This window comes from Gobius niger, assembly GCF_951799975.1.
Source record: "Gobius niger genome assembly, chromosome: 4".
Taxonomy (NCBI): Eukaryota; Metazoa; Chordata; class Actinopteri; order Gobiiformes; family Gobiidae; genus Gobius; species Gobius niger.
The window spans coordinates 5145605-5217693 of NC_136855.1; the positions used below are offsets into that span (position 1 = coordinate 5145605).

General features: G+C 43.3%; 2 protein-coding genes across 2 annotated transcripts; both read right to left on the reverse strand.

The window, feature by feature from the left end:
- Positions 1–10708: 10708 nt before the first annotated feature.
- On the reverse strand, positions 10709–20461 carry LOC306962394 (protein NLRC3-like). Its single transcript, XM_079555514.1, is given in 13 exon segments — positions 10709–11587; positions 12022–12068; positions 12260–12427; positions 12489–12656; positions 15411–15578; positions 15646–16843; positions 16846–17328; positions 18103–18300; positions 18403–18499; positions 18652–18706; positions 19085–19168; positions 20104–20178; positions 20249–20461. Coding segments are annotated over 13 exon segments (3387 nt in total). The 5' UTR covers positions 20299–20461; the 3' UTR covers positions 10709–10991.
- Positions 20462–23296: 2835 nt separating this feature from the next.
- Positions 23297–55693, reverse strand: LOC306961925 (C-myc promoter-binding protein-like). The gene is made up of 34 exons (XM_079554885.1): positions 55139–55693; positions 54766–55009; positions 52345–52414; positions 50110–50279; positions 48671–48939; positions 48146–48212; positions 48017–48075; positions 44601–44745; positions 44346–44521; positions 44153–44253; positions 42288–42506; positions 41994–42139; positions 41796–41932; positions 40880–41006; positions 40446–40652; positions 40061–40189; positions 39601–39742; positions 38645–38713; positions 36017–36103; positions 35702–35833; positions 35396–35484; positions 35115–35262; positions 33138–33483; positions 32418–32694; positions 31737–31944; positions 31570–31667; positions 31072–31247; positions 27760–27927; positions 26702–26876; positions 25603–25857; positions 25274–25391; positions 24928–25090; positions 24556–24620; positions 23297–24121 (listed from the first exon to the last, which is right to left on the reverse strand). The coding sequence occupies exons 1-34, from the start codon at positions 55417–55419 to the stop codon at positions 23985–23987; spliced, it is 5400 nt and encodes a 1799-aa protein (XP_079411011.1). The 5' UTR covers positions 55420–55693; the 3' UTR covers positions 23297–23984.
- Positions 55694–72089: the final 16396 nt, after the last annotated feature.

Here is a 72089-nt window from a genome sequence, read left to right on the forward strand (position 1 = left end):
TGGGCTCTGTTGAGTCTGTGGGGTCTGTGGAGCTCTGTGGGGTCTGTGGAGTCCGTGGAGTCTGTAGGCTCTGTGGGGTCTGTGGAGCCTGTGTTGTCTGGAGTCTGTAGGGTATGTTGTTTCTGTGGAGCTCTGTGGGGTCTGTGGAGTCCGTGGAGTCTGTTGGCTTTTTGGGCTCTGTTGAGTGTGTGGGGTCTGTGGAGTCTATGGGGTCTCTGGGGTCTGTGGAGCTCTCTGGGTTATGTGGAGCCTGGGGTGTCATGCTTCTTTTTGCTCATCTTTTTCTAAAACCCATGTTAGCATGATCATATAAAGCAGCAGAAGGCAGGGTCAGGACTACTTCACTGGATGATTACCCCTACTGTACATGTTTTAGGCTGCTTCAAATGGACATGACATAAGAGTGCAGTACATATTTATTATTTTAATTAAAGACGGCAACATTTTCTCCAAAACACATTCCACACTTGAGCAGCTTTAGATTGTGAAACATTGACCAAAAGTGGGTGTGGTCATTATGATGTTGTTCACGGTCATGGATGAGGTCTGGCTTTTGCTGCTTCATAATAACCAGAGTTTACTTTCTTTACATGGAATTATTATACATATATGTTTTTCTATCAAGCACAGAGTTGTTTTCCAACAGACTATAGACCTGCTGTAGTGACAAAGGACAGCAGAGTTACTCCTGGTGTTTACAGTCACAGCCCCTTATAAATCATGTGTCCTCTTTAAACAAACAGAAGAATCCATGTCCTCAGTCCTCTTTCTAATGAGCGCCAGGACCATTACAGCATTGTCAGCTCCCCGCCATGAGGACCAAAGAGAAGCATGTTCCTCGCTCATTGGCTGGGGCAAACGGCAAAGTTTCATGTGAGGACTTTGTGATTAGTTAGATTCACCTGTCTCTCATTCAGACCCCGACAGACGCTGACCAATAGGAGCAGTGGGCGGGGGCTGTGTCCTAAATGATGGAGCACATCTGAGTGCCCGTGTGTTTGCTTTATCCAATATTCCCCATACCCACGTTGTCATTTTCACATCAGTAGCTTGATGAATGAAATGTTCAGTAGTAATCATAAATGTGACCTCCTCCGAACAGAAGAAACCACAAATGATCAAGATGAAGGATTTTATAGTGTGACGGCAGAGCCATGAAAAAGTGACTTTCTAATGGAAGTCAATATATATAAATATTTGGATATTTTTTCAAACTTTAGTGGTTTTGTGCAGAACTGAAGTGGATTAACATCATTATGTGGAAAAGAGTTTGAAAAAATATGAATGTCCAATCTTGTTACAGCAGCTGTGTGTCACCATGTGTCACCACTAGGAGGTGCTGTGGTGGTGCTCTATAAAAGGGGAGCCGCTTCACTGTGTGTGATTTCAGCCTTTTTATGGAACTAATGAACTGGACTTTATGAATCAATGGACATTGATATGAATTTGAACTTCATAAAGGCACCTTTTGAATCAAGGCGGACACATCATGGCCCCGAGAACCGAGAGGAGCCTCAGATCACGCAGCGTCTCGCGTTTGTTAGAAAGAGTTTGTGAAGAAAAGTATTTTAAACGTTTGTGAACGCATTTCAGCTTCTCCCACAGACAAGACAGACGCCTCACCGTCAGAGCAAAGAACAGACCCTGACCCGAACAATACAGCTGTAAAAGATAACATATAGTGTTGTGGCGCATTTTAAACGTTGGAAGAACGCGTGCTGGCTATGTGCAGGTGATTAAGTTTGGGTAATTTGATTAACACACAGCACACGCACGGTCAAAACCATTGGCCTCCGTTACACCACACCTGGTGCTGGATTGGCGCACCCTTTAACCTTTTTTGGGTTAGAGCCTCCCAGAGCGCCCTCTACCTGATTTGGCTCCACCATACCGGCCCCTGATTATCTATGGCCTTGGCATAATAATTAAACAAAGTGGAGCCAAAATAGAAAAGTACATTACATTACATGGTAATAACAAAAAATACATATCCGACCAAGAATTTAAAGTTGTTTGTTTTTTATATATATATATTTTCAATGACAATATTTTTCGTTGCTTTACTTTCTTCATGCAACATTTGCCCTTTTTACTTATATTTAAAAGGGAACAATTATGGGTCATTCTCCAGCAACATGCATAGCTTTGTTACTGGTCTTTTGATATTTGCTTTTGTTTTGATTTCAACTGATCGAACCACTCCATACTTGTCTGGAAACACATTTATTATTTTTCCAATCATCCAAGAATTACGTGGAGTTGTAGAGTCTGCAATGACGACAATGTCTCCGACTTTTAGATTTCTTTTCAACTGATTCCATTTTTGTCTTTCTTGTAAGTTTGATAGATATTCTTTTGACCATCTCTTCCAAAAGAGATCTGAGATATATTGCGATTGTTTCCATCTTCGACGAGCATATACATCTTGCTGGTCAAAGACACCAGGAGGAAGCGTTGGTTTGCGTTTTAGAGTGAGCAGATGATTAGGTGTCAATGGTTCCAGGTCATTAGGATCATCAGATACCTTCGTTATAGGTCTGTCGCTAAGAATGACTTCTGCTTCACATAACACCGTGAGTAAAGCCTCATCCGTGAGTGTCTGCTGATGTAAAACAGAACATAGCACTTTCCGAATCAGTCTGATCATACTCTCCCAAGCACCTCCATGGTGTGAAGCGTATGGTGGATTAAATGTCCATTTAATGTCATCATACAAAAGTGTTTTTTCAATTTTGTCGTGGTTCACATCTGCAATCATTTTCTTTAGTTCCTTTTCAGCTGACGTGAAATTTGTGCCATTGTCTGAGCGAAAATGTGAGACCGGTCCTCTTCTGCACATGAAACGTCGTATTGCACTGATACATGAGTCTGTGTCCAACGAATGTGCATGCATGAGAATATTACTCCATATCGCTTTACATAAGAACGCCCATGCTTAACTTCAATGGGTCCAAAGTAATCGACTCCAACATTTGTAAATGGAGGCAAGTCCGGAGTTATTCTTTCTGTAGGAAGATCGGCCATTTTTTGTTGACAGTTTTCCTTTAAACTTTTTGCAGAAAACACATTTGGACAAGATCTTTCTTGTTGTTGCATTTGCGTGAGTTACCCAGAACTTCTCTCTCAATTTGGAGAGGATGTGATTTCTTCCTGTGTGTTTTAATTGTTCGTGAATATCTTTGATGATTAAACTTGAAACATGTTGATCTTTTGCCAAAATGATCGGGTGTTTACTTTCTTCAGGCATTGCTGTTTTTGACAATCGTCCGCCAACTCTTGGCAAACCATCCTGTAGAACTGGGTTCAGCTTGTAAATGTGACTGTTTCCTTTGATGCCTTTTCCGTTAAACAATGCATTTTTTTCATTTGGAAACCTTTGGTTTTGTGAAAAACTTAAAATTGCACTTTCTGCTTTGTTCAAGTCTTCAGTAGAGATCTTTGCAGTTTTCTTGCAACCTTTGACTTTTCGTAGTTCTTGTTCAACATACGCTGGAGTGTTGTCTTGTGAGAGGGTTTTTCTCATTTTACTCAGTTCACGCAGAGTTTCTTTAATCTTCAATATCCAAGCAACAGCCGTTTTCAGCCTGTTCCAATCTGAGAAGTGAGTGATGAGTTTGTCGATTGGATTAATATCCATTTGAGTTGTGAAAATTTCAGCTTTAATTTCAGGGTCATCCATTTCTAAATCTTCAAAGTCTATTTGATTCCTCTGCCAAGTTTGTTGCACATTCCACAAGAACTCGGGTCCAGTTAACCACGTCTTTGTATTCGATAGTTTGTGGATTGAAACACCTCGAGAAGTGATGTCGGCGGGGTTCTCCTTAGTTGGAATGTAGTGCCACTGGTCCGGGTTCGATGCTTTCCGGATGATCGAGATTCTATTTGCCACAAACGTTCGAAATCTTTTATTTTCATTAATGTATTTGAGAACAGTGCAACTGTCAGACCAAAAGGAGGATTATTTACATGGAAGTTGCAACTCAACCTTGATCAGTTTGTCCACTTGTGTTGCTAGGACAGCCGCAGTCAGTTCTAGACGAGGAATTGTGACTGGTTTTAGTGGTGACACTCTGGCTTTGCTAAGCAGGAAAGACACGTGTACTTGTCCTGTTTGATTTTCCGGTCGCAAATAGCTTACTGTGCCATAGCCATTGTTGCTGGCGTCTGCAAAATGGTGAATTTGAGCTTTGACAGGTAGGCCAAAATCAGGAGGTTTAATGCATCTGTCTGCGTCAAATGCGGATAGGTTTTCCAACTCTGATAGCCAGTTGATCCATTGTTGCTTTAACTGTTGTGGAATCTCTTCATCCCAGCCATGATTTCTACGACAGAGCTCTTGCAGAAGCAGTTTAGCTTGAAGTGTTGCTGGAGCCAAATAGCCGAGAGGATCATAGACTGAAGCAATCACAGAGAGCATTCCACGACGGGTAAGTTGTTTTATTTTCTCATCCATTGAGAAGATGAAGCGATCTTTTTCCAAGCACCACTGTAGCCCCAAGGCTCTTTCAGTTGGGAGTTTGTCTTTGTCCAAATCAAGCACTGTAACATGTTTTGAATGATCTTGTTCTGGTATTGCTTGAAGTAGTTTTCGATTATTGCTGATCCACTGTGTGAGATGGAATCCGCCTTTGTGACACAAATCACTGAGATCATGAGCGACTTGTATTGCTTCGCCAACTGAGGGCAAACTTTTCAAGCAGTCGTCAACATAGAAGTTTTTATTGACTGTTTGAACGACTTCACTTGCAAACTCTTCACAATGATCTTCTGCCGTTCTTCTCAATGCATAACAGGAGCAACTCGCCGATGAAACTGCTCCAAACAGGTGCACAGTCATCCTGTATTCGGCAGGTTCTTTGTTCAAGTCTCCATCAGGCCACCATAGAAATCTGAGGAAGTCCTTGTGTTCGTCAGCAACTTTGACCTGATAGAACATTGATTTGATGTCCGACATGAATGCAAGTGGTTCTTGTCTGAATCTTATTAACACTCCAATCAATGTACTTGTAAGATATGGACCTTGAAGAAGCTCGTCGTTCAAAGAAGTTCCTTTAAACTTTGCTCCGCAATCAAAAACAACACGTAGTTTTCCTTTACGTGGGTGATACACACCATGATGAGGAATATAGTAGATATTGTTCTGAGATGGTTTTAGTTCACTTTCAGGGACTAGTTCTGCAAAACCATTGTTCAATACTTCTTCCATGAATGCTGTGTATTCCTTGTGAAATGATTCATTTCTTTCCATTTTTCTTTTTAGACCATTAAGGCGCTGTTGAGCAACACACCTGTTGTTCGGGAGCTCACTGCTTGGATTTTTAAATGGCAACTTTAGACTGTAGTGCCCGTTTTCAAACTTCACAGATTCCTCCATAATCTGCAGAAACTTTTTGTCATCTTGAGAAAACTCTTCATTATCATCTTTGTTGAAATCTTTGAAATCATGTTCGTACTGTTTTTCCAAGAGACTTTCCAGAGTGAGTACTGAAGTGCGATTTACAGTAGAACAATGACTGTGTACATCAGACTTGTCACCACAGCTTTCACTAGAGCCACTTACAACCCATCCCAACAGGGTCCTCGTGGCGTAAGGTCCTTCACCTTGGCTATTCACAACCTCCCAGGGTTCGTGAAACTTCGAGGCATCCGTGACTATCAGCAGATCCACTTCAGCATCGATCTCAGGTAACTCAACTTGACACAGGTAAGTCCATTGCTTTATGTCTTCTTTTGTAATGACGTTGGCTGTGTTCACAGGCATTTGCTTTTGTGTGTAATGACGTTGGCTGTGTTCACAGGCATTTGCTTTTGTGTGTAAACAAAAACAGGTAAGTCATAAAACTCGGTTCCATCAAGACTTGTGATTTCCAAATCATTTAGAATGTATGTAGAAGTTGTTGTGGTTGAACTCATTGTTAGTAGACTGATCTTGGATTTCTTTCCCGTAAGATTCAGCTTTTTCATCAAACTCTCAGTGCAAAAGGTAGAAGTTGAACCGTTGTCCAAAAACGCATAAGTTTGAACAAGTTTGTTTCCCTTTTTAGACTTGACTGTAACAGGGAGTATTGAAAGTTTACCACAAATACCGGCCCCGGTATGGCTCACACATGACTGAGACGACACTGTGGTGTTTGCAGTTGTACATGGCTGAATAACATTCGTGCTTACTGCTTTATCAACCTTTGTTACAGTGTGTAGAGCAGTAGGATGGCTCAGCTTACATTTGTTGTAAGACATGGGTTTATTGCATTGTTTGGCGAAATGACCCAGTCTCAGACATTTAAAACAAGCTCCCTTTTCTTTCAGAAAACTTATTTTGTCACGATGGTGCTTTTCATTGAACTGTTGACAACTGTTGAGCATACGAGTTTGTGAACAAAACAAACATTTGAATGTATTTGCATTACTTTCTTTGTTTCTTTCACTTTTATCCTTGATTTGTGGGTTACTAGTTTGACACACATTGACTGCAAAGTTGTCATGTCTTGGCTTTGGTTTGAACAGTTCTGTTGCTTTAACAGGCTTAGTACGGTCCACATTTTGCGTTTGTATGTCTCCAAAAATTGGATCCGAAATTATCCTTAGTTGTCGTTCAACAAAGTTCACAATGTCATTAAAGTTTGGTCTGCGGTGGTAGGCTTCTTGAATATCACATGCCACGTTCCTGAATTGTTCTTTCATTTTATATGGGAGTTTTGAAATGACAGTTTTCATGTTTGATGACATGTTCAGTTCATTAAGGTTTGTGAGATCAGACATCGCATTGTTGCACCCACGAAGAAATAATACATAGTCTTGTAAGAGAGACACGTTTTCAACTTTGATGACTGGCCAGGTAAGTACTTTGTGCATGTATGCATTTGTGAGTCTCGTTTCATTCCCAAAATGTTCATTTAATAATGTCTTTGCCTTTTCAAAGCCAACTTCAGGAGCCATGTGTAAACAAGACTGAATCAATTCCTTAGGACGCCCCCTTGTGTACCTTTTCAAAAAGTACAGACAGTCACCTTTGTTTGCACATTTATCTTCCACACAATGTTTAAACGCTTGGATGAATACTGTGAACTTGAGTGGATCTCCGTCAAAAATCAGGATGTCTCTGGCTGGAAGCTGTGCAGCATTTTGTTGTTGTATTAGCAGATCTGAAATGTCATTTTGCTTTTGGAGAAATTGAACCAGCAAACTATTATTTTGCTCTGGTAATTGTACAGGTGAGTTTGCAGGTAAGTTTTGAGTCCCTTGAATGTTTGGCTGGACAGTAGGAGCAAAAGTTTTTGTTTGCAGACTTTTTGGTTTGGTTGCAGGAGTTATTTCAACTTGAACAGGTTTGGTTTCAGTGGTAGAAGTGGTGATGATTTTCCTTGTCTTTGAAAGGTAGGAGTTCATGCCATCGCTGTATTTCTCCAGGACTGCAAGTTCGGCATCAGCAGCCTTAATTTCAGCCTCCAATTCCACCGTTTCAATTTTCTTCTTCATTTCCTCCTGTTGTGCTTCCCACTCCTGTTTTTCTTTTATTTCTTTAGCTTCACGCTCTTGTTTTTGCTGTATTGACATTTGTTGAAGTTTGTGTATTTCTTGTAATGCAAATGCAGTTTCTTTGGCAATTAAGGCTGCCCTTTTTGCCTCTGCTTGGACCCTTAAAGTTGAGGATCTGGTGGAGCGATTTGATTTTGAGGATTTGAAGCTCACATTAGATGCACTGTCCCCCGGTTTTATATCATAGTTTAAGTTCATGCTCATTTTGGCTGTATTCAGTATTCGTTGTACCCTTCAAATACTCTGTCACAGACTCAACACAGTCAGTAACACTTAGAAGTTTTGCTTTAAACCACACTTCATTTTTGTCTTTGTCAGAAGCAGGTAAAAACTCCAATAAACATTCATGTGCATCTTTGGCATCATTAACAAGAATTTCATATTGAGAAAAGATACCTTTGACTTCATCACATGACCCATTATCAGACATCAACTTATATATTTGTTCTTTAACATTAGCAGCTTTACTCAGAGATTTCCTTCTTTTTTCCAGTTCATCAATTTTGGCAAGAAGTGCTTTTTCTGTTAATTTAATCACTCTTTTGCTTTCAACAACCCCAGTTTTTTCACATACGTCATTGCCACCGTCAAACAAACGTGGCAACCCAATGTCACTCATTTTGCAATCAAAATTGAGTTACTTTATACAGTTCAAAACAAAAATGCAGGTATAGCTTTATAAACAAAATAGACCGACCCTTTAAATGTATACCTTTATAAATCAGTTTTTAATTTATTCTTCTTTGTTTTTAGTACAGTTCAGTCGTCTTCACCAATGCGCATTGGAATTACGTAAGCTTTTTTAATTTAGGCTCATTTAATTAATTGGTTTAGTTCGTGTGCACACATTTTATTCAATGGCCATTTATTTTATAACCGTAGCGCCTTTCGTACCTCAAATTTGAAGAACTTCGCGTAGGCTGCTGCAGGCGGCAGGCCAGACGCGTCCGCAGAATCTCCATAGCCCTCCAAGAACGATTTGCCGACTTGGTTCGGCTCTCCACACGTCTACTTCTTGGCCGCCCCAGGCACGACCTTGCCGACTCGGTTCGGCACCGTCCGTCCCTCCTCCGGCCCCGTTCACCGAGCTCCGTGGCCCACGAGAAAGATCCGACCCCGTGGCTCCGCGATCCGTATCCAGCGAAACCCAGCGCCTCCGTGGCTCCGTTTCGCTCTCCGTCTCCAGCGAGATGGCTCCTCTTCACGCACCAGGTAGACCCAGTCTGTCCCGGTGGCTCCGCCGCTGCGCCAAGCCCACCTCGGTCAACACGCTCCGTGGCTCCGGTAAGACCCAGTCCCCCAGCGTTTCACCACGAGCTTCTCGACACACCACGCCCGGTAGTTTACAGGTCGCGTAGGCTCTTTGCACCCAGTGCTTAGTCTGCCCGGTGGTCTTCAGCGTAGGCAGCGATAGGCGAGTGCCGTTTACTTCTCCAACATCACGATGAGAGTTGGTTTTGACATAATGTTGTGGCGCATTTTAAACGTTGGAAGAACGCGTGCGGGCTATGTGCAGGTGATTAAGTTTGGGTAATTTGATTAACACACAGCACACGCACGGTCAAAACCATTGGCCTCCGTTACACCACACCTGGTGCTGGATTGGCGCACCCTTTAACCTTTTTTGGGTTAGAGCCTCCCAGAGCGCCCTCTACCTGATTTGGCTCCACCATATAGTGACAAATAATACGGTGGTGGATCCGCCTGTACCAGCAGAGGGCGCCCTATCACGGTGACTCCGCCTCAGCGTGGTAGATCTGCCTCGGCTCCGGGCCTGCAGTGAACTATGATTGGAGAGTTTGACCCTGATTTTATTGAGTAAAACCTGGATGTTTTATTGGGGAAGTCGCTGCTCCTCCTTCAGTCGGTGACATCGGTGTCTCACTGTAAAAAGAAGATATTTCACACATTTCCTTTTCTGTAAATAATCCCATCCAAATATATACGAGGAAGACAAAGTGACCACACGTATTGCAGCTCATGTTATAAAAGTGCTCTCTACATGTCAGCTTTGTGCACTTTCCCCCATGAGCTTAGTGTGGACATCACGTGGTCAGAGGTGGTGGAGCGGGCAGAATATTTACTCAAGGAAAAGGAACGTTACTCAAGTAGCCTACAAGTCAAAAGTAGTGGCCCCAATAATGACTCAAGTAAGAGCAAAAAGTGTTACTTGAGTAACTGAGCTTGATTCAAGTTGTGACATAAATGATGAGAAACAAAACATGAAATAATGTGAAAATTGTAATATTTGTAAAGAAAGTGCCATAAAAGTCCAGTTACTTGAGTACATGTACTTGATGTAACTGAGTACTCCCTCCTCTGTTTTGGTTTTCCTGCGCCTGAACTTGTGGACAGTCACAGGAGGACAGGTCCCTGAAGTAACATGTCCACTGACTGTAAAGAAAACACTCACACATGTGACTGCATGTGTGAGTGTGACATGTGAGTCAGGAGGAAAGAGTCTGAGGAAAACAGTCACAACTGTTGAGAATCTGAAGAGCCACATCAACAAATGCACGAGATGAGATGAAAGAAAGGAGCCATGTGACTTTATGTTTACGTCTTTATTAAGTCACTCACACATTTGTGTTCTTCATAAATCAGGGTTTATACAGGCAGAAGCAACTCACATTTCAGGCTTTTTAATGCCCAAATACTAGATTTGAATGACACTAACGCAGAAAACAATCTGTGCAGATTTCGTTGAACATTTACAAACATTTCATCAAAGAAAAAGAACTGGACAAAACAGGGGAAACTGTTTTAGATTCAAACCATAACGTTGGTCTTTTTCATGAACTTATACGGTATATATTGTAGAGCAATGTCATCGTTTTCCAATAGATTTAGATTTAATGCCAGTTTGAGTCCAATTCATGCTTTTTAATGACATTTAAGGCCTTGATTTTGGCTAAATTCATTGACAGACTTTTAAACCCTGATTCAGGCAGAGAAACTAAAGAAACACATTGATCCAAAATGTTGTGATTGGAACAACAGTGTTGATGACTATAAGAGAATAGAAGTAATAAATGTATGTTTTGGTCGAATTAGAAGCATTTACAGCACCTTTAGGAGCATTGGAACAGAATCATCCGAAATGTTTATTTGACATATTATCTCTTTAGATGCAAAAGATGTTGACATGACTATAATACTGCAAGAAATGTTTGAGATGATTTGACTCTAAATAATCCTCATTTTGATGATGCCGTAGACGATATCCTTCATCTTTGAGAGTGCACCAGCTTCAGTTCATGTCAAATATGATCCAGTACGATTCTATTGACCAGCAGCATTTACCTCTGCATTTAAACTCTGAAATATGGAAGAAAATACAGGAGAAGAGCAGACTTTATAAACCCACAGTCCGAGAGAGACATTCAAATCATTCATTAAGAATAAAACCAAAGCAGAATGAGTCAGTCATCCAGGGGGCGCTGTGTCCTTCCTGTTTACACATTCACCAGAGACACAGACGCCCCAAACCATGTCAGTCCAAACCCTGGGAACAGAGGCTCAGTGAAGGAGCTGATGAAGGTGTGGAGGTGGGACAGTTTTCCATCAGAGCTGACGTCATAGAAGGACAGAGCTCCAGCCTCAGAGTCCAGGAACACACCCACTCGACCGGAGGCGATTAGAAAGGGCAAATATGCAACTTTGAACACAGTCAGTGTTGAGAGAAAATCTGACTGTTTTTTCTCATTGTGTAAGAAATAATTCTGTCCCCCCTGGATCCTCATCGTCCAGGACTGATCATTTTCTCCAAACCGACTGTCGCCTCCTCTCCGTCTGATTCCTCTGTAACTCACTGAGATATCAACCTCCTCTCCACTCCACTGCACCTCCCAGTAACAGCGTCCCCTCAGGCCGGAGGAGCTCAGGACCTGAGGACAGTTTGTGAATCTGTCCTCATGATCCGGACGCCCAAGTGAGGGCCAGCTTCTCCCCACAGACACAAGTGGGTGATTTCGTCTCACAGTCCGTTTGTCCTCTGACAGTTCGAGTCCTCTGTGAACTGTATTTGGGTCCAGAGTGAGTTCACAGTAATCTGAGAAACACAAACACAATAATGACTAAAGTGGAATATTGTTGGGGGTAGGCGCTCATAAGCTTTTGCTTCAGCCTTCTCCTTTTGAGCAAAATGTATGCTCAAATAAATAAATAAATAAAGAATATAAATGTCATCATCATCGTTAGATATGAACCATCTGAAGCCAAAATGAGGCACAAAATCAGTTTAACAGTAATTATCATAACCAGAAAAATAAACAAGAGCACAGCTGCGGGGACTGTTTCTCCGCCTAAACACTGATGAAACTAATGGTCACCTACTTAGCCACAGCTGCCCTTGGGCTGACTGATGGACACATTGGCGGACATTAGTGCAGTAAAGTCATGTGCTGAGGTGAAGATACAGACTTGTATCTGAGGCTGAACACTCGGAGGTGAGTGTTTCTCATGTTGTGAATAAATCAAACTCACATTTCCTCAGACCTGGGACCATCCACCGTTCTCCAGCAGGATCCAGCCTGAAACACACAAGTCCAGTTTACTGTCGACCAGAACCAACACCAGGACCAGGACCAGGACCAGGACCAGAACCAGAACCAGGACCAGAACCAGAACCAGGACCAGGACCAGGACCAGGACCAGGACCAGGACCAGGACTAGGACTAGGACTAGGACTAGGACCAGGGCCAGTGCCAGGGCCAGGCCTTACCTGAGCGTCTGCAGGGGCCCGTGTGGGGCCTGTAGAGCTGTCAGCAGCTCGGTGGAGGCTCCTGGATGGTTGTAGCTCAGGTCTAACTCTCTTAGATGGGAGGAGGCGGAGCTTAGAGCTGAGGCCAGAGAAGCCCCGCCCCTCTCTGTGACCAAACATCCAGACAGACTAAAGACACACAGCATTAGCCTCTGATGTGGACACAGACAGAGTCCTTCATGCGTCTCACCTGAGAGTCTCCAGTCTGCAGGGGGCGCTCTTCAGTCCCTCACACAGCAGCTCCACTCCTGAGTCCTGGAGGTCATTGTTACTGAGGTCCAGGTGAGTTAGACTGGAGGAGCTGAGGACTGAGGCCAGAGGAGCACAGACGCTCTGGGACAGACCACAGCCGCTCAGACTGAAGAAAAACAGTTTTCATTCATAGCCACAGTAGCAGATCAGAGACGCCTAAAAGCTCCAGTTTGACTAAACCAGGGATCTCCAACCAGTAGCTCAGGAGCTCTCTGTAGCTTTGGTGACAATGTTGGTGGGGACACTTAAACAATAATAATTAAAAAAAACAGGAAGAAAACGCTTTTTGTTGAAATTAAAGGTAGATAAAGCCAAGAAACATTTTACTTAACTTTAACTTTACTTAAAATACAAACTGTTGCTCTCGGGGACGAAGAACACACAGCTCTCCTTTTCTCCTGCACTTGACTTCTCAGTAAAACTAAGTGATGGAAAGAGAACAACAACTGTTTTGTTTTAAAACATCTGATCAAATTAAACTACAGACATCACGTGTTTCTACGTAAATGCGGCGCTCTTAAACAAGCTCCATAAACAAACTGTAAGCATTTGCAACCCGAAAATGCAAGTGTGGTGATGCTGGCACCTAATAATGAGACGTCGGACTAATGGCATGGCACCGTGTTGCTGACCGTCCTCTCTCCGAGCAATAACATGGCCACATCAGTGTTAAGCTTTTGTGAACGATCGCACAATGAGAAGATCTCCACATGTCCCCTACGCCCCTCACATCACAGTGGGAGCTGCGGGGCTTGAAAACACTCGAACGTCATCGGCTCGAAGACGTGCTGGCCTCTGCCCAGCCACTCGAGTTACTGTCCACAAATGTAAATGCTCAGCAAGGAAAAGGTGTGAAATATAGACTCATAAAGAGTGACACAGGAAATAGAGGTTTTTCTTATTACACTGCCCACAACAAACGAACTACAAAGACTTTTGCAATTGAAGTCTTTAGTGCCTCTTTCACATTCGATATGTATAAAGAAAATTGTACTTGCTTTAATTGATATTTGTTAAGTTTTCTAAAGATTGTAAATATTGTACTGTTTTTGAAACAGGGCACTCATGAAAAAGAGAGTCTCGTACTCATTGGGCCTTCCCTGTATAAATAAACAAATAACTAAAATATTGGTGGGGACATGTCAACACCAGTCCTTAAAGAGACTAGATGCAAGTTGGTCATTTTATACTCTGGACTGCCACCTCAGGTCATACGTGTGACTGCAGCTACTGTTATTAAGCTCGTGCATGACGGCACTTCGGACCCAAAGTAACACCTTTCTGAGTGACAGTGCAGGATTTTAGAGGCAGTTGTGGTGAACAGGTCTGAGATTCTACTTATTAGGACATGGCTGGAACATGTAGGGGAGGAAAATACATAATTTAACATTTTTAAACTCTGTATAGTCCCTTTAAGGAAATTGTTTTATTGATCTTTATTTAATCAGGATAGTCCCACTGAGATTAAGAATCTCTTTTTCAGGGGAGTCCTGGCCCCAGAGGGGAATCTATTGTACATGTTTTTAGTGGTAGGGGAAACCGGAGTACCCAGAGGAAACCTACGCAGGCACGGGGAGAACATGCAAACTCCACACAGAAGGTTGGAATCGAACCCAGGACCTTCTAGCTGTGAGGCATGAGCGCTAACCGCTGCGCCACTGTGCCGCCAATGGCCATGCATTAACCATACATGTCTTTGTATGTATTAAATGTATTTAAGTATAAGGACAAAACTGAAGTCATAAACTTGGCAACAATTTCTCTGGGATTAAATTTGGTCATACTGCAACGGATCATCATTGATCCGTTCGGATCAATATCTTCGGGGCAACACACACGTGATTCGCGGATTGATATATGGAAAAAAAAAGTTGTGCACAAGTTCAGTCCACACACAGCGTGGTCAAGGCGAGCGGAGGAACGGAGGAGCTTGAACGCGCCGTGTCATTTAAATGGGAACATTTTGGCTTCTCTGTCAAATTTAATGATGAAGGAAAGAGGTTGGATAGAGCGCACCGTAGTGATGGGTAGATGATACCTCAGTGTGTGTGTCACACACTTTTACACATTGTGTCACACTGTATCACAAAGTGTTGGTCGGCTTATAGGCGCCATCCGGTGGTGAAAAAGCAATGCAGCAGTGAGCCTGAAAAAGGGAACTCAACACTGACTGAGCTCAGTTATTCTCATTCACAAATATGAACCAAATCGTCAGGATTGAGCTGTTTAACCAGCTTTAGAAAGAGGAAAACTGCCCCGGAGAATAGAAACAAATGACTGAGAATTAATGAGAAGCATCAGTGATACAACCTTCAAAAAACAAGTCGCAGCGGGCATGGAGATGTGTATGTGGGGATGTGTATGTGGGAGTGTGCAGGTGCTCGAGTCTGGACATCAGCTGATTTCATCAGAGTGTGTGGGGTTGGGGCAGACTGGGCTTTTTTCGTTTACATTTTCACTTTGGCTTCTGTCCCACGGCCTCATGTAACAACAACCTGTAGGTACAATCCTATAGGCATATTGCTTGTTATTGAAATAACATTGACTACACAGTTAAGGTTTATAAATAAAGATCTTCTTTAGAATCTATTCAATTGTCCGTGATACATTTATATATATAATATAATATGCCTTTTGCTGTTCCAAAAAATGATCCGATCTGTGAGTTTTTTGATCCGTTACACCCCTAATTTTTACACAATTGCATTGCTCTCAATCGTTTTTGTCAAATCGAATAAATATAGCTCACCGGATAAAAAATGTTGGAGATCCCTGCCCACAACTAACACAGCTAATTCAATGAGAAACTAACTTCAGGAATAACAAATCTGTGCATTATATTAAAATATTGAATCAGAACCTGAGAGTCTCCAGTCTGCAGGGGGCGCTCTTCAGTCCCTCACACAGCAGCTCCACTCCTGAGTCCTGGAGGTCATTGTTACTGAGGTCCAGGTGAGTCAGACTGGAGGAGCTGAGGACTGAGGCCAGAGGAGCACAGACGCTCTGGGACAGACCACAGTGGCTCAGACTGAGGACAGAGAGGACTATCAGAGACTAGAGCCACGACACAAGTGTTAAACACAGTCTGGACTCACATGGCTTTGGTGGAGGCTTTGACGACCGGCAGCAGACCCAGGAGAGCCCTCTCTGTGGGACAGTATTTCCTGAGGTCAAACTCCTCCAGGACTGAGTCTGAGGACAGTAGGAGGAAGGACAGAGCAGACCACTGAGCAGGAGACATGTCTCTGTCAGAGAGACGTCCTGATCTCATGAACTTCTGTATCTCCTCCATCAGGCTGTGGTCGTTCAGTTCGTTCAGACAGTGGAACAGGTTCAGGCTCCTCTCTGCAGACAGACCCTCTTCATTCAGCTTCTGTTTGATGTACTTTACTGTCGCCTGATTGGTCCAGTCACTTCCTGTCTCAGTCAGCCGACCAGACAACAGCCTCTGATTGGTCGGCAGAGACAGCCCCAGGAGGAAGCGTAGGAACAGGTCCAGGTGTCCGTTTGGACTCTGTAAGGCCAGGTCCACAGCAGAGCGGTAGAAGGCCTCAGGGCTCTCAGAGGAGTGTGGTGATGACAGCAGGTTGACCCCAGAGCTGCAGAAGGTCTGGTGAACGTGAAGAGCAGCCAGAAACTCCTGCACACTCAGATGGATGAAGCAGTAGACCTTGTCCTGGTACAGACCTTGTTCTTCTCTAAAGACCTCTGTGAAGACTCCAGAGTAACGAGCGATCTCTGGAGCGTCCAGCCCACAATCACTCAGGTCACTCTTATAGAAGATCAGGTTTCCTTTCAGCAGCTGCTCAAAGGCCAGTTTTCCCAGAGACTGCACCATCTTTATAGTCTCTTTAGTCCAGTGAAGGTCTGCTCCTGTTCCCTCATGATACTTGATGTTCTTGACTTTGGCCTGGACCACCAGGAAGTGGGCGTACATCTCAGTCAGAGTCTTGGGCAGGTCTGGTTTCTCTGTTTGCTTCAGGAGCTTCTGTAAAACAGTGGAGAGGATCCAGCAGAAGACTGGGATGTAGCACATGATGTACAGGCTGCGGATGCCCTTGATGTGGGAGATGACGGCTGTGGCCTCGTCTGTGAACCTCTTCATGAAGTACTGCTCCTTCTGTGGGTCAGTGAACCCTCGCACCTCTGTCACCATGGAGACAAACTCATCAGGGATTTGATTGGCCGCTGCGGGGCGTGTGGTTATCCAGAGGTGAGCTGAGGGAAGCAGGTCCCCCCTGATGAGGTTCACCAGCAGCTCCTCCACTGAGGCGCTCTCTGTGGGCTCCGTCCGAACTTAAAGCTTCTGAGACTTTTGGTTTGACTGAAGAAGTGATGGATCAGCTCCACCAGGCTGAACTGTGAGCCTCGGAGCACATTGAGCTCTCTGAAAGTGAAGGGGAACAGCAGCTGGACGTCCTGGTGGGCTCTGCCTTCAGCCCAGTCCAGACTGAACTTCTGAGTCAGCACTGTTTTCCCCACACCAGCCACGCCCTTCGTCAGCAGTGTCCTGATTGGCTCTTCAGACTCTGGTCGTTGTTTAAACATGTCTTCACACGTGATGCTGGTCTCATCAGCGGCTGGTCTGGAGGCGGTCTCCATGTGTCTGACCTCGTGTTCCTGGTTGACCTCTGAGGCCCCGCCCTCTGTGATGTACAGCTCTGTGTAGATCTGCTTTAGGGGGGCGTGGTCTCCTGCTTTAGCCACGCCTTCACACAGATAACTGAACTTCTGCTGCAGACGACTCTTCAGTTCACTCTGAACTGGAGAAATGTGACCTGTAAGAAAACACATCAGACATAAGATCAGCAGATCGACTGTGACTAGAACCAGTGACTGAACAACGCGTTATACTGAGAACTGGAGTTATGTTGGATCTTTAAACATCAAAACACTTGCTAAATAGTTGGTGTGAGGTGAACTTTTGTTCAAATGGAAATTATCCAGCCTTCCATTTTCATCTGCTTTATTCGGGTCTAGGTAACAGTCTGAGCAGACATGCCCAGATACTTCCTCCAGCTGTTCTGGGGGGATCTTGAGGCGACACCAGGCCACAGAGACATCATCCTTCCAGTAAGTCCTGGGTCTTTCCATGGGCCTCCTCCCAATAGATATAAACTGTTTGCCCCAGTTTATATCTGTCCGTGTTGAAGAAACCTTCAGTTGTGTTAATTCCCTGTTTATTCCCATGAATTATTAACTAAATTTTCTGGGTCGTACTGTACCTCCAACCTTCGGTGTCATGAACAGAAGGTTGAAGGTGCCCACTGTCGTTGTGTCCTTGGGCCAGACACTTCACCCACCTTGCCTCCAGTGTCTGCGTACATTGGTGTATGAATGAGAGTGTGAATGGGTTACTGCTTCCTTGCTGTGAAGCGATTTGGGCCTGATGAAAATAGAAAAGCGCTTCAAAAGTTAAGACACTGCTCACAGAGACGCACAGTGAAGCTAAAATTCAGCATGATTTAAAAATTCTTCAAAAATTGTGTCAAAATCTTTCCAATAATCGCAGAGAGTAAAATCTGTTTAAAGCTTCATACAGAGCTTCTTACAGTTCTGCAGATGCTGGGCCAGATGCTCCTTCTTCATCCTCCTCAGGAAGTCCAGGGTGATGTTCAGCACAGCCTCTCTGCAGCTCCGCTCCTCCTCACTCTCTGATCTCCTCTCTGTGCTCCTCTCTCGGCTCTTCTCTAAGCTTCTCTCTGAGCTCCTCTCTGAGCTCCTCTCTGTGCTCCTCTCTTGGCTCCTCTCTGAGCTCCTCTTTGGGCTTCTCTCTGAGCTCCTCTCTGATCTCCTCTCTGATCTCCTCTCTGATCTCCTCTCTGGGCTCCTCTCTGGGCTCCTCTCTGAGCTCCTCTCTGGGCTCTTCTCTCGATGCTCTGAGGTCAGGAGCCTGTGGAATCTCTTCAGTTCCTCTTTGACAAAGGTCAGAACATCCTCCTCCAGTCGCTGTAACAGAAATAGAGCAATGAACCATCACGTAACACTGTGCCTGTACATCAGTGATCGTCTGAATGTTCAGTAAAAGGCAATAGATGAGTTTGAGACACATGAGGTCAGGACAGACAGAGGCCTGAGGAGAAGGAGGTTCTGGTACAGACCCTGAAAACAGCGTCCAGGTCACACTCCGCACTGAGACCCTCGAGGCGCTCATCTCTGTGGGATAAATATTAAAACTATGTCACACTCAACATCTGACATTGAGGCTGAAGATCAGTCACTTCACTGGAGGAAAATCAGATCGATATATTTATCATGAACTGTATTGTGGGTCATTGTGTATTAAGCTTTTTCTTTCTAAGCCAATCTTGCTTCTCTATTGTTTTTATTATAAACAAACTGGACAATTCTTATACTTTTCTCTTGTTTAAAGACAGACCTTTGTGTTTCCCATTAAGTGTGAATATTTGTTTCATATTTCAGCACTAGATACAACACATTGATTTATGTAATGTTCTTTATTGCTGTGTTTCAGGTGAGATCAGTTCATACTAAAACATTTGTCTCTAAATACAAAGAAACTGAAGGTCTTACCCTGAGTCTGGTCCTGGCTCCTCAAAGTCTGGAGGTTTATTTTTTGACCAATCACTTTTCAAAGACAGACCACTGCCTCCTGACCTGGAAAACAGCAGCACCGTCACAGCTTCACACAGAACGAAACAGGAACTCTGTGTATGATTGTCCAGAGGAAACAGGTCCAAACAAATGTTTGCTCCCCTCAGAGCATCGATCTGACCTGCCCTATTCTCAGCTGATCACTGCTAACCTGCCTGGCAGCGCCCCCTGTCGGCTGGCTGTGAATGAGATTAGCATAAAGTGGAGAAAGATTAAAACTGAGCCCACCATTACGGTTCATGGAAGGATTCTCTTTCTTGACAAAAATAGCTTCTTTTCACTCCTCGTTCGAACCAACGAGACTTCTACAACAGATACAGAACATGACTCAAGTCCGTTCATTGAAGATGGACAACTCCTGTACGACTGAGAGCTTGCACAGACGTCCAGTAGAAAGAATTTTCAGCAATATGGCAGGTCCGTGAATCCAGTCACTTCCGAACACTAATGAGGAAAAACATTTGGCAATCTTCACCTTGGAGATTTCTGACAAAAACTGCAACTCTCCCTTAGAGCCGCATTAGCTCCTGCCCTCCACCCGACACCACAACATTCTAGATCGTGAACACAAGCCATTATTAAGACCTTAGTTCTTCATATGTGTTGCTTTGTTGTTGGCTAGGTCTTTTATTGAGTCCATGCAGTTCTTTATTTCGATTTAAAGTACTTTTAAAATTGGTTTTGACTTTTTTTTTGGTTTGTGTGGTAGAAATAAATATTATTTTTTGGTTCAAAAATTATTGTGGTGGATCATTTTTGTGATAAGTAAGCAGCAACTTGTTTCCAAAATGCATTGGTTATAGAACATAACCAATAAAGAGCATAAAGATAAAGCATGAAGAAGAGGCAAAAACTGCATTTGGAATCAATATCTGTACATCAGGAGATGAGTAAGTTACTCGGATAATATGTTTGACATGTATAAGAGTGAGTCTTACTGTGAGCCTGTTTTTAGTCGTTCCCTGAAGAATAAAGGTTCATCTTTTGACCGGTTGCTCTTCATGGACACAGACCTGGAGAACAGGTTCAAAAACATTATCAAACAGAAACAAAGTGAGAAGTTCTTTATATAAAAACACTCACGGTGGATCAGTGCTGCCCCCTGGAGGCCGCTGCTGCTTACTTTGACTCATCCTGGATCAGGAGTGACTTTGCAGAATCAAATTAGGACAAAAACAAGAAATAAACATTCTCTTTAGTTTTTGGACAAATATCATTCAATTAAACAGAAGTTTGACCTCTGACCCGTCCCTCCTATTTAGACAATGACACACTTTTTCATTGGTAGAAAAGAGACATTTGTATAAAAGGCAGTAGGAAAAAATGGCTTGAAGGATATGGCCGTATATGTGTTGATCTGATGTCAGTCTGCATTAAAGTCATTCAAGTCTGTCCATCTTTGTCTGTTTTTGTACAACCTGTGTGATTTTATTGAATGCCGATTGTAAACAAGTGAATTTCTCCGTTGTGAGATCAATGAAGGATGATCTTATCTTTACATCACCAACTGTGTTCAAATATCTTTACAGACGGAGTTCAGTTTCATGCCTCACCTTTACCATCCGAACATCCTCTTTCTAACATATTGTTGGAGCTTTTTTCACTCCTGATTTAAAAACCATTGAGTTCATTGTGTTGATGCTTTTTTTATTATTATTATTAAGGATTGTGCTGTTGTTCTCAAATCTGGACTAAGACGAGGCCTAAATGTTTATTGCTTTATTATTCTGCTTTGCTTCATCATAATCTTGACTGCGGCTAAACTTTAATACATTTTACTGTTAATGGCCATCTTTTAGGCGATGGATTATCATTAGCACTGCATTAGGGCCTATTTCGTGTGGAAAACATTTCCCTACCGAAAGACTTACCGTTTTACTTACCAGGACTAAACCCGTCAACACTTGATTGAAAATGGAGCCAAATGGAGACAGAAGTGGTAAAGCATTTTCACAAACGGAGTGTAAAGAGTTTCAGGCCTCACCTCTGGATCCGAGCGCGTTATTCTGCTTTTCTGCTCTTCAGATCCTCCCAAACTGTGTCAACACCGCAGCCCGCAAACCTGACATGAACCAGCTGCTCCTCCAGCGACCACCGCCAGAGGGAGCCGTTTCTCAGCTTAACACCCAGACTATAATATACAGACATGACTGAGTGGGGGAAAAATGAGATCATTTATAACAGCATCAGTTCAACCACCAGTGACCAGATAAATGTAACATGATCCTATCAGTGTGTAGCCCCTCTCTCTCTGAGCACACACAGACCATTTCAGTCTGCAAAAACACGTAGACTATATTAAAATACAGCTTCTCAAAGTGTGGTGCATTTTCTTGTTTCTATTTTCATGCTAGTACTAATACAATTAATTAAACAAAATAAACAGGGGCGACTTACTTTAAGTAACCATTTTAAAATACATCCAAAGCCTAATTTTAGTCATTTATAACCGAGAGTGCAGAAAAGAATGATCGATGGTAAATGGTCTCAACTTATAGTTTCCCCCAAAGCACTTTACATGAAGGAACCACTCACCCATTCACTCTCTCATTCATTCACCAATGTACACATCCCTTCTTAAATCTGCCCTTCGTTCATATCAAGACACAGAACAGACAGACACATCATGTTATGAATGTATGTGTTACAACTGTTTTGAGACTATTCTAAGGCGTCTCTGTTTATGCTGATTTTGCAGATGCTGTTACACCTGACCCCGTGTGTTACAGCTGACCCTGTGTATGTTACAACTGACCCTGTGTGTGTTACAGCTGACCCTGTGTGTGTTCCAACTGACCCTGTGTGTGTTACAGCTGACCCTGTGTGTGTTCCAACTGACCCTGTGTGTGTTACAGCTGTCCCTGTGTGTGTTCCAACTGACCCTGTGTGTGTTACAGCTGACCCTGTGTGTGTTACAACTGACCCTGTGTGTTACAGCTGACCCTGTGTTTGTTACAGCTGACCCTGTGTGTGTTACAGCTGACCCTGTGTGTGTGTTACAGCTGACCCTGTGTGTGTTACAGCTGACCCTGTGTGTGTTACAGCTGACCCTGTGTGTTACAGCTGACCCTGTTTGTTACAGCTGACCCTGTGTGTGTGTTACAGCTGACCCTGTGTGTGTGTTACAGCTGACCCTGTGTGTGTTACAGCTGACCCTGTGTGTGTTACAGCTGACCCTGTGTGTGTTACAGCTGACCCTGTGTGTGTTACAGCTGACCCTGTGTGTGTTACAACTGACCCTGTGTGTGTTACAACTGACCCTGTGTGTGACTAAATCTGTCCAGCTTGAAATAAGAATTAAAACAGAACGCAAGTTTTGACACAAACCAGAAAATATGATTCAGTTGTTTTTATTTACAGACATTTTGTCAGAATTTCAAAAACGTTTTCCAAAATAACACTCATCGTTTCACTAAAACCGGACTCAACTCTGAATCTGAATTTCCCAGTTTGAATAAACGTGTTTACAGTTATTACACACAAATAAACAACATGGCGGCCGTTCATTGGACCCTGAAGAGAAGAGCCTTCAGGTCCTCCACCAACCATTTCAGTCCCCCAGAGGAACAGGATCAAGTCAAAATGTCAAAATCAGAATATCAAAGTAGATTTGAACAAGTGACGAGTTAAGTCGTTCATTTCAATGTATTTCTGGTTGTTTTCAAGAGATCGTTTCATTCTCTCAGAATGAAGAGGCAAATGCAGCGGTTCACCTTCAGGACTCACTTTAAACCCATAAACACAAGTCGTAGGTTCAGCTTATAAACATTTTACACTTTGTGAATTATTATTATTAGAGTATTATTATGTTCAGCAAATTGGACACACAAACTTTGGACCATTGCTATCGTTCCAACCAGAGCACTCCGCTCTCAAAACGCAGGGACTAGTGATTCCTGGAGTCTCCAAATCACTGTCGAAGGGATAGACTTCAGTTCCAAAGTCCAGTTTTATGGAATCTTTCAATGAACTTCTGCAATAATAATTGAGGAATTCCATTATTTCCCCCTGATTTGATGCCAGTTTGAGTTTAGTTTAATGCTTTGTAAAGACTTTAAAGGCTTAAACGTTGGCACAATTCACCAAATGACTATTCAACGCCCTACAGAAAGAAACCCCTTGTAATTCTGCCTCATTAAAGGAATTGTGCCTGAAAAGCATCACAGCTGTTTGTGTTAAATCTACATTCCTTGATCTTTTATGCCATAAATGACTGAGAAATAAAAACACATGGTCCAAAGCACTTTCCGCTGTATGTTTTGATGTATTTTCGGTATTAATTTGGTTTAATTTGTCGGATATCCAAATTTGACTCCGTTCCTTGATTTAATCTAATGTTTCCACATTTTTAGAAACGATAAATGCAGAGATTTGTTGCAGTGAAGGCATTAACTTAACTTTACATAACATGTACAATATTGTGTAGAAGATTCCCTTAAAGATACAGGACTCAAACAAGAACTAAAGCAGGAAACAGGACTAAAATAAAGCATTACCCAGAACAAAGAGAAGCCAGTGAAATATGAAAAACAACAACATTATAACATTATGTCTTTAAAGCTCATAAAAACCTGTCCAAAAAAAACACACTCATGAACTTGTTTGCCGTTTAAAGCTCATTCCCGTTTGTAGCACGAGCAGGAAGGGCGTCTGTGTAAGTGCAGTTAAATAAATAAATAACAGTTCTTTTGCTAGTGTACAGTTGTGGACCTTGAGTAGAAAATGTGTGGAGTCTGAAGCTGCCGGTGTTGAAAGCGTTCCTGTGGTTCATTAAAAAGCTGGTTGTTTTCCACAGGAGGCCTGGTGGGAGTCCGCTGGGTTAAAGGTAGGGCTCTCCGAAGCGCCGCCTGCACTCCCCCGCTCCAGCAGAGGGCGGTGTGTCGCAGCTCTGGGTCAGTTTGACAGAGCTGGGGCTGAGGCGGTCGAAGGCCAGTCTGTACTCGCGGTCGAACGCGTCTGAGCGGGAGAGAAACAGCGTCACAAACAACAGAGAATAAGTCACACTTTTGGTTCTATCTGGCAACATAGAAACTTTCACCTGGAAACAAAATAATAACATGTTTAATCATTGTGCTGATTCTCTACAGAACTATTTGGGAAATTCACCGGCAGCGTCTCACCTTCAAGGGAGACCAATGTATTAGCAGTTCATCAGGATTTAGCAGCGTTATTTGTTACAGCCCAATCTTTGAAATACATCTCTCTGCACCTGCAATACTCGTACTTGTACTTATGAGCAACTAAATATGATATTTTTACTACGAAGTAATGTCACAAACATCGACTGAGACAAAAGTAGGATATTTAACATGTCCAAAGATTCGTTGAGACGTTTTGTATTTGTAATGCCATTGAAACACTGGGTTGACGGTGTTCAAGTGTGGACTGACCGATGTCGATGTTCTCTCGGCCCAGAGCCACGAGACACAGGAACAGGAGGTCTCTGTATATGCTCCTGAAACATAGAAACATAAAAACAACTGAGACTGAGGACACAGTACAGAGTCAGATCAGAGGGCATTGGATTAGCACAAAGTAGCTGCTCATGCTAACCCTGCTTCAGGAACTAACTGTCAGGCTGCCCAATGCAGAAACAACGACACATGATCAAAAAGCAATTGTGTTACTTCTAATGGACTAGTGCGCACTGCTACTCCTACATGGAGGTCAGGACAGCTCATTTTAGAGGCTGGATCATCATCAGCTACATTTAAAACCTGTTGACCTCTTAACCCCCGGCTCTGGTCCCAGTGCGCTCCTACCTCTGGCGGTGGACGCCCAGTGTGAGTCCCAGCAGGTGCAGCAGTTGGTTGAGCGGCCGGTTGAGGTCGTTCCTCTGGACGTTTCGGATGATTCCCCTCAGGACGTCTTCACTGAACGATCTCTGCTGCTCAGGGACCGGCCGCGGGCTCGGGTACCCCACGTCTGACAGACAAACAGGACTTTAACTTGGACCAAGCTAAATTGTCTCCATCTAGTGAAGAATTAAGGGAGGTGCGAATTTCGTGTTTCCATTTTACGCATTTTTTCCTACCATTAACCTCTTAACTCCCACCTGAACCGAGCACATTTTCTCCAGTTTGGCTTTACCCAAATCTAAAAGCTTACTGTAGGAGTTCCACAGCAGATACAGTGGCTGCAGCGGGTCCTGGTGCAGTTTGAGATTGTCCCACAGAATCTGGACCAGGATGTGTTTGCTGTCGTCAGACGTCAGCTCCTGAGACACCTGCAGAAAGAGACAGCGGGGTCACCACCTGCTTTGATTTGTGCATGTTAATGACAGGGTTCATACATACAATTTAATGCAATGCCCCGATACTATAGTTCAATGCCACAAACATAGAAAAAAGTGAAATCGTTTGTTCTTCGGGTTTGCAAACATTTCATCAAACAAATAAAGAGATCAGAGCGTCATCCTGGTCCACAGTGTGTCTCACCGGAGCGTCCCTGTTGCAGTGCTGGGAGCTCAGCAGCAGCGCGGGCAGGTGCGACGGCAGCTGCAGCCTCCTGAAGTACCACAGAAGGTTCCAGAAGAGGATGGGGTGAAGGTCGACCAGCGCGGGCTCACACAGACAGGACGCCCCCTCGTTCTCCAGCAGAGACTCCAGCTCCTTCCACAGAACCAGAGGGCTGAGGTACGGCACCGTCACGGGCTCCGGGCGCTGGAACGACCAGTCTGCGCCCAGCGGCTCCTGACAGGCAACCAGAGCACAAAACCATCCTTTCTTTACTAAATGCAGTGGTCAAGTTTCAGATCTGTGTCCACTTTTGTCCTTAACAGTTTAGTTTTAACGTCAAAGTAAAAAGCTCACGCACGGAATCCCCCCGACAACACTGTAATCCAAATATGATCTTTTTCTCTGTGGAAGACGTTTCAGTAGCTCCTACAGACTCCACACTTTCCAGTCTTGGAAGGTTTTGGGAAAGTCCAGTAATGCGTTTGAGTGTGGACATAAATAACCAGAGTTTTAGGCTGTTTTAAGTGGCTGAAGGTCACCTCTGCGACTAAATCTGTCTTTGCATTTAGAAAAACTGTTGGTTTTATCGATTGTTCAGGCGGAGAACATTTTCCCTCGTTCTCCGCTTAATGAACGGACTTCGCACTCTACCGGAAGAGTCAATACAATGGAAGTGCTGATTTAGATTTCTTGAAAAAGAGGTTTTTAATCTCAATGAGTTTTATCCTGGATAAATAAAGGACAGATAAAAAAATAAAAAAAATAAACTGTAGAAAATGCACTAGGTTAAGGCGGGGCTTATGAGGTTAAAGCAGGGCTGTGTGGACTTAAGTTTTCTTTCTAGATGGAGGGTGGATTTATAAACACCCTGCTGTGTGTAGACAAGGCATGATGTGTCACTAAATAAAACCATACATTTAAACCTGGCTCAATCCACCATCTTAATTTGGTCGTTGAAAATGTAGTGCAATTTGGACAATTATACATGTTTAACTTGCAACAAACTGTTCAAACTGTTCTCTTCATACAGTATTTCTGTCAGAAATAGTCAGTGAAACTTCCAGATTGCGATCTGTACCGGGGCGTGGTGCAGGCTGCAGGGCAGGCTCTCGGACACAGGGAGGCGCTGCTGAGCGGCCGTGCCCTCTCTGACCCGGCTGTAGTCGCTCACACTGCGGGCCATGCTCTGCCCGGGAGACGGCGACCTCTGGTGTCCGTCTGAAGGAACTGTGATGCTCGGAGACAGGCGGGACCTGGAGAAGACAAGTGTCCAGAGGTTAAAGTTCACACGTCCTGCCGAACTGAGGCTTCAAAACACTCAAGCACTGAGCTGGTAAGGATTGTGATTCGGCCTGAAACTTCCCCCTATGAATAACGTAATCTAAAACAGTGAATGTAAGCACTATCAGATATTGGCAGACTATGGCAGCGTGATGAACACATTAGCTGTTTCTCAATTGCCAGGGTCCTTCATCCTCAGGTCACATGTCAAATCATATGATAAAATATCAATCTATACAAAAACAACTGTTTTATGAATAAATATCTCTGAACAGTGAATGCCTTGTATTTCTGGACACTTCATGTCAGTTACAGCTGCTGAAAATGACAGCACTGGTATAATGGAATCCTGATGCGTAGTGCTTGATTTTAGACAGTTATTTGTGTTTTTTTCTTGTCATCTTTTGACCCTGTTGGCTATTGGCAACAAAACATCTGATGGTCCTGCAGTGACGTCCTAATAATTTTAGATATTTCAAGAGCGTCGCATCCCTCTGACCAGCTTTTAACAATTTGTGACACATTACAAACATTGCCATCACCAGGGATGCTTCGATCCAACAGCCTTTAAGTTTTACACAGTTTGAAGTTTGAAAATGTGAAGAAAATAACAATACAGTAAAAAAAAAAAAAAAAAGCTAAATAAATGCATGCAGTGTAACTCAAAACTGCATGACGGATACGAAATACTACTCCAGGAGTGTTTGTGACGAGGGAACAACATGGTTTAACGCTGAAAAAAGAAAATGCATTTTTTATCCTGTAAGATCAGGTTTGCTCTTGATTCTGTCCTGGTTAAGACTTCCTCTCCATCTCATTTTACTCGAGTTTACTCCTGGGTCAGCGCTGGTTTACCTGGGCAGGTTCTTCCCGGGGACAGGCGTAGAGGACAGGTCTGGGGAGCTGGTGGACAGAGCTCTGGAGGGACAGGGTGGGGACAGAGACGGCGTCCCCGAGTCCAGAGCGCTGCAGGCGGAGTACGAGGAGCTGCTGGGGTCCTCCACACTGGTCCTTAAGAACAGCCTGATGACAGACGGGGGAACAGTCAGGATCTCCATTTATCAGCTAGGGTCAGATCACCAGAGAAAAGCAGGCAGCAGAGCAGGTTTAGGACTAATTACTGACCAGTGCTACATTCTGAGCTCAGACGGTGATTGTTCCTGACAATAACATCCATAACATGACCCAACACCTCTAAATCCAAAGAGCAGGTGGTTTGTAGCCACTGCAGCTCAGACACGGTCACAGCGTTGGCCAGATGACAAGACCTTTAGCCTTTCAAAAAGTCCCTGTTACTCTATTTGCTAGAGAAAAAGCCGTAATTTTTACAATTTTGTTCGTGCACGGGGGGTAAAGTGGGCCGAAACCTTACAGAACTGAGTTCCGCCACCTTGAAAAAAAAATCAAATGAATTGTGTCTGACAAACAATCCCAGTACTGGGTTGATGTTGGTATGACACGCTAGGCGGCTGGTTACCTGATGTTTGGTGTTAATCAAAACAGGGTCAATACTGGTCCAGTAAGGGCTTAAAAAGTCATTCTTTATGCCATGCTTCATCAAAGGGTTAAAATCGTCAATAAAAACACGAGAGCATTAACACAAACCTCCGCCAAAGCGGTCAAAAACCTGTTTGCCCTTCTGGGTCAACACCTGTCTCAGCATTGACTGCCCCGGCCTATCTGCACGCGGCAACAGCGCCACCCAGTGTACACACACACATACACACACATTTGGCTCCTATAATCACCAGCACTAAATAAACTGAGAAGCGGAGTGCATGGAGCAGGGGCGGAGCTGACACAGGCAGCAGAGGGACAGGGGCCCCACTGGGAAACACGTACACAGGACTTTCACAGTACAATAAATAAAAGTAATTTCCTTTTTTTGTTAGGAAAATAATAATGATGTAGACAGTTCTGTTTTCATCACTGTACAAGGCTAATTTAAACAGCATATTATTGACAATTGAAAATACACCAGACTGCTGTGTGCGCTCGAATCATTTGGAACTGCACAGCAGCCTGGGAACCACGGCCGAAATTTTCGCATGGATTTGGGACCAATCACAGAACAAGGAGGGACGGCAAAACGATGACGCGCTATTCGATGTACGGGAGCTTGAAGTTTATTTACGGATAAAATTTGTTTTAAAAAGTGTATTTACGGATCCAACATGACAGCAGCAGACGCAACCGTGTTCTAAATAGTTTAGCACGGAAGTTTACAGGGTGTACATCATCTGATACAATGATACGATTGGCTGTGGTTACTGCAGACACATATGATGGACATTTGTAGTGCCCAATAAACGGATATGGACGATCATAAACCAACAAGTGCTGCACACGCAACCACAAAAACAATAAAACCAAAACAATACAAATGAGCTCTACCGCTAGATGAGTATAAAACATTAAATAGAAATTAAACAGTTTAAAAGAATAAATATACATAAAAACACATTAAAAACTATAAATAAGAATAAAACTCAACAAAATAAATAAAAAGACACAGGGGACCACACAACTTACGCAGTGCTAAAAGCCAGAGAATAAAAGTGAGTCTTAAGACAAGATTTAAAACACTCCGCGGTGATGTGGAGGGGTAGAGTGTTCTCCATTGTCGGCCCTAAGCTGTGGAACACTCTGCCCCTCCGCATCTGTGCACAAAAGCGTGCAAACTTGCTCAAAAAGATTAAAAGATTTTTAAAAAACGGCTTAACTTTGGATAAAAGACAAAGATGATAAAAACCCGATTTTAAAACGCCATTGATCTGTTTATCAATTTTAAAATCCCTGTCTATGGTGACCCCAAGGCTGATGACTTTGGGACGCAAATAATTTTCTAGTGATCCCAAGTCCGTGAGGGAAGATCCAAATGCCATGTTTTTCCCTCATTTAGTTTTAAAAATTCTGGGCTAACCAAGCCTTGACGTCACCTAGACAGTCGAGCAGGGGTGTTAGGGGGGTCATTCTTGGCAATGGGAATGTAAATTTGACAGTCATCTGCGTAGAGCTGGCAAGACATGCCGTGCTTCTTAAAAATCTCTCCAAGTGGGAGGAGGTACAGTATAAAGCAAAAAGAATGGGTCCAAGGATAGATCCCTGGGGGACTCCACAGTGAAGCAGGACAGAGATATTGACCTAATGTAGCGTAAAGTCCACTTTAACCACTGTTCGTGCACAATATCAAGTGTCAAATAAGTTGTTTCAAATAAGTAAGAATCCAGTATGTGTGTCTCTCTGAGTTTGGTTTGACCAAGAACTGAATATGTTATTTCTTGTACAACAATGGGCTGTTCAGCAGACGGCCAATTGTTGCTTTAGACCAGGCCTTCTCAAACTCCGGACTCAGGTCCAGATGCTGACCTCCAGGCTATCTGGTCCAGACCCCAGCTTGTTGCGTTACTATAAGTGCAGTTTCAGTTTGGGCCAGTAGGGGCAGCATATAAAGCGGCGCACACACTGCTGGAATGACTATAACATTCATGGTTGAGTGGGGTACAAAGAACTCTACTCACAGCTGTGAGTGATGCACATTTAGATCAGTTACTTTTGTAGCACGTTTCAGAACCTCACAGACAACAGTGTCATGACTCTGTTTAGAACTGTGTGCCTCATTATAGGACTGCTCTTTACTTTCTTTTTCTTTTTTTTAAATAAATACCAATATGATGCATTTTTTGCTCATGTTAAAATGCACTCGGATGAATAAGTGATTTCATTTACAAATGCATTTTACATTTTTACTATTTCAGTGTTTACAGTTTTAGTGCAATCAGAATTTTTTTTCAGATCTTTGACTTCTGTGAATATTATTTTTCTGACCTTTTGGTTTCAAGTCTGGGAACTCCTGCTCTAGACGCTCAAACTCTGTAGCAAACCATTTTCCTGACACTCTGAGCTAATAAGGCTTTGAGATGCTTGCTCGCTAAACTATTTATCTAGTTTTATAGCACACGTAGATCACAACAGGCTAAACATTTAACAAAAGACAAGTCCGATTTCACACATGGGAACATTATATTAACATTATAGCCTGTTGGAGCCTCTCCTCAAGATGTTGCCGTTACCTCCCGGGCCCTCGGCAGTGCAGCGGCGCTCCATTTTAGAGGACAAGTCAGATGTGACACATGAGAACATTATAGCCTCTGTCTGAGCCGTTACCTGCCGGGCCCCCGGTAGTCCCGGATCTCCACGTTGAGAAGGGGCAGGAAGGGGCAGCCGCAGACGGGGCAGGACGAGTTGAGGTTGGAGTCGTCTGCGCTCCATCCTGACATGATCTCCTCATCGTAGACCAGAGCGTTACAGGAGGTGCACAGGGAGCAGCTGGAGATCAGGACCTGCAGCACACACAGCTTTATCATTTAAGTGAAGATGCCACAGATGTAGATCTCCAACCCACGCTCCCATTTCCTTTAATTTGCTTGAAATAAATACATACTGGCAATTATTTATACGTTTAAGTACATTTGTGGGGCCACAGTTTTAGACCTGACTACAGCAGGCAGACGGGGAGCTTCAAGGAAAAATGGTTGGGAACCACTGGCTTAGAATAATGCAAGAATAAGTCCCACTGCAGCCTGTGAACTCCCTCCAACAGCTGCCCTGAACCACTAAACGTTCCCTTGCTCCCGATATCTCACCCTGATGGAGTGAACTCACCTCGATGGCGAACTGGCTGAAGATGCTGGTGTTGCTGGTGTACTGAGAGGAACACACCTCAGATCTGTCGGCTAAACCCGGAGGAGAGAGGAGCTTCCCTGGAACATGAACAGAACGTCACAAACCCAGGTCTCTGTTACCGCTGAGGCCTGGTGAACGAGGCTGACCTGAGATTTGTGGAGGGGGTTTTCTGGTGGGACTGCACACCGGGCTTCTCTTCGGAGACACACTCGGTGTCAGAACCGGAGCGGGAGACCCCAACAGGACCCGAGATCCTGGGGTTAGAGAGCCCGGCGTGGGGCCGTTCTTCAGCCCTGAGGCCCTCGTCTGGTCTGGGTCTAAACTGTCTGGGTCGGGGGCAGAGAGGTCGTCTTCCTGAAGGGGGCAGTGAAGAGAATGCTTTCGGCACAGTTCGATATGTGTTTCGATATGGTCACAACTTCGATTTGATACTACATTTAATGTGCTGAACAGGAAATAAAAGTTCTGATTTTTGGCAGTGTCTCAGTCTGTCACGTCTCACGTCAATTTGATTCCTTTAGATTGGGCTAATATCATTATACTTTTTTCTCTTTTTTTACCGGGGTAAAAGTGTAACTAAAAAAAAAGGTTTTAATTAAAATAACCCTAAATAAAAATGTTCATATAACGTCTTGTGAACATTTAGACAGAACTGTAAAGGTTTGGTGAAATTGTGTGTATTCGTGAATACAGTTTTCCTCAGAATCATCGGGCCCCACACCTCATTTACACCGAGTACATTATGTTCATCCTGCTCATCACGGACATCACTCTAACATGATAGCCCTGTGTTGGAGGAGTTCTGTTGCCTACAGGTGGCGCTGTACCTGTGCGCTCCCAGGCGTAGACAGACGCAGGTACCAGCGGCTCGCCTTGTCCACCACCTCTCTGGACGCCGACACCACGCTGCTGCGGAACAGGTCCAGGCGGGGCGTGAGCAGAGTGTCCAGGGCGAAGGAGGAGGAAGAGGAGGAGGAGCTGAGGGGGGACACCAGGCTGCTGCTGCGGGAGGGGGCGGGGCTCGGGCTGTGTCGCCGCGGAGACCGCTGACAGGCGGGGCCAGAGTCGGGCTGAAAAGTCAGCGAGCGAGGGACTCTGGGAGACCTGGAGGAAGAAATATGTTTGAGTTAGTTTTAAACCAAGACTAAGGCCCAACCTCAGTTCTCTTTTCTACCCCTCTCTTCTACACCTTAAAACGGAGCAATAGCAAAGTATTGAAAGTTTAGGAAAAAAACTCAAAATTCGCAGCAGCAAAACAAAAACATACAATTCACATTTACAGCAATTGATTATTTTAATTGTTGCACTAAGTAAATGTGTGTTAAAACTGCTTATTGAAGATGTTGATGAATTTATTTATATTTCACAGCTTGTTTCAGTGTTTACTCAAACTCCGCCTACCCCTCCATTCAGAGTCCGCATCGGAAAAAGCTCTGCTAAACAGAATTGGGACACCACCTTGTCTCTCGTGAATGCGCAAAAGAGAAGGGAAGGGCAAAGGGCTAATAGGGAGAATTGAGATACAGACATGCATATCCCCTCCTGACCTGCGGGGGCTGCCCACGTGCTCCATGTACATCTCTATCTCTCGGGCGAGTCTGCGGTCGCTGTTCGCCTCCTCCTCCTCCTCTTCCACGTCTTCTCTGGTGCGCTGCTCCTGACTCACTTCCTCCTCTGAGGTTTTGGCGAACAGAGACAGAGGGTCGTTTCCCGCTTCGATCCCCGTTCGCGTCACAGTGACGCCGGCGTAACTCACACTGCGCCCCACAGCTTTTTTACGAAGCGGTTTGGCTTCCAGGTCGATGTCCTCCAAGTCAAAGATGGCGTCCGAAACATTCTGTTCCTCGTCGCTGGAGTCTTCCTCATTGATCTCCGCCTGATGTCGCGGAGGAGCTGCGAGAAAATCACAAAACAGTGTTGAAATGTATCTGGACTCGGCAAAAACTATTTTAGATTGAGCCACAGTTGGACTAAAACTATCACATTCAGAAATGACAAAAAAAAGGTTTTAGTCTAGTTTTAGTAAGTTTCATAGTATTTCAACAAATCAATTTAAATCAATAAGTGACCTATTGGAAATGTGGATGAAGGCTGAAGGTCATATGAAGCTTGTGACAGATTCCTCCACAAAAGGCAGACATGTCCTGATTGTGAACAGGGCTTTTCATCGCTTCCAAGACGTTTATTAACTTTTGTTCATCAATATGCTTTCTGGGTTCAGACGCTATGTCAGGGATCTCCAACAAGTAGCTCTCCAGCCCTTTTGTGGTCGCTCGCCAAAGACTCAAGTCATTTTCGTTGAAATATCATCTTAGCTTCTAATTCTCCAGGGTGAACTCCACCTAAAAGCATTTTACACAAATGTCTTTGAAGTTCTAAAGTTTCCAACGTTTAGATTCTGTCAGTCTGTTCTGCTCTGACTGTGAACGAACATGTTCTAATGGGTTTGTCTCTTCAACGAAAACTTGTCCTGCTTTAGTCAAAGAGCTTTTTGTTTTTAGCTCGTCACCGTCACTTTATTGTAGACAAAAAAAATCAACATCATCATCATTGTTAGCAGCAGAAGGAAGTCAAATTTAATGCTTTTTAATGTCATTTAATGCCCAAAAACTACAGTTTAAAGGTGCACTATGCAACTTTTTATGTGAAAATCATTGTGCATAGTGCACCTTTAATGCCACAAACGCAGATAGAAAGTGGAACATATTTAATTTCTTAAGATTTGCAAACATTCATTCAACATCAAATGGAGGAAAGAGAATTGAACAATTAGCACAGCTTTTGAGTAAAAAATGTGTCACTTTCAGCCAAAACTGCAAATGAACATGATTTAGACCATCATCATCATTGTGGTCTTTTCAATGAACTAATACAGTAAAAACGTTTGAGCAAAGTCCTAATTTTCCAGTAAATTTAGATTAATTGCCAGTTTGAAACCAATTTTTGTTTTTAAATGACACTGAAGGCCATGATTTTGGCACAATTCCTTCAAGGACTTTTAATGCTTTTTAATGCCGTGTGCAAATCCTGAACTCTTATCGGGCCTAATCTCCTCTAGAGTTTTGCCAGATTTAAATTAGCCTTTTCCAATCCTTTAGAGAAATGTACAGTGGGAGGAAAAAGTAAGTACACCGTTTGGAATTTCTCACTTATATTTTATTATATTTTTATTGGCCATAACATGTAAACATTCACAGGGGTTCACTTACTTATTCCATGCATGCAGGAATAATATAAAATGTAAATATTTGTGTGGTATTAGTTCAAGCAGACACTGTTTACTGTTTCTGGTGATTTTAATAGAGATCGGACCACATTTTGTCACTAATTTTGGCAGATATTGGAGAAATTCCAAACGGTTTACTCACTTTTTCCTCCCACTGTATAGCAGTGTTCTCTTCTCTAGTTCTGAGGGGCGTGACTGACAGGTGTATTAACCAAACAGAGAAACACATGGTCTGAACTCAACAGTCGGACACAATAAATGATAAAGTATGTATTATTTTTTTTAATTATTTTCTCACAGGTCCCGAGGCGCAGGATCTTGGCGTCGGCGGCCATGTTGTCCCGGATCTTGTGTGGGTCAGTCTGGGCCCGATTCATGTTCAGGCCCAGGACTGTGGACCTGCTGTTGGCCCTGTCCCTGCGCACAGTCCTCCACTCCCCTCCAGACTGAAGACAGGAGAAAATAGTCCAGTGAGGTACAGAAACACTTCACAAGAGCAGTTACATCGAGTGTGTCAATGTAAACTTGTCTAAAGATGAATGAAGTAAGTGAGACGTTTGTTGTTTGTGGAGGACAGACCTGCTCCACGTCTCCGCGGCTCCTCCCGAAGTCCTGCAGGTCACAGAACTCGTCCAGAGACGTGCTGAAGCAGAGCCCGGCCATGTGATCTGAGGAGAGCCACAAAGCACAGTCTTTCTCTGAAGCTGGGGCCAAGGGACACACTTTTTCTTTTTTTCTTTTTTAGCAATTAGCAAATCGCTATCGCTAACCCAATTCAAACAGGTCCAGGAAGCTACTTCTGCTTGGCTAACAGAAGTAGCATTTGTAGCAACAGGCTCAGATACTTAACTGCGCTTCTGTGATTTCTCTGCTTGTGCATGTTACCTGCACTGACGGAGGCAGTAGCTGTTGACTGCAGGAAGGAGGCGCTGTTGCGGACGATCCCTCTGTTCGTGCTGTGAGATGCCTCAGAGTGGATCCTCTCCCGACTGCCTTTAGCGCTCTCACACTCCGACACTGAAAACACAGATTTTTATGTGAAAGGGGGAACTCTCGAGGGGAGTATTTGGACCTGATTTAATCTAGTGCAAAGCAAAAGTTCAATATATTACAAGAACACTTTTCCCACTTAAATGTTGTGACGAAGCAGTTAAAGTAAAATGTGACTGAACCGGGACAGTAGGCGGAAGATGAACCTACACGAGCTGCAGTCGGCCCGGTCCACAGCGGCTCCTCTTCGGACCTCGTCTTTGGACAGAGAGTTGTAGCCCAGGTCTGACTGGTCTCCTGAAAACACACAACTCTAATCAGTTATACACACATGTATACACAGCAATCAAGACTTTTCTGAAGAAAAGCTATAATTTAAAGGTCCTATATCATGCAAAATCGACTTTTTGGAGCTTTTAGCCATGTTGTTATGCAATTTCCTTATCAAAAACACCCCAAGAGTGGTTTTTGGCTTCATTCACGCAGTTCTCAGCAATCCTCCTGAATCCTGCTCTCTGAGCAGCTGCTCCACCCTCTGCTGGAAAACCACTGAGTTGTGCCTTACAACCTTATTTTAATTTATAAAATAGCTTTTTCATTATTTCTATATTAAGAAAGAAATAAAGAAGGCCCGAAACGTCACTACCTGGTGAGCATTAAATAAGCTTTGGAGCGACAAAGTTGTGCGGATCTTTTATTTATTTGTTTTAGTAAATACTACACTGACAGAAAAGACAAAGGGACAGAGGGATATTGTACAACTCAATTACACAATGATAATTCTTTTCACTCAAACTTGGCTGTAAATACTGTTTAAGTGGCGCTAGCTCGCAGTTAGCATTGCCCGTTAGCCGGTTAGCTTCTTCTTTGTGATTCCATTAGTGTATATCGGTGGCCCTAACCCGGAGGCGGGGAAGTTGCAATTGTGGTTTTCTGTGCAGAGACACCAGGGGAGATGAAAGACCCCCCAATCATCCCATTAACACTTGTATTACCCCAGAGGGACTATGAAAAGGATTTATTAAGGTAAACAAGTTACTTAGCACTGCTTTAAGAGGGCATATGAATTTCAAAACTCCAGTCGCCCAAATCACCAACAGGGGTTTCTGCTGAGCCGTTTGCAGAGTTTGGACCTTTGGACCCTTCAGTGGTACTGAGCATACCCCCAAGTTAATTTAGAGAGGGATCACCTACAAGGAGGGCTGGGTCCCATTAAATAATACCAAAGTTCAGGTACTACTAGTTGTCAACTTCTTTTGCAGTGATAAATATTGTAAACGCTGAATGCAACTACGTAAGGTTTCACTTCAACACGCTCCTTTTCTAACAAATGTCTTGTATTCAGTGTATATGCATTACAGTCATTTTAAATGTGCTTGAAATAAACATAAACTTCAAGTAATTGGTATCGGACTGTTTGATAAACCCAAATCAACCCAAAGTCTACAGATGTGAATGAAGACAGACAGATTCACCTGGATGAGAATAGGACTCAGAGGAGCAGCTGAAATCCAGACGCACTGATGAGACAGACGACAGAGGAGGGGAGGACACATGAAGGGAGTGAGGGGACAGTGAAGGGGAGGATGTTACTAAACAGTACTGAAAAAGAGAGTGAAATGACTGAGACAGAGCAGATGAGGCGGCAGAATGTACAGGAGGTTTGCCCAAATTTATAACACAACATACAAGAGAAATCTCACAATAGCAATACATTTGGTGATATAATTGAAACCAGATCAAATACTTTAACAAAACTGGGCCATTTTAAAAAGAAAAACAGAATAGGCATTTGTTGGGCTGGGCACTGTTGCCAGTCTGGTGTCGGAAAAAAGGTTTAGGTTCTACTGGTATTAGAAAATACCAGTGTATTCGCAGATCGTTCACGGGTACAAGCGGCCAAAATAAGTTTAGTTTGCAGGGTGGCTGGGCGCACGCTTCAAGATCGGGTGAGGAGCCCAGTTACTCGGGAGGAGCTCGGAGTAGAGTCGTGCTCCTTCACGTCGATAGGAGCCAGCTGAGGTGGCTAGGGCATCTGTTCCGGATGCCTCCCGGTCATCTCCCTCGGGAGGTGTTCCAGGCATGTCATATTGGGAGGAGGCCTTGTGGAAGACGCAGGACACGCTGGAGGGACTATGTCTCCGAGCTGGCCTGGTGTCGCCTCGGGGTCCCCCAAGAACAGCTGGAGGAGGGGTGCATGGATCGAGAAGGCCGGAGATCTCTGCTGAGACTGCTGCCCCCGCGACCCGGCCCCAGATAAAGAAAATGGATGGATGGATGGTATTGGAAAAATCAAACCAATGTCCCCAGTCCCCAAACCAATGTCCCCAGTCATTTCAGTCATTTCAATGTCCCCAGTCATTTCAGTCATTTCACTGTTCAATGTTGTTGGTCGAGGGACAGGATTAAAGGAAGTCCCTTTTGTTTCTGCTCTAATAAACAATTTCCCAATTTATTCATTTACTTTTCCTTTTTTTTCTTCTTCATTTTTTTGGCTTGGTTTTTTCATGACTTTTTTTGTCGCCTTTGTTGTTGCTTTTTTGTTGCGTTTTTGCCCTTGTTTAAGTCTCATTTTCGCTGCCATTTTGATTCTTTGTTTCCGAAAGCTTTTTAGATTTACCGGACAGGAGAAAATGTAAGGCGGGGGTTAAGAGGTTAAGAAAGCCTATGTGTATTTTTTGCAGTAGCTTTCCGAGATTTTCTAAAGGAAAAGTACAATAAAATCTCTCCATACGGATGACTTCATTGGAAACCTCCCCGAGCTGAGTACAGGCCCAAGGGCGAAGTTTTGGTGTCACTGTTGGTGGGGACACTTAACCCCTGGCTCTGGACTGGTACCTGTGCTGGACTTGTCGTCTCCAGGGGAACTGTCCAAACTGCTGTGGCTCTCAGTGTCACTGCTTTGCTCTGAAAACACACACGGCACATAATCATTAACAGCAGAAGGCGTAATAGTAGAGGTAGCAAGAGTAGATGTAGGGTTATGGAACAAAAAAGTCAAGTGGAAGACCCAAAAAAAAATGTCCCCAGCCCTGAGCCGGAGGATCGATTGGCTGGAGGATCCTAGGTCCAAATGAAGTCGTCACTGGAGACGACTGGAGTCTTTCGAGAGAAATCAAACAAAGGACACTGAAAGGTAAAGAAAGTTTTATTCTCTGATGAGAAAAAACTGACATATCAGGCAGATCAATCTGAGATGTTTTCTACGCGCCACAGAGAGGAGGCGCAATAATGACCTTCAGTGTAACAATGGAGCTTCGGCTAGTGCAGGGCAAAGGTCAAACGGCCTCTGGCTCTGTGCAGATGTTACAGAGAGCATCCCTCAGACTGAGATCCTCGTCTACAAAAAACACTGGTTATTGGGCTCAAGGATCGTCCAGCCAATGGGATCCTCAGGTTCAGAGCTGGTGGTATTTTGTTGGATCTGCCACTTGCCTTTTTTGTTTCATAACCCTCAGGATCATCTAAGAAATAAATCAAAATGACTCAGCACCAATGGCGCACTGTGAGAGGCCCTGTTTATGCAGCTCAACAACCCAAACACAGGATAAAAGAGAATTATTTTGCCTTTGCCATCAGGACGTCATGACAGTGAGACAACCAAACAGAAAATTACACCCAATCCACATTTTTGCACAGACATGTGTTCCTAAACTTTCGCTCAGCTGCAAAAACAGACTATTTCAGTTTATTTGTTGTTTTCAATAAAACGTTTATCTTTTCTTTTCTTTTTTGTCTCACTCAAAGTTCTACTTGGAACCTTGTTAAGATTCAACCATACACAAGTGAGTTACCTGAGAGGGGACTGAGGTTACTGGTTTGATCCCGTCTCAGAGCTCGTTTGAACTGAGCCACTCCCAGAAGAACGTTCCGGAGCTTCATCCACAAGAAGTATCCGCCGCGAGAACTGGAGGGCCACGTGCTCTCCAGTACTGCCTGCAGTACACAGAGGTATTTACTGTTCACTACTGGCAATACAAAGGTGTACTCAGGGCTCGTTTGTACCAAATACCATCAACTTCAGCACTAGAGGAGCACATTGAAACACCATCGTACTGTCCTGCTGTGAATCGATTTTGTGATGGTGAACAAAAGATTTACTCTGAGGTAGACAATAAAGGTATTCCTTTTACTACACCGCCTGAAATGCTTTGATAAACTGATACGTGTTGTACGTAAGTACTTGCATTGTTTACAGTAAACTTTGTAAATTCTGTGTAGAAGTATTTCAAGAATTTACTGCTGTATTAGTACCTTATTGTAGTATCCATAGGTGATGGCGTTGGGCTGGACTCCTGCCTTTTTCATCTCAAACAGAACTCTGACGGCGAGGACAGGCTGACCGTACTGACCACAGAGCTGCATCAGGACCCGGTAACACACCTGCAAACAGGAAAATCAGGTCTGAACCAGGTCTGAACCAGGTCTGAACCAGGTCTGAACCAGGTCTGAACCAGGTTTGAACCAGGTCTGAACCAGCTCTGAACCAGCTCTGAACCAGGTCTGAACCAGCTCTGAACCAGCTTTGAACCAGGTCTGAACCAGGTCTGAACCAGTTCTGAACCAGGTCTGAACCAGTTCTGAACCAGCTCTGAACCAGCTCTGAACCAGGTCTATCCCCGCCCGAACCCAGACTTGCCTCATCGGGCGGCTGCAGGTTCTTGGCGGTCACGCTGCGGAGAAGGTCGTAGGCCGTTCGAAGCGCCCGCACTTTGGAGTGGCAGGTTTTGGCGTACGCTGGTAAACAGGTGAACCACAGACCATGACACAGACGCACCAGACATTTGGACCAGAGCTCGGGGACCACAGAGTCCTGCTGCGCCAGCCTCTGACACCACTTCAGCTCCTGGGACAACACCGGGTTAGGACATGAAACAAGAACTTCATCTCTTAACCCACCACCTGAACAGAGTATATTCTGTCCAGTTTGTCTTTACCCAATAGAAAAATATAAAATGCAACAAAAGAACGACAAAAATGTGACAAAACACTTCAAAAAAGCAATGAAAAGCTGAACTGGAGAAAATGCACTTGGTTAAGGCGGGAGTCAAGAGGTCAACCAAGTCCTGTCACCTGTTTGGAGCGTCTGAAGAGGGCGGGGCTGGAGGGGCAGCTCTGGCGTGTGATTGGTTGAGAGCGGGAGGTGGGTCCATCCACAGAGTCGAACAGCTCTGGGGTGAGCACCGGGAACCCGTCATATCTGAGGGAAACAGAGTAATATTTAATACTCCAAAACACTGCAAGTACATCAGCTACTACAACTGCTACTCCGGAGTCATTGGGCAAAAATAAAAGAGTTGGACTTTGTACTCTTCCAAACAAGAGGTGACACCAGAGACGTGTTGGGACTTCATTGTGTGATGAAAATGCCACAAAAAAACACCACAAAAGAGCAACAAAAAGCAAGAAAAGAGTCACAGAAAAGTGATGAAAAAGTGATGAAAAAGGGACAAAAATGTGTGACAAAAATGCAATGAAAAGGTGACAAAAACGTGACAAAAAAAGAGATGAAAATGTGGCAAAAAGTTTAGGAAAACGCGGCAACAACGCAAGATCCTTTTAGATGAGTTTTGTGGGTCTTAGCTTTCAAATGAGGTGCTACTCTGGCCTATAGGTACCTCTTACCTTAGGTAAGAGGTTAACTCACGGGGGGAAAAATTACGTTTTTAGTTTGTTTGGAGCAATACTGTCCTTGCTCCATGGGGAATATTGGACCCAGCGAGTTGGAATTCAGCTCATCGGAATAATCACAAGACTTGACCTGGAATCATATTTGCAATGATTGCACGTATAATGACATCTGCAGTAAACAGCAGACACAAATACACATAGGTCTTTCTTTTTCTTTGCTTGCATCTTTAAAATACACATTCCCATTCTTATCGAAAATACAATCTTATTAGCCAATATATGTCACATTTTAAACATTTTCAACATGAACAAGTGCAACAGTAGTAAGAGAAGGGTAATGCGAGAGTAGAATGGTCACCTGTACGGCAGGGGCGGCTCCTCCTCGCACTGACCCAGGGAGGGGCACACCTCTGGGGGATAGATGAAGACCGTGTGCTCGCTGCTCTGACGCTCCTCCTCGATCAGCCGTGAATCCTCTGCACCATCCACACACACCTGCAACAGAACCCGGGCTGAAGCAGGTCTGAAGCAGGAGGTAAATGTGGCGTACTCATACCTTCTCCACACAGTCGTCGAAGAAGGCCAGCCCTGCGTCTTTGTCGCTGACGAAGGAGCACTCCTCGATGAAGCGGCTGAACATCTGAGTGCGGGTCATCAGGGAGAAGAACTTCTGATGAGAGCGCTCTCGGCTGCGGAGGAAACCTGCCGCAACATCACACACATACACTATTATCTGCTCCATCTGACCCGGCGTCCTCCGTATACATATAAAACTGTCCATGCTCTTCATGTAGTAGTAAAAAGAAATAAGAAGTAGTGGTAGTAGTAATAGTAGTAGCAGTAGTGATACCCTGCAGGTCGAACAGTGAGCTGGCGTCCGTGGCCTTCTCCGACGGCGCCTGGGTGATGGGCCTCAGGAAGGAGCGGTAACCTTTCAAAATGGCTGCCATAAAGGTCAGGAAGGCCTCCTGGATCTCCAGCTCCAGAGACGCCCGGCTCCTCCCACTGCTCAGCTCAGAGCAGTCGCTCATGGCCAGCTCCAACAGGCCGTCTCCGGGCAGAGGATGGCCTGCACACAACAGGGATGCACCGATGCCACTTTTTCTAAAACTGATACGAGTATAAGTACTTTGATCTGAGTACTTGCTGATACCGAATACCAATACGAGTACCAAACTGTTCCACGTTTTCCCTATTTAAATACAGTTATGTGAGCCTTCACACGATACAAGTCTAGATACACTAAATTAAACATGTGGATATTCTGAGCGGATAAAAGGGGTACTATATTGTAAGGCATAATATTATCTGCAGTAATATCTCACTTGATTATTTTTTATTACACTTACAATATAGTGCCCCTTTTTATCCACTTAGAAAATCCACATGTTTAATTTTGTGTAACAAGACTTGGATTGAGTAAACATTTCACTTAACTGCATTAAAATAGGGAAAACGTTTGGCAGCTTCTAACTTCACCCCATTTTGGAGCTACCTGTATACCTATGCTGGGAGAGGCTACATGCTAACAACTTTTCCGTGACTGAGTGCATGCAAAAAGACCAGACAGGCAGGCATCAACTGGCCTAAGCAAAGGTAAGAACATATCTCAGTATGTAAAAACAGTGGCCTGTTCCTTTAAGTCCATCATAGACAGAAGACCAGCCTGTGCTGTATTCATTTATTTCTTATTTAATAATAGTATCGAGATGGTTACTTATTATTACAACTAGACTGGCCTCTTTTAGCAAAGCCAGCTTACTACTACTACTACTAATAATAATAATGCATTGGTTTTATATAGCGCTTTTCTGGACACTCAAAGACGCTTTACATTGCACTATTCGTTCATTCACGGTGGTGGTAAGCTACTATTGTAGCCACAGCTGCCCTGGGGTAGACAGTCTGCGCCATCGGCCCCTCCGACCACCACCAACCACTCACTCACTACATTCGCCAGGCTTCCTGGTGTTACCAAACGGTCTCCCATCCAAGTACCAACCAGGCCCTTCCCTACACTACAACTCCGCTCGAATGGCTTGTTGCACAATGTGGCTATGCTAGTTCCTCTGAGCTGAAGTTGTGGGTGCTAGTACTTCCTGCCTGTATTCATTTCCATTAAGATTTGCTTCGACCTGTTTTCGAATCATCATATTTCCTAGTCCGTTAGACCGTCGTGAGACAGGTTAGTTTTACCCTACTGATGATGTGTTGTTGCAATAGTAATCCTGCAGTGCAGGCCATGCGCTCGTTAAGCGGTAGTTTCATTTTCGCTTTCCGCACACGGAGGCTAAAGCACTCGGAGCAGCGCGTGTTATTTGAAGCTCGTGTTTGGTCAGTTGCTTGGGCAACTTTCTGCATGTACTTGTTTTCGGAGAAAAAACTTTGGAGACGGAATATGGCCAGGATTTTCACTTCAGCCAAAACCCTTTTCAGTCATTGTTTCAGTGTTTTTCATGTTTTGTAGTCAATCGTGTCTGTGTGAAGATACCGACTGAAATAATCTAAACTAAACTAAAACTAAACTAAACTAGCCGTGTTGTTTTATTCAACTAGAATGCTCTAAGGTCGGAAGTCAGAACCTTCAAGAGGAAAATATTTGCCATTTTCCTGGAATGGAGCAAAAGCCTGGTCTGTCCATTGGTCTAGAAACCTGATAAAACACATACGAGTCCTCTGTAGGAGTCTAGGGTACGCCCGAGGCAGAGCACTGACCTTGTAGCAGCTGCTGGTGCACAGACCTGAGTGAGTTCAGCAGGTTTTTACAGGCTTTCTTTGGGAGGATCTTCCAGGAGACGGCCTTCTTCTCCTCTGTGCTGTGGACACAACAGAGACACTTGTCAGTATTTCAAGGCCGCACATTCATTTATCAGCTCTTCGTAAATAACTGCGCAGTTGTGGTCCTCACTGGTGGATGGCGCTGGTGTCCAGGTCCACACAGCTGACGTCGGGCGGCGGCAGGTGGAGGTCGAAGTAGCGAGAGTCCACTCCCACGATGAAGGGACAGGGGGCGCTCAATATGTCGGCGAGAGGCAGGGGACAGAGGGGCACGTAGGGACAGGCCCAGTGGAACGGGAACAGCAGCTGGACACATTTACAGTCCGTCAACACAAGAATAAGAAAGACGCTTTAAATAACGACTACGATACGACTGCGGACTCACGGAGACCAGGGCCTCGGTGACGCTGGTGAGGACGGAGGGTCTGAGCGAGTGGATGAGGAGCTTGTGTTCGGTCAGAGCCAAAACCAGGAGCGTCACAGCGTTTTCAGGAGCGAGAGTCAGGAGCAGAGCCGAGACACTGCCGCCACTGACAGAGAGAGAGAGAGGGAAATAAAACAGTGGACAAGAAAACAATACTTATCAACTGGAAATACAAAAATCAAATCAATATTTACCATTGGAAAAATGTACTCATTGATTTCATCGCCATGGAAAACTTATCCACCACACCAGTAGAATTTAGTACAGTAGAATCACCCTCAATTTGGACTCAACAAATTAACAATAAAAACAATTTCTGTCATGTCCCTGAATTTCTTAGATGAACGTCTATTCCATTTCATCCAAGTCTCTCTAAGTTTTATGATTTATTTTCTTGTAATTTGATATTCAAGATTGTCATTGATTATCTATTGCTGTTTTCATTATCCACTACTGTTCTCACCCTCAGTTTTATGATTTAGTTTATTTATCAATGTTACTGTTATTATCGTGATCATATGATTATTTTTCCTACTTCCTCTTCTGTCCATCACCACGACTGTCCAGGGGGTCATATGCGGTGGCCCTGGCCCTCTTCTCCACCCCCTTTCCACTTGCCTAGCCCTGTCCTGATCCGTCAAGAATAACTAACAAATAAATGTATAAAACAAGCAAAGAAAAACAAATAAAATGTTGCCACCCGACCCGGACCTCGCGGAGCAGTGTGAGAGGTTTCAATGACTTTCTAAGATCGCGGAAGCCAGACCTTAACCGGATTTAATGTGAGCTTAGATCCACTACCATGTTTATTTACGAGACAAAACAAAATAATCATTTTTAAAATAGACCAAAGGAAGAGGGGCGTGGGGAGGTGGATGATTGAGTGCGGACGGGGACGGGTCTGTTGCTTGCTGGATGGTGACCCACGTGGGAGGTGATGGATGGGCGTGACAGTATAAACTCTTGTGGGCCATAATTCATTCACTTCTCACAGTCTGCTTTGGTTGTTTACATCAGAGGTTTTCCACCGGGGTGCAGAAGGTCCAGGGGTGCCGTGTGAAAACGCATGATTCATATGACAAATCCAAATTAGGATAAATGATCATAAATCAGGACTAAAATTTTTAGCAAGTCCCCTTGAAAAGATCTTAACAGATGAGATTTTGACATTTCTCCAAGTTCGTATTTGGCTAAAATCGGCCCACGGACAGATGACTAACATCCTGTTACAGTTTTCAATAAGAGGCTCTTTAAATGCATACCGTATAAGTGATTGATCAGTGGTAACGCACAATGTGTTTCAAAACGTGTTTTCCTTGAAACATGACTTGAAAAGGAGGTATTCAACCCCTTAACCCCCGCCTTAATGAAGCGCTTTTACCCATTTACCCAAATCTAAAAGCTTCACGACTGCAGTTTACAGACTATAGGCCGGTGTAACGCCTCAATTGAAAGCTAAGACCAACAAAACTCATCTAAGCTTCATCCTTGTTTTATTATCACGTTTTAGTCATTTTTGTTGCATTTTTTTAATCACGTTTTAATTGCTTTTCTGACGCATTTTTTGCCAGATTTTTTGCGCCAGTTTTTCCACGTTCTGTCACGTTTTCAATGCATCTTTGGCTAGTTTCGGAAGCGTTTCGTTTTATTGTTTTAGTATAATGTAACTCTGATCAAGCCACAAAACATGTGACCAAAATATGTCAAAAAAGCAACAAAAACATGATGAAAACACAACCAAAAAAGACGAAAACGTGACAAGGAAAGAAGCTTAAATGGGTTTTGTAGGTCTTAGCTTTCAAATGAGGCATTACAAATTCTTTGCTCAGTTAAGGCGGGGGTTAAGAGGTTAAGTATTTAGCCTCTACCCATGGCGTTGTGCCTGCACTGAGGAGAGAGGGGGAGAGACAGGCAGGAGGAGATTGGTCTTTCTGCTTTGCACTTTTCTGCATATTCTGCAACAAATGTATGAATATTATATTGACTTCAAGCAGGGTCTGTTTTATTAATGTTGGAAGGAGGCTAGATATTTTTATCAATCCAAGTTTCTGCACCAGCCTGGAGCCTGGGCTGAAATAATGAGCCAAAGAGAATAGAATCTGGCACTTGACAAGAATAAAGCTTTAGATTTTAAACCTTTTTGTTGTTGCATATTTGAATTAGAGGACACCCTCGAAAACGAGATGATTCATATCAAGGGAAATAAATACTCTCGAAATAAATACATGTCAAATAAAGCCTTACATGGATTATTAAATAAGAACTCTTTTTCTTTAAGGTAACTGTGGCCAACATAACCTGCATCCTCCTTTCAATGTTCCTGAATTAGCATAAGACTGAGACATATCATAAGACATTAGGGTTATAGTGCCGATATAACAAAACAGTATGTAGGGAATCAAACTCGAGGAAGCAGGTGTGGTGGTGCCCCAGAGCTACACTGAACCACTGCTCTACATGAGCCGGGGGCCAAGCAAAAGAAACATGGCTATTCTTCTGCACCTTTCGCCTGTAAATCCACAAAGAAAATCCACAGAAAAATTAATTCTGAATCTCTAGGATGTGTGTGAAATACTTTTTATTTGGAAACTCCCACAATTATTATTAATTATTACAAATCTGCACTCTTCTCTCTGTCTGACTGTGTGACTGTTGTGTTTTTGGCTCAACAATGGGCCGCCAGAGGGTGACCTACTTTTGCACTGGTATGATTGTGCAATTCATTCTAAATGGTAATTATGGATATGGATTCGCAGTACACTGTTTGGCCACCAGCGTCAAATTGGGGGCGCTGTTTCACTCCTTTCACAAAGTTAAGCAAAACACTGTTGTGGTGTCTTGGTATTATATACTATATATATATCAACTTTCCCAGTTTTCCAACTTTTATTGCAAAGGTTGTTGACCTCAACAAAGGTTCATTTTAGAAATGGACTTATAAAAGAATGTATGCTGAACTGACACTTTCAAAATGATCTAATATGGCATTTTCTTTGAGTTAACAAATGAAAAAGGTAAAGTAGGTGCTGTAGATAGGCTACAGGTGTTGTTGTTTACATTGCTACAATTTTTGATTTTCGACTAAAACTAGGCTTTTGCCAGAGTTAACATTTGTTTTATTGTAGCATGTTAGTATAGAAAGAATCAAATGCAAATGTTTCCCAAAAAATAAAATAAAGTAACTATTATTATTTTATATGTGTTTCACATTTGGCCCTCGGAGACACAAAGTTTAGGCACCCCTGATCTAGACCGTATTTTCTGCAGCAGAACAGACTGGCCATCTCAGAGCCTGCCCCCGGGAGCAGACTGCAGAGTCTCCATAAGTTACAGGTCAACTGAAAGTGACTTCTCTCCATTGACCAATGTAAACGTACCTCAGAGGGAGAGGGGAGGATACGGGCTGGCTGAGGATCAGGCTGTCGTGAGGAGACAACTGCGGAGAGACACAAAAATACACTTACAGAACACACTGGGCTTTAATCACAGGTGACTCAGGCTCGTACCTGGACCAGGATCCTGGGCCTCTGCGCCGAGGGGAACGGGACTTTGTGCATGAAATGAGAGATGTGTCTGGAAAAAAAAATCACAGGGTACAATTTCGCACTATGACTATTAAAATGATCAAACTACCATACATTTCCGACTACTGCGCACACCTGAATAGAAGCCACACCAACTAATATTCTAAAGATTTATTTATTTATTTTTTACATACATAGGCCTCACTGGTCTATAAGCCACAGCTGTTCCAAGTGCATTTGAAGCACCATCAGCCACTGGAAATATCTGACTTTCTCTTTGTGCGCTGTCAAATATTTCAAAAGAACGGTAGCCTACAGGTACATTTACTTTTATAAAAATAAATGTAAAAAATATTTACATGTCAGTTTTTTGTCAGTAATCAACAGCAGTTCTTTCTGCTTTCTTAAGTCAGTTCTATAACTTAAAGCTCATTTCTTCTTCCATTTTGTAAAGAAAATAGTGCTTTCTTCAAAACTCCCAACCTCTGCCTCTAGTTTAGTCCTTACTTCTCGATGGGCAGGGCGTGGGGTCCAGAGATGGAGTATCGATACAGAAATGTGAGGAACTTCCTGAAGGCGTCAAAGAAGGGCCAGTGGGAGAGCAGGCAGATGCACTTGGTAGTGTGGACGGAGCGCTGTGACTCGCGAGCGCCCTCATCTGGACAGTCCGGGTCAGGGCAGCGGCTCTCTGCGCCCAGGCCCAGCTTCACACGCTGCTGTCGGCTCAGACACTCGGGAGGAAACGGCTCGTAGAACTGGATCGCTGCTCCGTAAATCTGCACAAAAACAACACGAGGACTGACACCGGGCGCACACTGAAAACTGACTGAATCTACGGTCGTCTTAGGAGTGGCTTAAAGAGCTAGGGTCGACTGAGGTGTGGTGTGCTGCTAGCAGCTGACTGCAATGAGGGATTCCAGTTCTCTCTCCTCATCTTTACATAAGCATCGCGCAGCCTCATGTACTGCATTTAGCATTTTCAAGCTCTCACAGGACAAACTACAAACTTTATTCCACTGCGAGTTCAACATCGGCCATGTCCCAACTCCCGAGAGAAAGACGACAGAGCTGGGAAGAGAGCATTGGCTTTTAGCGCCACAATGGATCTCACAATGGAGCTGAGAGCGCATGGATTTGGATAAACACACGAAGGGCCGAGAGAGGAGACAAAGGAGAGGCGTGGTGCATGAGGTAAGAGCAGACAGGCAAAGACGCATGATGTGGACTGCAAAATATTGTCCCGTTCGCCCAGTTTTCGCCCAAGCATTACGTTACAATTGAGAAAAAAAAAAAATCTCAAATTTACATTAGTGTAATATGAGCATTGATATTCATGAGCTGATGACGGTCTGAATAAGTCGGGTATATATAAGGGTATATACATTTCTTAAAAAATGCATATAATGAGATATTAATTTATGATGGATAAAAATTGCTCATGAGGGAGTTTTTACAACCCTGTCCATCAAAATGAAAGAGAGAAACTACCTCAAGTGAAACCACAGGTACACGCCATGATTGAAGCACCAGCACGTGAGCTAAAACAACCAAGTCTCTTCCTTTAATGCAGTCCTTGGACCAACAGCATCAAAACTTTTGGTACCTGCTTTCTATACTTTAATTTTTTCAATCTCTCCCAGTAGTTTTTCCATACCATACTGAAATCGTGTACCTTTGCTGACTTCCTGTTCGGTTTGTGTAATTCCCGGGGATTGTGTCCAGCAGAATTAGACTCCTTGCCATAGCACTCTGTGGCCTCGGTAAACACACTGCACCACAGCTAATGTGAGCCATCAACACTGAGTCTAATGACCCGGCACTGTTGCCTTTCAGAGTGCAGTGTAAGCCCGGAGTGAAGGTAAGTGCAGGTGCAGTGTGACACAGAGCAAAAAAAAGTTTAACACAGACAAAAAACAGGACAGCGTTCCCCTGCAGGCCCTGTGTACCTTCTCCCCGGAGGCAGTGGTCAGGACGAAGGTGGAGAACACGGGCAAAGAGGGGTGAGAGCCGGGGGGCCAGGCCTCCAGAGTGGCCCCCATCGGGAGGCAGAAGAGCGGCACGGACTCAGGCAGAGGGAAGGAGGTGTGGTCCTGCTCCGGGTACCGGCTGAACAGACCTGAAAACACATTAGAATGTGGCTGATGATGATGTGGTAACAATCATTTACTATGATATTAGGGGAAGTATTATCTGGAGCTGGGTACCGTTGTATGATACCAGCAAGGTATAAGCAAAAGAAAGTTCAGGTACTACTACTGGTATCGAAAAAATAAATTATAAAAAACAGGTACGGATAAAAATATTAAATAAATATTTAGATCCAAGTTATGATGCTTTTTGTCATCTAAACTTGTGGGAATAAAAGGGGGGATATGGGGGAAAAGTGACAAAAAAAAATGTAGATGGGATTCAAGTATAAGGAATACATTAACATTATCAATGTTGTTTATAGTTGTATATGGAAAATATAGTTGTACTGGTAAAAAAAAAAATTAACGGTACCCAACCCGAGTATTATCCCCTCCATGCAACTCCTTCACAGAGAGGAGGAGAGAGTTTAGCAGTAGACTCCTGTACCGGCAATGCTGCAAAGACAAACTGAGAAAGTCCTTTGTCTCTCAAGTCATAAGAATGTTTAACTGTTCTATGTATTTTATTAACTTGTTTGTTGTCACTTTGCCGGGTCGTAAATCACATTGCACCGGCCCCTATGGCTCCTTCTGCAGGTGGTGGGTCCATGGGAGGACGGCCTCATGGTTCTAACCGGGCCTGTTGGTCTCTCAAAAGGAGCTTCTGAACCCATGGGACACCCTACCAGGGGCACAAAGCCCCCGACAACAGGGCTCCCAGGAGCATTTGTGAGCTCAAACCCCTCCACCACGTTAAGGTGGCGGCCCCAGGAAGGGATCAATCTAAATCTATCTATATATTGTGCAGCCCTAGAAAATGCTACATTTGTATTTGTTTTAAGATGAAAAACACGAAATTCAAATGAATCCATATTGAAAAAAAACAATATTGCCAATATTTGGAATTGTCTCACAGATGGTACTAATTACCACTATCCCTCAGGGCAAATAAAACAGGTGCCTTTTTAAAGGGGGGGTATTATGCAAAATCAACTTTTTCAAGCTTTACATGTTATTATGTCATTCCCTCATTAAGTGTTGCCTTGGCACATTCACGTATTTTTGAGTAATCTGTAAAAACTCTAATGGCAGCCATCTTAGGGATAGGTTTGCCTGAGTCCTCCTAGGAACGCCCCCACCTCCTGGAGACGCCTCCGAGCTTTCGTCACCAGCCGAGTAACCAACCACTGCCCCTCAGCAGAACCCACTCGACACTGATGCCACAGACAGCGTGTGGAGGGGGCGTGTCGGAAAGGGTCAGAGGTTCTTAAAGAGACAATCAAGAGACAAGCAATTTTATACAAGGCAGTTATTCTAATTTACTGCATTTACAGACCAACAGAAGGTTTGGTCATCATTGTAGTGTGCTATAGACTGGTGCTACGTGATTGAAAAAAGCAACCCCTCTTTAAGTTGCCTGTGATGGATGTGTCCTTTCCATTTGACCCATCCTTCAACAAAACTACTGGAGGTATGGGCCCCAAAAGGTCCATGAATTGAACCCGGGGGGAGTAGAAGGGAAGGGAACGGAGAACTGGTTCTACTTGTATTATCGAAGCTGCAGGTCGCAACAAGCCTGTGTGGATGTGTCCTCTCGACTTTACAGTGGAGCAGTAGAGATAAGAGCTCCCACGAATAAACCCCGCTCATAATTATAGCGGGACATGGGAGTTTTAAAGGAACAGGCCACTCTTTTTCCATACTGAGTCATGTTCTTGCCTGAGCTTAGACAAGTTGATACGTACCTGTCTGGTCTTTGTGCCCGTGGTAGAGCGTGGTCGCTTCTAACTTCACCCCATTTGGAGTTATAGTAATACACTGGGAGAGGCCAAATGCTAACAACATCTTTTTGCGTGACAGAGCACACGCACAAAGACCAGACAGGTACGCATCAACTCGTCTAAGCTCAGGTAAGACCATATCTCAGTATGGAAAAACGGTGGCCTGTTCCTTTAAAGTACAGGCACATTAGAAGAATGTAGTTGCTGTCCAAATTCACTAACCTTTTTAAATGTGAAAGTACATGCATAAAGACACATTATACACTCTCACCTGCTTTGTACGAGATGGTGTTGGTCTTGGCCACAGATTTCTTATAGCACAGGTAAACAGGCGTACCCCACTGGAACAGGAAAGGGCAACTATTAGTTCATGTTTTATTCCGATTCAGTCCCAATTAAGTCCTGGTTCTGTCCGTACTTTAGTCAGTTCAGTCCTGTTTGATTCCCATGGTGGAGTTGATGTTGCAGTTTAGTTCACAGAAATATAAACGTGAAACGGTGTTCAATCCTAACGTATACGGACAGGTAGCAAGCCGGCTTGTCCTGTTCAACGTATTATTCATATAGCTGTTCGCATTAAGCCTCAACATCGCAAATAAACAAAAAGGACAATTGAATATCATCAGTATCGAGATGATGGGACACATTTTTAAGACGGCTGATGTACAACAAGACTGATCCCTGAGGAACTCCATGCAGCAAAGGAGTGGCTTCAGACATAATATTATTTATCTAAAATATTTTATAAAATATTCAATTGGTCAAATAGGACGACAACCACTTCAGGACTGTCTCAGATTTGTACCATGGTCAATAATCAAATCAAATCAAATCAAATCAATTTTATTTGTATAGCGCTTTTCATACATGTCATGTAACACAAAGTGCTTTACAGATTTAAAAACATTCTCTCACATCCACCTCCTTCCAAAAATATAGACACATTGTCGCATTCACACTCCCCCCACCCACCTCCCCAGAGACACACCACACAAGCACACAATACACACTCAAGGTAAAACAGTGGAGACTATGGACAAAAGGCTAAGATAAGGCTGGGTGCAGATAAACCAGGTAAGGGAACACCATCCAAGGAGCCGTCTGCATCGGGAGCGGCACCTCGGCTGCAGCCACAGGGACCAACACAGGGTGCCCGGACAACACCACACTTCCATCCAGACACCCACAAGACAGCCCCCCAGCAGCCACAGCCAATCACCGCTCCCGAGGCAGAGGGCTCCTCCAGAGGAAACTGGAAGAGCATAAAAATTGTTAAAATAAATAAAAGTACGTAAGTAAAATTGAATAATAGGATAATAAAAAATAAGACCGAGAGGTAAAATACATAAATACAAAATAAATATTAATAACTATTAAATGTCAATTTAATTTGTTAATTATAAGGTGCTGATAAATAATAATAAATAGGCCTAGCAAAAATAAATATCAGTTAAAGGCTAAGCTAAAAAGGTGGGTCTTGAGCCTGCTCTTAAAAACTTGAACGTTCTCTGCAGCCCTGAGCTCCTCCGGGGGAGGGCCGCAACACTGGAAAGACGCCTCACTGTAAGTTTTCCTGTTGACTTTAGGAATAACTAGGAGACCCCTGCCGGAGGAGCGAAGGGGCCGTGAAGGTTCGTAAGGTAAAAGCAGTTCTGAAAGATAAGAAGGACCAAGACCATTAAGACATTTAAAAGCCAATGCAGCGATTCTAAACCGGTGTAATGTGGTCCCGCCTCCTGGTCTTCGTCAGGACACGAGCTGCTGAATTTTGTAAGAGTTGTAAACCTGAGATACTCTTTTTGGGAAGACCAGAAAGCAGGGCATTACAGTAGTCGATACGACTGGTGATAAAAGCATGTGAAAGCAATAGTGACTCTGTAGCGGTATATGATACCGTATCAAAAGCTGCAGACAGATCAAGCAGGATCAAAATCCATCCGGATGTCTCTAGACACTTTTAGAAGGACAGTCAGAGTACATCTTACAAAGATGTCAACATGTCATCATTATATAGAAAAGCAGTTGGCTGTTCTGCCTCCACCTTTTCCACAACTTTGGAGAGAAAGGGCAATTTTGATGTGGGTCTATATTTGCCAGGCTCAGCTGGGTCCATAAAGAAACCATATACTGTAACTTACAAAAATGCCTTAAAATGGACAAACCACACCATACCTCGCCATACTTTAGTATTGTGCCGGACTTATCCATTCATTTGTATGGGGATAGAATGCTCGCTTTAAATGGGTCTGGGATTCGACAGCTAACAAAATGTACGTATTTGTAGGAACAGGCTCAGATAGCTCAAGGCACTTCTGTGATTTCTATGATGTTGCAGCAGTGGAGTTGAGGTTGGGGCTGTGTTATCCATGGACATCATAGAAAAGCTATCTGAGCCTGTTCCTACAATTGCATATATTGTGTAAGCCGACAAATCCCGGACCTGTTTAAATTGAGGGTTGTGTTACCATAGTGGAGTCAGGTCGCGGTTGTCTTACTATGGTGGAGGCGAGGTTGTGCTACCATGATGGAGTTGAGGTTGCGATGGTGTTACCATGGTGGAGTTGTGGGTTGCGATGGTGTTACCATTGTGGAGTTGAGTTTGTTACCATGATGGAGTTGAGGTTGCGATGGTGTTACCATGGTGGAGTTGTGGGTTGCGATGGTGTTACCATTGTGGAGTTGAGTTTGTTACCATGGTGGAGTTGAGGTTGCGGTCCACCCGGCAGTAGCTGTGTGGGGGCCTCTCTCCTTTGCCCGGCTGGATGATGCAGATGTCTGTCAGCTCCAGCCCGTGGTGCTGGTTGGGCGGGGCTCTCCTGTAGGAGATGTAGATCCTCTGGGGCGTGTTTCCACTGATACTCGCCACTCGACCGCCGGGAGTCGTCTGCACCAGAGAACAGCCGGGCTTCAGGCGCTCCTTCCACTCAAATAGCACTCTGCGGAGGGGACAGGGACAGTGGACAACATCTCAAAACATTTTGGACACCTTTGCCTCGCACAGTCATGTATTTCACAGACTCAATACAGCTGATTTTCCGTAAGAATCTCTGGGACAGTGAACTCACCCCAGGTCTGTGAGCGGTGGTTTGTCGCGTCCTCGTCTGAAGCAGAGAAACACCTGGGGGGCCATGAGCCCCCCGCTGTTCAGGTCGGCTGACAGGCCGCCGGGCGTGGTCTCCACACAGGTGTACCCGGGCGGAGGCTCCTCCCCCTGTGAGCGGATCACAACGGCAACATCCGTGATGGGTGCGGCGGGGCTGTGGGCGCGGGGGCTCAGGTCCTCCAGGGGTTTGGACGGATCCGTGAGTCCGGCCACCACAAAGTAATCTGCCACGCGCTCCTCCATCACTGCCCATCAGAGAGGAGAGGCCTGGTCGCAGTCCGGGGGCGGTGCTGAGAAGGGCCTGGGGCGGTTTGGGGGCAGTACAGGGAGGGGCCTGGGGCGGTCCGGGGGTGGCACTGGGAGCGGCCTTTAATCGCTGGTCAAGCTCTAGTTACTCCCACTTTAATCCAGATTTAATCCCCCATTTAGTCCCTGGTTACCCTGATTACAGAGACACACATCCAAAAAATGCTGGTGCTAGGTCACAAAAATCCCAAAGAAAAATCAGATTTTTCAATGGATCTCAATTATTGCAAAAAATATTACTGAAACAAGTTCAAGTCCATACAATTCTGGGAAAAACTGCAGTCTATTTGTTTTTACACGTTTATAAACATCCAAGAATATATTTATTCACATCCAGTATTTCGAAATAATTGCTTCATCAAGATTTCCATTATGTCAAAATGAACTGCTCCTGATCTTTGCGGCCTTCTCTTTTTTGTGTTTTTAAGTGGTCAGCAACAATTTATTGGAGCATTACCGCCACCTTCTATTCCAGAGGTATGAAGGAATGACTTTTGCCATAATCAAGCAGCCCTAAACTGAGCCTGGTTTAGTCCCTGGTTTGACCCTGAGAAGGCAGGGGTTCACAGAGCTCAAATGGTTAGACACAGAAAGCAGGATTTCAAGATGTCGTCCAAAATTGAGGAGTCCATGAAGCTAAAAACTAGTGTAACATTAGAAGGATCATAAAAACATCATTGCATCTCTTTTGTCAGTAACATATGCCAGAGGTGACTCGATCCTGTGTATGGTAATTTGAGTTTGGTAGCTCCTGGGGGTTTTGTTGAAGGAGGAGGTTGTTGGTCCGAGTGCAGAATCATCACAGAGGCGCCGCCTGCAGAGACAAAGTAACAGAGTCAGTGTCATGAAAATCGCAATACAATTAGCAATACAACTGCTCGGCTGGGAATCGGCATTAGAGACCCAGCTTCGGGAATTTTTCTCAGCCAAAACATTCAAAACAGTGGCTGCAAAATACAGACCCTTTCCAAAATATTAGAATATCATGGAAAAGTTTATTTATTTCCATAATTCCATTCAAAACATTAAACTTCCATAGATTATAGATTCAGGGCCCACAACTTAAACCATTCAAGTATTTAGTTGTTTATTTTTGTTTTTACACACAAAAAAAAGAAATTCAAACTTTCAAAATGATACGTCAGTCTTCAATACTTTGCAAGGAATCCCTTTGCCTTAATCACTGCCTGGATGCACCGTGGCATTGAGGCATCAGCCTGTGGCATTACCAGGGAGTTATGGAAGCCCAGATTTCCTTGATGCTTGCTGTCACCTCTTCTGTGTTTTTGGGTCTGGTGTCCCTGATTTTCCTCTTGATAAAACCCCATAGATTCTCAATAGGGTTTAGGTCCAGCAAGTTGACTGGCCAGTCCAGCACTGTGGCATGGGCATCAAACCAGGTTTTGGTGCTTCTGGTGGTATGGGCAGGGGCCAGGTCCTGCTGGAAGATGAAATCTGCATCTCCATACAGATCATCAGCCGAAGGAATCATGATAATCTTCTCCATGATATTCAATTTTTTTGTAAAGGATCTGTATACGGTATACAAGGGGCTAGCTAAAGAGTGGTGTCCATTACATATGGGAAAATGGAATATAAGAAATAAGAAAAGTCTGCAAAATTGTATGCCTATGTATTTTTTCAGATATTTTTTTAAAGTTGTTGTATGTATTTCACCAATACATTTATGAAGTGGGAAGTCGCAATTCGTTTACGGGATGTTTAAAATACTGTTTTACTAAGGGGTGATTTCCGCCTGTTTTTGATGAAAACTATCGCTCTTCATTTGCCAATTAAAAAGTAGCCGTTAAGCCAATAATTAAATGCATTTTTAAGTTAAAGTAGATATTTCTGTGGGACATCGAAGATTGGTGAAAATGGGCTGAAATGATGGCACGGGCTCCAATGATGAGAGTTAAGACCAAAAGAAGGATTAAATCATGACTATATCTGAACTTTTTGAACAATTTTTTTCCCCATGGATTTGTCTTTTAGGTTGTTGTTTGTGAAAAAATGCAAAAATCTCAGTCAGGTGGAAGATGATTGATTAGCCCTAGAGCACATGAAGTCAGTCAGCCAGTTTGTGCCCCCCCGTGACACACCCCCCGGTTCACTGTAGCCCCGGGATGATGTAACTCTGAGCTTATTTTAGCCTGTGACTCGGATGACAGCACGAACCACCACTAAACTGAGGCCAGAAAAAAAAACGCCTACTTGCGTCATGTGACTCAAAACAGCTGAGAGAAACATCAGACCCAACAGAGCCAATGGTCACTCAGTGTTTACATGAACGGAGTGCTCTGAATATGCTCAGGCGATAATTATAGTCAGACTTCTCCAGAGAAATGCGCACACCAGATTTATCTCAACACACAAGCAGACATATAGTAATACGTAAGGTGATTGTGGATCAGGCCTTAGCGGTAAAACTAAAATAATTACAATTATTTCAAAAACTTACCTGCTGTCCACCACCTGTAGGTTGTGTTTTACTCATACAGATCTAACACACATTTTCCAGAAAGGTCTTGCTTTCAAATAAACAAAAAAAAGCAACAAAAACGTGACAAAAAGTGACAGAAATGTGTCCAAAATGCGACAAAAACGGGACAACCATGCAAGAAAAAAGTATAAATCAGTTTATCTTAAGATTTCAGATTTGGGGAGAAGAAGAAGATTTTTATTTATAAAGCGCTTTACATGACAATTGTACATTCACTCCATACTCTGTGGTGGTAAACTACATTTGTAGCTTCAGTTTCCCTGGGGGAGACTGACAGTAGTGCTGTCGCGACTGTACACATCTGCGCCAACGGTCCCTCTGACCACTATCATTCACACAGGCCCATTGTACATGTTTTTAGTGGTAGGGGAAACCAAAGTACCCGGAGGAAACCTACAAAGACACGAGGAGAACATGCAAACTCCACACAGAAAGGCCCTGTCCTGGTGGGAATCGAACCCGGAGCTTCTAGCTGTGAAGCGAGAGTGCTAACCGCTGCGCTACCGTGCCGGGTAATGCCGAACAGAAGAAAAAAGCACTCGATTAAGGTTAAAGGGATATTTCAGGATTTTTGACATAGGGCCTCATTTCCTAGTTATCCAGAGTGTTGCTGATACCTGGAGATATTTTTTTTTGTAGTTCATGCAGTTCTTATATTTGAAGAGTTTTGTGGCGCTAGGCTAGTGCGAGGTTAGCGCATCTCTACGATATCAGCTAGCCTGCATTAAAAACAGTCTGTCCCGCACCACAGAGCACCCAACAATTTTTGGAATATAACTGACCTTGCATCACATGAATGATCGCATTTTGAGGGACTATTTTCGAGCAGATCACTCCGCCACTGCGTAGCTTATACAACCACGAAGCAGATGCTGCTCAAATATAAGGTATTTTAAATGCAAAATGGTTAAAATTACTCTATCGACACAGACATTTACAGTGGGGAAAAAAAGTATTTGGTCAGTTTCACATAGACATTCTATTGGATTTTGGCCAAATACTTTTTTTCCCCACTGTATATGGTTAGTCTGGTGTTATAAGTGATTTGCCTCAGGTGCTCTGTGGAGCGGGTCAGACTGTTTTTAATGCAGGCTAGCTGATACCATAGAAATGTGCTAGCCTTGCACTAGCCTAGCGACTAGCCTAGCGCCACGTAACTCTTCAAACATAAGAACTGCATGAATTACAAAAAAAATATTTCCAGAAATCAGCAACACTCTGGATAACTAGGAAATGAGGCCCTATGTCAAAAATACTGAAATATCCCTTTAAACTAAGTGAATTAACTGTAGTAGGAGTAGTATTTTCATCACAGGGGGCTGAAAAAATGAATCGATAATTTAAATAGTTGACAACTATTTTAGTGATTAATCGTTTCTAGCAAACACAGAAAGAGCAAAAAAGACAGTACTTAATGAAAAACTACATACCCTCACATTTCTTTTACAGTGAGGGAATTAGTGTTTGGTAAATGTCATAAATACCTGTTCTCAGGACTATTATCCAATCAAAAATCAGAATTAGCACTAGGAGCCTCATGCAAATATTCACTTTACGTTTACTCCGTCGCAGGTCAGATACCCATTTCTCGTTGTCTTTGGGAATATCAAGATTTTAAAATTATTATGCATGTTTAGTTTGTCATATTACAGTATATTACAACTAAAATATTTCATGTTTAGCGCATATTTACTTACTACTCCTTACTGGTTGTGTTTCCTGAGGTTTTTGTTGTCACATCTTTGTGGCTTGATCACAACAATTACAGAGGGCAAAAGGCTACAAAAAAGCAATGAAAACGTGACAAAATGTAATAAAAACATGGCAAAAAAAAACGTGACAACAAACAAACAAAAATGTGACCAAAAAAAATGAAGAAGCTTAGATGAGTTTTGCAGGTCTCAGCTTTCAAATGAGGCATTGCATTGGCCTATGAACCTGCCTAGCCTATTAAGTGGAGAAGCTTTTAGATTTGGGTAAGATGTGCTGGGTTCAAGGTGAGGGTTAAGGGGTTAAAATAACTTGGCGACTATTTGGAAATAACTTTAGTAATTTATACAGAAAATATATTTTCAAAGTGATCAAATGTGTTGTAAACCGTCTGGAAAAGATAAAACCACTAATGTTTTCCTGGTCATTTCAATCAGACACCAGGTCCATTATCTGGTATATTCATCCAATCACGGCGCAGAATCCGATCTGCTCCATCTGAGTGAAAAACTACAGGGGTATGGGACGATGGGAGGGCATCTGACTCACAGGAGTGACTCGGTGGTACTGTGTGGGAAACAGTGCAACCCCATTGTTTGTGGCTGAAGCCAGAGCTCAGTGTGGACAGCTGATGGAGTATTTTTAGAGCCTCTCTCCTGTTAAACTCACTTTCATTATATCCCAGAGTCGACAATGGACGAGAGAATAACATCTATATAGGATAGGACAGGTTTTAATGCATTTGAAAATATGACTTGAGATGGAGAACAACTAATAAATAGCATTTTATTTCAGTGAAGCAGCAATTTGAACGCTGTCACTTCCTGCTGACCCGGAAGTGACATAGATAAAGTCCAAGAGCAGTTTGGCAACAGTTTAAAATTGTTTGACTCCATCAATGTCACTTCCTGTCAGTGTCTAATAAGGAAGTGAAACAATAAACATCACACAAATGGACAAACTTTGCTTAAATGTTAAGCAAAATCTAAAATCTAATTGTGGTAACTACAGTATGTTTTAGCAAAAACTGTGTTGTTACAATTGCTTGAATTCGAGCAGATGTTTTTCCTCGGCTGCAGCCAAACAAAGCCATTTCTGTTGTGGAGCAACTTGGAGCATCTTTTTATTGTTATTTTAATAATCAAACGGGTCCAATTAAGCTGTCAGGATTTGAAAGCGCATCTGCAAACAAAACTTTAGTCTGCTGCTGAACTGTTGACATCCAATGAGTTTTTGTGAATGATGGGAGGTGCATGTTGCATGTTTTGCACTTGAATAAATGTTCATTTAGCCGTCCTACATGCTAAAGCTAAGCAAACGTATTAACTACTCTGAAGCCTCGCAGCACATTTAATGCTGGACAAAAACTATCCTGGACTGTGTTTTTGACATTTTCTAATGCAGATCGCGAGCATCTGGGTACTTTTTTAGTCGCTTACTTTGTCCCTTAGCTCCAATGCGCTGTTGTTAGCATAAACGCAGGGGTAAAGACAGTGCAGCGATGTCTGGGATGTATTTTTTTGACTAAACGACCTGCGACTGATGGATTACTTTCCTTCTTCACTTCAATAATAGATAATATAGAGTCTCAAAATTTAAGACCAGTTAAAAATTGGCAAAACTTCACATTTTGCATGGTTGGATCTTAGCAAGGTTCCAAGTAGAACTTCAATGTGCAACAACAAGAAATGGGAGTGAGCAAAAAAAAAAAAATCAGATCCTCCGGCTCAGAGCTGGTGACATTTTTGGGGGGTTTTCCACTTGACTATTTTGTTCCATAACAGGAACATCTAAGAAATTCAAAATGTGTTACTGCATCCCACCTCAGCAGCGATGGTGCGCTGCGAGAGGCCCTGTTTATGCAGCTCAACAAAACAAACACTGGATAAACAAAAATGTGTTTTTGCCTTTACCATCAGGACGTGATGACAGTGTGAAAACCAGAAAGAAAATGACACTGAATCACATTTTTGCACAGGCCTTTAAAGGCATATGGTCTTAAACTTTTGTTTAAAACAGACTATTTCACTTTGCTATTTCCAATAAAAGTTATTTTTCTTTTTTTGTCTCGCTTTTGTTCTAGTTGCATATTGAAGCTCTAATTAGAACCTTATTAAGATCCAACCATACAAAATGTGAATCTTTGCCATTTTTCAACTGGTCTTAAACTTTTGATCCAGACTGTACGAGATATAGCCAGTGTCCCATTCAGCCCCATTCAGCCTGTTCCTTAAAAGGTCAAAAAGGCGGGGTTCCCATCCTCACGGGGCCAGCAGAGTACCCCAGATCCTGTCAATCATAGATTTAGGCTTCAACATTTTTATTTCTGCTGCACAAAAAACAAGGTGGTTAAAAATATGACACCTACCCCAGCGTGGTCACATGGGTCATAACAATTTCAAGAAAAAGAAAAACTCTTTGGAGCCAGGCTTTTAAGCAAACAAGGCCCAAAGCTACATAGGAATCCTGGTAACGAAGGGTTTTTTAGAGTCGCCATTTGCTACGTTAATGTATGTGCGATCATTCTGCTTCCATCAAATGTGCATTAACACTAGTAAACAGTATTCGCAAAATTCAAAAACCACCTCAAGCAAGCGTATAAACTTTCAAAGCAAATGAAGGTTTCTACTCGTTACAAATGCACATTCAAATCAAGTGATGGGAACTCAAGTTAGTGTCTGCACTTCAGTACTGTAAAATAGTAAAAGCTGTGTGTGGCTGCACTGCCCTTCGTGGTTCAACAGTGAACTGCATTTTTATTTTCTTATTTTTTCAGGTGCCAGCATTTGCAAACAAGTCCACTGGTTAACGATGTTTAATACAATGTGAAATTACTAAGGCTGTTAATTATTTTGGTAATCGATTATTCTACTGAATACTCTACTCTATTTTTACAATTTATCGATTAATCGCTTGGCTATGAAAGGTGTATGAAAATTTTATTTTTTCAAACTTTTTACCAGAAAAAACTTAAAGGGGCTGTAGAAGCAAGTTAGACATTTTATACTCACTACTGCCACCTCAGGTCACAGGTGTAACTGCAGCTTCTACATTAAGCTCGTGCATGACGGCACTTCAACCGAATTGACACGTTTTTGAGTGACAGTGCAGGATTTTAGAGGCAGTTGTGGTGAACAGGTCTGGGCTCATTCTACACATTAGGACATTGTTGGAACATGTAGGGGAAGGAAAATACATAATTTTGACATTTTTAAACTCTGTATAGTTCCTTTAAGTGACGCCACTTGCGCTTTCTTTGATGTAGTCAATGCTCTTAGTGCTAATTCTGATTTCTGACTGGACAAGCCGCAGAACACACTTCATACACTTAATACCCTAAGTTTAAAAACAAAAACACTAAATTGTCATGTAATTTTTGCTCTATTTGAGTCTGTATTTGTGCAGAAAATGATTTGAATTGAATTGATTAATTGATTAGTTGTTTCAGCCCTAGAAATTACAAATCTGGTCTCGGTCAATTCACGACAGAAGATATACTGCCTTTATTTGAATGAAAAGAAGGTAAAAGGAGACATTTTTGTTTGACGGTTATAGATTTTAAACTCACTCAAAAACAAAAAAAGATTTGTTTAAATCACTAAAATTTATATTCATCATATGACATCATAACATTTGATTTGTTTTGTTGCAGTAAAATCCATATTTCAGATTAATGTATTGCCAGTGGGATGATTTGTCCTTTTGAAAGATCTATTTTCTTATTTCAAGCAAAATTGCCTCATAATCAGTCTGACATGTCACAAGCTGATCGGTCTGGGCCAGATTAGCTGAACATCTGCAATAGTAAAATACGGGTGAAACAACATTCTCAATTTGGGGAGTTTCATAGCGTTTTGACTAAGGAGAACATAAACTGATTTTATTTTTATTTATTTATTTATTTTATTTGCGTGCCCTTATAATCGTATTAGGACGCAGCAAATTTAATGCAAAAATGACAAAATAAAAAACAATTCAGATTCTGATACAAAAAGCACAGACCAGATAGAGACATCAACACTCTTCTTATTCCAGGGTTAAAATGATAAAAATATTGTAAATAAACGCATGACACTAAAATATCAAGATTCCCTCCGCTTTGTCATAACCTGCAGTATTAAAATGCAAATCTAAATCAATAAACCTGTGTCAAGTTGAGTGGTTTTACCGTAACAAACCTGTCCTGTCATAATAACGGTCCACGCAGCTCCACTCACCGCAGACTGCTCCCTCCTCAGCCCGCTTTCCGAGCTCCTCAGGCGGGGTCCGGAGCCTGTCACAGCCGCCGGGAGAGGGGAGGTAGGTACCGGTCCGTGAACGCCGCTGGAGGTGGGTCTACAGTGGGGGTAAAGAGCGCTCCTCCTCTCCCCGCGGTCAGACACTCGGAGCCGGCTGTCTGCGGCCTGAGTCACCGCTCCCCTCGGCCGCCATGTTGGAGCAGCTGCAGACAGAGGTACGGAGCCCCGACTGGGACAAAATGTGACGAGCTTACCGTTCACCTGAAGTGCACCTGGAGCAGAGGAATGACCGTATAATAACACGAACAGCCGGTATTATATTTGTCTATCTGACTTTTCCTAAAAAAAAAAAAATATATATATATATATATATATATATATATATATATATATATATATATATATATATATATATATATATATATATATATAAAACTAAAACTAACTAAACTTCCTCACCCTCCGAGGGCGGTCTCTTTCTCCTCCTGCTCGAGGCCTGGGAGCTTGAGGGTTCTGCACAGTATCTTTGCTGTTCCTAGAACTGCACTTTTCTGGACCGAGATGTCTGATGTATTTCCTGGGATCTGCTGGAGCCACTCCTCCAGTTTGGGGGTCACTGCCCCGAGTGCCCCAACGACCACGGGCACCACTGATGCCTTCACCCTCCAGGTTTTCTCCAGCTCTTCTCTGAGCCCCAGGTGTAGACTGTGCAAAGAGGCCAATGAGACAATCCAGCACATAACTGCAGGGTGTAAGATGCTGGCAGGGAAAGCTTACATGGAGCGCCATAACCAAGTGGCTGGTATAGTGTACAGGAACATCTGTGCAGAGTATGGGCTGGAAATCCCAAGGTCAAAGTGGGAAACACCTCCAAAGGTGGTAGAGAATGACCGAGCCAAGATCCTGTGGGACTTCCAGATACAGACGGACAAAATGGTAATGGCGAACCAACCGGACATTGTGGTGGTGGACAAAGAGCAGAGGAAAGCCGTTGTGGTCGACATAGCAATACCAAGCGACTTCAACATCAGGAAAAAGGAACACGAGAAAATACCAGGGGCTCAGAGAAGAGCTGGAGAAAACCTGGAGGGTGAAGGCATCAGTGGTGCCCGTGGTCGTTGGGGCACTCGGGGCAGTGACCCCCAAACTGGAGGAGTGGCTCCAGCAGATCCCAGGAAATACATCAGACATCTCGGTCCAGAAAAGTGCAGTTCTAGGAACAGCAAAGATACTGCGCAGAACCCTCAAGCTCCCAGGCCTCTGGTAGAGGACCCGAGCAGGAGGAGAAAGAGAGACCGCCCACGGAGGGTGAGGAAGAGTTTTTTTTTTTTTATAGAGTAGGCCTACTGTGATGTCATGTCACTAAGCATAATGGGATTTGCAGCATTAATGAACTTATGAATGGATTTTAAAAGGTACAATACTGGAGTTATTAAAACACTTGTGTAAGATGGATTTACCAGTTGTGACTCAGTAGCTAACGTAGGTGGTTCCACAGCTTTTTTATTCACTTTGTGTAGTGTTATTAGCTAGTGTAAGTCTATGGAAAACAGCCACAAACATGGTTATGGTTAAAGTGATAGTCTGGAAGTCTAAATGTTTAACAAATTTTATAAAAATGGGCAAAAATCGTCCACCTGGTTTTGCATTTTGATGTAAAGAAAGTAATAATATATATATTCTTTTTTGTAAAGTCCGTCCTTCCCAGATCTCAGTGACTAATCAGAGTCTAGTATCCGCCCACGTTGACCAATGAGACAAGCTTTTCCTATGGGCCAGACTGCCAGGTCCATCAGGAGGAATTTGAAGGTTTACTTTCAAATTTCAATCTATCTTTCATTGCTTTGCGAACTGACAGACTGTCACTTTTTTTTTTGCTTTATTTGTCATTATAAAACAACCGTAGACTACAACGGAATTTGTCCTCTGCATTTAACCCATCCCTCGACGTCACTGGGACCAATTTCCAGATGTGAAACCAGGCTGATAGTCAGAATCACCTGGCTGGAGAATTCACCTATTGTACATGTTTTTAGTGGTAAGGGAAACCGTAGGACCCGGAGGAAACTCCACACAGAAAGGCCCCATCAAGGTGGGAATCGAACCCGGAGCTTCTACTTGTGACGCACAAGCGCTCACCACTGGTTCTCCATGGCGTATCTCCATGGTAACAATGGAACTACAGTATATAACATATTTTAAGTATGTTCTTGATTAAATTTTAAAAGACACATGATTATTATTACTACTGCTTGAAGTCATATGTCAGTATGTCAGGGATCACACAGTGAAGGGTGATTGATACAGCCCCATCAGAACACAAGCGATTGCTGTGTTTTCGCTGGATGTGTTTGGTGAGCAGCTGATGCATTAAGGCGTCTAACGCTGTTTTATTAAATTACCGATCTGTTACAGCGAAAGCAATGCCCTACATGTGAACGCTGTTTTTGCTCATCATAGATTCTCACCTGGACTGAGCCTTTCTGTGTGGAGTTTGCATGTTCTCCCCATGTCTGCGTAGGTTTCCTCTGGGTGCTCTGGTTTCCCCTACCACTGAAAACATGTACAATAGATTAATCCACTGGCCAGGTGATAAAGGGTTATGAATTGTTTTGTGACCAAGTATTTTGTATATTTTAGGTCCAACTCCAAGCACTGGCGGGCCAGTGCAGGCTCTGCCATCTTGTTTTCCCGTGTGTTGTTTTAAGTTTTATGCACATGTATGGTATGTCTCGTGCCGTCCTGTAAGCCCACTGTTGTGGCGCGTGAGTCAGCGGGCTGAACATGAGAAACATGATGCATCATATGGATCTCTATATTTTAACTTTAATGGAACAAATAAAAGTGAATATTTCAATTATGGAACCGGCCTCTGTCAATATTACTTGCCTGTGTGCCTTTGGGTTAATAGCTAGGTTAAAACTGCTAGTTTTTTCTGCTATTTATTACACAACTCTAAGCTACCCCTACAATTATTAGCCACACCAACAAATGTATAAAGAAAAAAACAAGTACATTTATAAGCCACAGAGGTCTATACACCACAGCTGTCCACGCTATTCCAAGCACATGGAAATACTGGACATTTCTCTCTGTGTGCGGTCAAATATTTCAATAGAACGGTGGCCTACAGGTACATTTACTAACGTGTGTTAAGAGCTTAAAAATGTATACATTCAATTATATTATTATTTATTTAGTCACACTAAAGCGCTGCCCGCACTGCAACTCCTCGGGAGTGTGTCTTGTTTTGATCAATTTAACCCGCCAGTCGCTTAATAATATTTCAGCAGTTAATCACATTTATTTTGCACCCAAAGCCACGTTACAGTGTGGAAGGGCATCTTGCTGCCGCCGCGGCGTTGTGCAATTAACACCCTGTAGGGCCGAGATCTGAAACTGCGGACACTGATATGGTTTTACTTTCTGAGTTATTGTGCAGATGAGTTCCAAAAAGAACTGCGTGAAATATCCAAGAGGGCGCCGAGGAAGGTTGCCACGGTGGTTTTGTGCTTATGTTTAATGTTGCACGTCTTCACCGAGAAAGAATCCTAGTTTGTGAACCTGTTTACAAATAATGGCAATAAAAAGTATTCTGATTCTGATTCTGAGCGTCTCCATCGTCTCCACAACTTTATGTTTGGATTTGGAGCTGTTATTGCATCCTTCTCACATCAGACCACATGTTTTTGGACCCAGGTGCATTGCTATTGACACAATATTCAGTAAGACCTTAAAGCCTTAAAAGCTGTAAGGTTCAAAGCGTGGGAAAAAAAGTAGTGGCTTGTAGTCCGGAAATTACAGTTATTATTTATTTAAAATAAAACACAAAAAGGGCCCCTATAGGCTACAAAGCATCTTACCCAAAAGTGAAAACAACACGTATTTCAGATGACCGGACCCTCTGACCAGACAAAGTTTTGGCCGCTGTGAGTGATCTCTGGGATATTTTAGCTGCTCAAGACACAAGTCACATTCACAAGGCACTGCACAAAACAAACTAAACACTCAGCAAACAAATACATCTCTGCAAAAAGGTAATAAGCAACTATGACATCAATCAAGCTCCCCCACACACCCCCACTCACACACCATCAGTTTGTGAATGGGCTGCTGCTTCTTCATATGGTTTCCGTCATGTGACCAGTGGATCATGTGACCTGTTCCTGGAAGAGTATTGATCCAGACCACAGACACAGGAAGAGGCAGATGAGGCAGCTCAAGATGGAACAGTTAATTCCCTGCAAGAACAAGAACAGAGCTGAGCTGAATGGTTGGGATACTCCATCCCCTGTCACCCCACGTTGATGCTTTTACGAGACAAAAATGGCAGATAGCGTATTATGCTTTGAAGACACTTCCACAACTACAGTATACAGCTTTAGTAAAGAGGCCGAGATGATACTTCAACACAACTGTAGGGAGATACACGTGTTTCCTCTTTATTTTACAACATTTATCGAATTTAGAACAAAAAGAAAATGTAGAAATTGATGAAAACCGCTAGAGAGGGGTAATTTCCTCCTGTTGGAGATCCCGAGTTACCGTATGTATTATTTGGCTCGTTGGAGATATGGCTGTGCCTTGCCTGGATGATTGGTGAGAGTAGACAGGCGCATCAAGGGTGGAGAAAAAAGTCTGAAGTCCATCTGACCGCTCCACATCCAGAGAACAGCGAGAGTGACCTCAGATCACGACTCGTTCAGATATCGCGTTCATTTCGAGTTTATCCTAATTAAAAGTCATTTACCCCCCTGCTCTATTACCTTTACTCCAGTGACAGCATCCATCATCAGAAAAAAACTTTAGTGTAGTGTTTGTACTGTAACAGCAACCTGTTTTGTTTTTTTTGCTATAACCTGGTACAATGCATCTTTCCCTTTGGTCAATGTTATATTGTGCAACATACCATACCATCCTTTAAATCATGTGTTTGTTCTGAAAAGCATCAAACATTAGGTCATTTCAGGGGAGGATGTATACAAAGAGACGAGGCTGATTGTTTCTCTGCAATTTAATTTCGTTCTTAACAAAAAAACGTATACCACATAGGCAACTTGACCACTCTACCCCTCGAACTGCCTGTGACAAGCTCCAGCGGTGGGCTCGCAACGGGCAAAGGGTCAATGTCCGGCCGCTACGAGCCTCCTCCACCCCGTCCTGCTGGAGCACATGAGCGGGCTTCAAATGATCCACTGAAGCCCTGTCCTGATCAGTCCCCATCCCCATGAGGAACGACTTGTGCTTCCAACACACGAGGCCCGTAGTTGGACGCTTGTGCTTACTGAAGTCAGGCGCTTGTGACAAATATCCTATATTAATATTTTTTTATTTAATGTGCGCCTGTCAATCAACAGTGGTTGTGCATGGATCACTCGAGGGTAGGGGTGAGGGGGGATTTGGTGCAGTGGTTCCTAGTTTAAAATTAGGAGCTATGAGCTCCTTAAAATATTGAAAAAACAATATTATTTGTATACACCTTATTCTGCCCCGCCCACTATTGCTTCTTTTTGCTTTGTCTCAGCACTTCCGTTGTATTGACACTTCCAGTCATGTTTAGTCGATTGATTTGTGTAAAATGGCCAATGTTCATTTGTACCAACAAGCAGCTGCACTGTTTCCTATGCGGCTGAAAAACGGCTTTGTTTTCATGTAGTAACTGATTTGATCTGGACTTCTACAGTCCTATGTTAACTGATAGGAGAAAAGGGGGCGGGCACAATTCATGGCGGTGCCCACACGATCTTCCAGGTTTTTACAGGTTACAAGCACATTTGTGTTGAAGCTCCCACAATGCCAGTGTGCGAAAATTGCAGATATAATATAATAAAGATGAACGGGTCTCATTCAGCCATTGAAAAAGGTTCCTCCGTCCTGTGTGCACCTTAATGGCCGTTCCTCAAAAGGGAACTCTTTGGAGCCAGGCTTTTAAGCCGTTCTTGGCGCGTCTGAAGTCCCATTTGAAACAATGATCGCTTGGAGTCACCTTGGCCACCAGGGGGTGGTATTACAGCAATGTCACCTCCCCACCATAATGACCATACAGAAGCGCTTCCTCGCCCATTGGAAAATTGCCGCTAAAATTGCCACAACCGAACAGACAGAACAGAAATTTCCCATTTTGCATTTAAAATGTTCAAAAACATTTTTTGTCTTTTTGTACAATGCACTATAGAAAACTCGATAGGGTTAAAAAAAAAAAAAAAAAAGTTATATTTTTATATGTATTAAAATAGAGTTAAACCTTCAAAATATGTTTTGAAAAAAATCATTCCTTCATTGAGTTATAGATTTGTAAAGTTTGTTTGGAAGGGCCCACAACACAACTTTTTTAAAGGTGTGATTGAGGGTAAAGACTGTTTTCATGTTTTTCCCCTATTCTGTAAAATCATCTGCCTGTTCAGTCGAAACGTGCATGGTCAAAGACAATAGGCTGCGTACTTATTCTTGTTCTTATGCCTCAAGAACAAGAACAAAGTTCTTGCGTCTTGTGCAGCGTCTTGTGGCCTTTACGACTGTAAATTAATGCTGCAATTGTCATTACACTACTGTAATCATTTACAGTAGCTTGCTGTACAGTAATGCAGTAATGGTATTATTACAGTATTAAAGTTACTGTAAAATCTAGAGTAATTTAAATAACTTACTGTATTGTAGCATTACAGTAACTTACTGTAATTCATATTACAGTAGTAATACTATTACAGTAACTTACTGTAATTCATATTACAGTAGTAATACTATTACAGTAACTTAATGTTACAGTATTACTACTGTAAAAAGACTTGGCATTATAGTAATATATTGGAACCCTGTTGGTAAGTTGCTGTAAAATCTACGATAAACCTTTTACAGTGTACCATGGGTGCATGAGTGGACATCCAGATCCATATCCATTCAGAAAACCTGGCGGCTGTGGATATAATCAATGAGAGCAGGAGCAACACGCTCGCTATTATGCCCTTCCTGCGTCGCCTTGTCTGGCACTCCATTGAGAGCACATTGCTCGTACACTTGAGTCTATATTTTTCCTGGCCTTCTTTGGTTACCTCCGTTGCGCAGAGTTTGCTCCTTCTTGACGGCTCAGCAAGTCCACCCCGCGTGAGTGATATCCAGTTAGTTTCAGAAGGTTGCACTGGCCTTCCACCTCAAGCAAAACAAGACTAACAGGGGTGATTTATTTTTTAAGCTGCATTCTTACGCAAGTTCACTATGTCCAATATAGGATATGGAGCGGCGCATCCCCGCAGGATCCGCTTTTTATTACCGACGGTGGTTCATTCCTTTAGGTTTGTTTTGAAGAAGTTCAACATTTGCCCAGATTTTTTCTCTGAGCACTCCTTCTGCGTCGGAGCTGCAATATCAGCATCCAGCCGAGGCGTGCCTGATCGTCTCATTAAGATCTTGGGTCGTTGGTCTTCCTCAGCCTTCGAAGTCCATACATGCCTGGGAGCTCACCTCTCTGAATCCCCAGAACGGCAATTCCATTTTTGTTACATAAATAAACATATTTGTGCATGCTATCTGAGGTTGTAGTCCTTGTGAGTGAAGTGGAGATAAGAAGTTATCTGAGGTTCCGGAGCAGGGCCACACCTCGCGTATGCCCCTTCCGGCCGGCAGATATCTAAGCCCCCCGTTTTCTAACCTCGTTCTCTTGTTCGGGGTTTCCAGCCCCACCCTCCCTCCCTTTACTAATTTTCCGGGACGCGAGCCCGGGAGCTCACCTCTTCGAATCCCCACAACGGCAATTCCATTTTTGCTAAACATAAATAAACAATCCACAATAGAGAGTTTGAAAGTGCCTTATACCTTAGAATGTCACACATCCCGCATCTCTTTTCAATGGTTCCGTAGAATACAATGATGCTAAATGAGAATAAACTTATTGCTAAAAAATTAATGGCCAAAAATGTTGAAACAAATGTTGAGTCTGCATTGTGTTCACTTCTCTTTTTGTCTTTATTCTAGGAGTGAAGTGGGCAGTAGCTTCTCTAAATCTAAAGTACTGACATCAGTCATGGAGCCAACTATAATGTATTTCCTCTTACTGAACTGTGGCTTTGTCGTCAGGGGATTTTCACTCAGGAGCTGTGTCCTTCACCAAGATAAAGCTGTTTGCGCTGAATGCCAACTCACAGAGGTTCCCACAGACATCC

What these genes read in the sequence shown, in the direction of transcription:
- LOC306961925 (XM_079554885.1), bottom strand. Translation starts at nt 55,419, where the DNA reads ATGGAGGAGCGCGTGGCAGATTACTTTGTGGTGGCCGGACTCACGGAT. An exon ending in GGCCCAGGATCCTGGTCCAG is followed by an intron (nt 48,076 to 48,145) that starts GTACGAGCCTGA and finishes GTCTCTCCGCAG; the next exon opens with TTGTCTCCTCACGACAGCCT. An exon ending in TCACCGAGGCCCTGGTCTCC is followed by an intron (nt 44,522 to 44,600) that starts GTGAGTCCGCAG and finishes AAATGTGTCCAG; the next exon opens with CTGCTGTTCCCGTTCCACTG.